Consider the following 72,089-nt stretch of genomic DNA (forward strand, 5'->3'; position numbering starts at 1 on the left):
GTCTTTGATTTCACTGAACTGACCAATCTCAAGAGAATCGACATATCTACATTTTATTGTGGGAAGAAGGTAATACAGAGTCTTTGCAGATTAAGGCTTCTGGACCCAAAGGAATTAATTTCTAACGGTGCCATTTCTGAAACTGGGGCTGGCAGTTGGGCGGAGCTGCTGGCAGCTGGTACATCAGCCCAGTGGAAAGGCCAGCCATGTGTGCTCCTTGGCAGAGAGAACTATGGCTTTTCCCCTGCCCCCAGCCCATTCCACGGAACCAGAGCCAGTTCCTAGGAGCATACCAGACAATTAATGAACAGTTTCTCCATTATTCTTTCAGGAGGCACTAGCCACCAACCTAAGAAGTTTGAAGAGGAATTTTCCTTGGATATATTTTAGACCTTCCAGACTTAAATGTAGGTAGACAAGAGGGTCCCAATTCATCTAGAGCATGTGTATCAAACCACAGAAGAGCATCAGTGTTGCATTCTTTTCCTACAGGGGAATGCAGGTTGGGAAGAGAGAGTCATATGGGCAGAGACCATCTTGCCTGAGGGAGGCCTGAGGAGTGACTGCCTTCCCTACTACTGGTACTTACTCAGCAGATAACAAACTCAGGTTATGTGATGAAGAAAAAGAATCACTACGGCGGTTTTAATCTATGGGTTTGCCCAGGTGAAATGAAGAAGATAAGGGTCTCCAGAAGGAAAATGATACTGAGGTTCTCTGCAAGTAGCAAGGGTGTGTTTACCCCATCTGTACAGACTATAACCCAGGGCTCAGCTTCCAGCCAGAGCCTGGTAGGGATCTGGCTCAACACACACGTTCATTCAATCGGACTGAACCTTATGCACTTAGGCGTATATAGTAGAATATGCTAATGAAACCTTCCTAGACTCCCTGCTCTCAAGAAACAAGCTTTCTGCGGAGACATGATGGGCAAACTTCTATGATCTACCATTTGTGATTTCACTTCCTGTTGAAAGGAAATAGTGACTGAGAGCAAAAGAGGTCATGCAAGCTACCTGTTAATATTTTACATTTATTTGGGCTTAGATTTCTCAACCACTCCTCAGCTTATTTTATTTTGTAAGAATTTTGCTTTTGAAAGTATTAAGTAGTTAGTAATAAGTAGTAGGTTCTGCATCAGATTCTACATCAACCATTGGAGAAAGAGAGAGAGAGATCTTTAGAAAACTCATATGAAACAGAGAGCGATCTCCTCAATCAAAATTCTATTCCCACAATGAATGTCCTCCCCACCACGATGTTATGGGCAAGTCGGTGTGCACAGATGTGTGGACAATTCTTTTTTGGGCTCACCCCCTACGTGGACAATCTTGATGTCCACTTTATCAAAGGTCAGCTTTCATTTAGCCAGTCTGGTGGACCAGGCAGGTGGTTTTGCCATTTCAGAATGGAGGAGTGCATGAGGACTACCCCGCTTGAGAGAGAGAAGCCCCCTCCTTAGAAAAAGGGTCCAGGAGGCCAAGAGGAGGTTGAACCCAAGAGTCCGAGCAGGGAAACAAAGGGTTTTAATTCCAGTAAGACAGAGACAGAAGACGATCTTTCATGAATGAGCTAGGATGTCTTCATGGTCAAGACAACGGAAAATTGGTTTTACAGTGGGAAAAAAAATGAGATGAAGAGGTGATAATAGGTTATGGAGCAAGCTCTCTGATGATGTAAATTGTGGGTGGGTAAACAACAGAAACACGTAACTATTTCTCCCAAGGGTGAGACTGAGCTAACCTTAATAGTAGAATCATTAAGATTATGTAATTTAGGGAAAAATGACACACCAAACCTGTAAAATTAAAGTGAATTTAAAAAAAAGGAAAGAAAGAAGGGAAAGAAAATGAAAGAGTGACAGCAGAACAGAAGGAAAATATGATAAGAAATCATTTCCTGGGCCTAAAGCAGCGTTTCCCTGATCTTCATGGTAGATGAGTGATTTTTTTAAACAATGTTTCAAACAATTGTTTCATGTAGTCTTAAAATTCTGCCTCAGGGGACCCCAAGGGAGGTAGAGCTGGGGTGGAGGATAAGAGGAATGAGTTTCCAGGTCCAGGGCTCCATTACCTCTCAAAAAACAGTTCCCACTGTAAATATAAGTGGTTCCCATAAAATATTTGGCTTCTGGGGCATGAAGTAGTTTGCAAACAACCTTCTAAATGGTCATAACTTATGGTGGCCATTTAACCTTATCCTTGAGATAACATCCATGATGGGGCTTCCTTGGCATTCCTTCAGGTCAAGTGAAAAAAAATTGGAAGGCTTAATTCACCTATCGATTTCTCTCTCATCCCCCATAACACCCAGGTACAAGAGTGTATTAACCCAGGCAACCAGCATGGTGTCAATTTCCTTGCCTCTCTTGGAGAGGCATAACAGTCAGTGGAAATAATTTTAGCTATTTTAGTAACTTTGCAGGGAAAAGCATAAGAACCAATGAATCCAAACCCCCAGAGTTCTACCCTTGCCTCAGTCTTCAACTTGCTTTATTAAGAGATGGTCTGTGGGTTGTTTTTATATGTCTGGTTTCTGAAAGAACCCCGCCACCATCACCAAACTCCCGTCTTTGCATTCTCTTTGGAAGCTGTGCCCAGCCTCATAAAGCGACCACTTGTTGTCTAAATTCCAAACAAAAGGAAAAATGGTCGGCAGCTTTCTATTGCACTGACATGGGAAATTTCAGGCAATGCCACAAGGATTTAGTTACTAAGTGAGGTTTAAATGAAAACATTTTTCATTGTAACTCAGACCTAAATCAGTGCGACTGAACACAGTCAAAAATATTGGTCAGAATTAATTCACATGGATGGGAGGGGAGTACTCCAAATCTCATTTCTTGAACTAGATAGGTTTCTAGTCCCTTGTAGAACATCCCTAATCCACTATGTTTAAGTGTCATTGAGACATCTCAAAATCCCACTCATTCTGCCATTTCTAATTCTTAATAGATTTATAAGTTGTTCCTGCACTGTAATTAGAGTATTATACTTCTAAATCAAAAACAGTCATCAATTTTCCTGTCCTTGTACCAGAATGTCTACCTATAATAGAATTGCTTAGAAAATCCTAGATCTTTGCTAATCACATTAGTGAATTCTTCCTTGGTACCCTATCTTATTATGGCAACAACATGTGCTTCAAATTTTGGCCACTCAAAAGTTATTTCTTACAGAAGAAGGAGTGCATTGCACATGGCTAAATGATGAGCATATGTTAGCACACAGACACACACATGAACATACTTTGAGTCAATGTCTGTTATTGGGACCATAACCCATCTGGCCAATGAAAGTTATAGATTTGCATGTGAGGGCTGCCTGTACTAATTCACATAATTAATAAAGCTTATTCAAAATGGCAATCTCATATTGTTATATTTACTTACAGAATCTCTATCTTAACTAATAGATTCATTTACTGTTCCTCATTTCAAGCTGTGGCTTTCTGTTCCTTGGAAGTTTTCAGTCTGAATCAATTTCAGTTTATGGTCACTATGCCGTTGTATTCTATAGCCATGATGTGCCCAGTTACAATCCTTCTTTGAAGTATTGAAGACATCCAACCAGAAAATATTTACTTTCAAAGCAGTTTCACATTCCCTTGGACACCTGCTAAATCTGACCACCTGTTGTACAATGTTGAAATTTCAAGTGTTTTCTGCTCTTATAAAATAGGAAATGTAAAAAGGGGAGTCTACTCAGGAGTTGGTATCACTCTTAAGTGAACTATTTAGCACACTATATGCCATTGGTCTATAATTTTACAATGAAAGAATATTTGTGTTTGGCTTAAGATGGTTTAAATACTTAGTGAAGAACAGACTCATACCACAACTGCTCATCCTGGAACCCAATGAAGTCTGTTTCTTGATGAAATTCACATTGGCAACATCACTTTTGATAACCAACAACCACTGTGGTAACAAAGACCTCTGAGTAGAGAACAGTCCCCCATGACCAAGTGTGGTGAGTTGAATTGTGGCCTTTGAAGAGATATGTCCATGTCCTAATCCCTGAAATGTATGAACGTGACCTTATTTGAAAAAAGGATCTTTGCGAATCTAATTAATGACCTTGAGATGAGTTCATCCTGGATTATCAGGGTGGGTCCTAAGTCCAGTGACAAGTGCTCTTTTAAGAGAAAGGCAGAGGGAGATTTAAGATAGATGACACAGACACAGAGCAAAAGGCCATGGGAAGATGGGGTCAAAGATTGGAATCATGCACCACAAACTAAGAAATGCCGGAAGCCACCAGAAGCTGCCAGAGACTGGAAGCATTCTACTCTTGAGTGTTCAGAGGGAGCGAAGCCCTGTTGACACCTTGATTTGGGACATCTGGTCTCCAGAACTGTGACAGAATACATTTCTCTTAAGTCACCAAGTTTGTGATAAATTGTTACAGCAGCCCTAGGAAACGAATATACTGTGATTTGCTATCCCTCTGAAACAGCAGATTAAAATATAGGATCATTTAAGGGTCCATAAATGTTACCTTTCATTTTAGGAGGGAAAAAGCAAAGCCTGGGTATAGGTGTGAGGCTGGAAAGAGGAGAATTTTGTTGAATGATATAGAATTGATGGTATGATAAGCTGTCCCATTTCAAAATCAAAATGACATATTGACACCTGGAGAGGAAAGATAACTGACATGGAAGGAAGTTTAACATAATAAGTTAGACATATTCAATCATCAGGTCAGAATAATTTTTAATAGATTTTGGGTTGTGATTTAAAAAAAAAAACTGCAAAGAGAAAAATCTTCAGATATAAGACTGAATAAATAGCACATCTCCAAGAAAGTATGGGAAGGAGCTGAGGGTCCCCCAGTGTGTCTTGATTTTGTCCTCAGACAGGGTTTCCTTAGATGGACATACACTTTCCCTGTCACTTGATCCCTTTTGCATCTCCTCACAGACTGCACTTTGTGTCGTCTACCAAAGTTGGCACAATACTCCAAAGCTCACCATGTATTTTATTGTTTGTATTGTTCCCATTAATTTTTAGAAATATTGAGATTTTTAATTCAAGTCGTTTTATTTGGGGTTGCGTACTGTTATTTCTCACTAGGTGTGAAATAGGTCACGTGTCTTCTTGACTGTACTATTCTGTGAGAACTCACCACTCGAGGTATAAAAACACCAGCTTCCCTTCAAAAGGACTGTGGGATTTCCAGGCTCTACCTGGGGCTTCCCTCTCCAAGAACGAACTGCGGTTCCATCTTGCTGCCATTTTCATCTTGAGGAGACATCTTGCTTCAAATCAATGGTCTAGTCTTCTCATGAGAAGGTCATGGCAGGACACCTCTTGTTGCCTGGAGCCTGGATTCCTTCAAGATGGTGTTATTAGTTTCTGTGTGGTTTTGTCTAAAGCCTGAGCACAGGCTCTGCCTCAGTTTCCCAGAGTAATATGAAGACTGGGCTCCAACCTCTCAGAGACTGCTGGAATTTGGGGAATAATTGAAAGGAATAAAGACTCAGCAAACAACTTATGACTATGACCAGGGGCTCCTGGACCAATAAGGGTGACATCACTGCCTCACTTGCAGGTTTCCATCATTTTGAATAGGCTAGTTGCCTCCCCCTAAGAATTTCTCTTGAACTCTGGTCTCAAAAACCAGGCTCCAAAGAATTAAGAATACCTCAATCAAGTCATCCTAGTCCTCTCTGTCCCAGCCTCTTGAGAAAGATGGCAAAAAATACATCGAAAGAAAAACAAAATTTAGTTCAAGTTAATTCTGTGGCAACTCCTCCCTCTTTCCAGGTTATCAGGCCAGAAGCCTGGAGTCTTCTCTCAACTATCCCTTTCTCTCAGAACCCATAACCAATGCATCCATAAATCTTGTTAGTTCTACTTTCAGTATATATCCAGAATCTGGACTCTTCTCACAACCTCCACCATTCTCACTTGCTCCAAACACCCATTATCTTTTTCCTGGGTTAATGAAGGAGGCTCCTACCTCACCCCCATTTTTATACCTTGCTTCTCCCATCCCTAACAGTATATTCTCCACTCAATAGTTTAAAGGGACTCTGTTACCATTTAGGTCTGCTCAGAACCCTCCAAGCCTTTTCCAGTGACCAGTCTTAGAGCTTGTGCCCTGGTCTCCACATGTTCAAGCTCCCCTCCACCCGCCAGTTCTGGTTGACAGCTATTTTCAGGGGCCCAAAAAAGGTAACCATACAGAGCCCCTCCTCTCCCCTCCCCTCCCCCACCCCCATAATCACTGTAATCTGAGTACCCTGAACAGGAATCCTCTGACCAAATAGCCCCAGACTACTACTCTGTCTATCATCTCTAGGATATAGTATGCAGGACCCACGCACACCTCTAAGCTTGAAGGATGGCCAAGAGGTGGGGTCGAGGGTGTGACTGTGGACTTTCATTTGTCCTCTTTCCCTGGCCCCAGAACTGTGAAAGGCTGGCCTGCTCTTCTCATGTCACTCAGAGAAAAGCCAAAATCTTTTGAAGTCCTCCAAGGTTATACGACACCTGCCTCCCCCGCTACCTCTCCAAGTTCATCTGGTCCACGCCCTTGAGTGGTTCCTGGGACACTTAGAGGGGTTTGCCTTTCTGGGCCTTTGCACTGGTGGTTCCCTGTGCCTGGAATTCTCCTCCCTCCATCTCTTTTCTTGGATTACTTTTCTTCATAGCACAGATCACCTTATCATATTCCACATTATATACTACCATAATATTTTATATAACTGTATATACAGATTATGCTAATGTATAATTTTTTAAAAGGTAAAATCATAATTCTCGTACAAATATAAAATGAAAACAAATCAAAGATTTTATTTAGTTCTAGTGAATGAATCAGTAAGATTTTAAAACTGGTTCACTGAGAATTCATCTTGCAGATTTATATCCTTTACTTACCAAAATTCATTTGCATTGCCATGCACAGGAAGCATTTTCATTGCTATAGGTAGGAAACTTATAATTGTATCAGTTTCTACAACTTAAATTCTATCCCTACAGAGTTGTAAGATAGTCTAGTCTATCAAAGACAATCAAGGTGCACACCTTATAGATTCATATCATCCCCTGAGGATCTCTTAGACAAGATTTTCCACTGAAAGGACACTCAGTGATCTCTTTTGCCCATTTTCAACTCTTGAAGATATTCAATCCTGCCAATAACTATATACTCATATTCCATATTAATATACTAACTAGTAAATATTATGTCTTCATATATGACTATTTTCTATGGTAGAGTATAATTTCCTTGAGGGCAAAGATTTTTAGACTTTCTTTCATGGCTGTATCTCTTGTGTCTAGAATAGTAGTGAATACATAGTAAGAATTTAATGAATTTTTTTGAGTGAGTGAATACACAACTCCACCAGGACATGTAATAACTATATAGGCATAGAGGAGTCTAAATCTACATAGAGAAAAATAATGGTTAGCCCATAAAAGTAGTATTATTCTATGAGGATGTCATTCACATGACTCTTGCTCTCAGTTTAAATTGTTAAGTAGAATGCTTAACTGCCGATCTTCAGCCTTCTTCAAGGCCATAGTCAATCCCCAAAATAAATATACCCTAGTGTTGTTTAAAAAACAAACTATATACCCCAAAGGTAAATTTAAATTTTTACTGATTGGAAGCAAGAACTGCTGGCTTGTTTTCTTTCGCATCTTCAAAATTCTTGGGATCTAGAAGCCTAGGGTGCCTTCTACATATGTGTTTTTTTTATAAACTTCAGTGGATATTTAGGAACATGAAATATTTTCCATAAAGGTACTTTTTATTTTGATTTTCAGCTATCCCCATCTTACTAAATTGTTGGCTATTCCAGAGGTAGGACACATTTTTTCCCCTCTAATAGAGCATGAAAAAATAACCATTGTAGTTCTCAACACATTTGATTTCTTACCAGAAGGCCTCTTTAGTTCAGCTCCTTGGATTTCAGGTCAGACTTTCAGTGGATCTGTTTTTCCCATTCTTGGGTTGTCTCTAGGATAGCCTAGCTGTCTTTACAGATCTCATTAATAAGATTGTTTTAAAAAGAAAGCAACAAACTAATTAAGCCCTCTTCCAAAAGCTCATCAATGCTCTAAAAACCTCAAAAATGTTAAAGACATTCTTATAAGGAATGGTCACGGCAAATTTTTCACTCAGCTAAGTGGCTTGTGTATTCATTGAATGCTAGATGCAAACAGGTTAGTCTAGATAAAATCCTACTTCATAAGGAGGAAACCCATGCTTCCTAAGATTCCACCAAAACTGAGATTCGGTATATTGATTTCAGCCCAAGAAAGATGTACTGAAGACAATGTGTGGGAGGAAAGGAAATAAGCAAACAATGTTTATTGAGTGTTTATTATGCCTCTGACAGTGGGCTAGCAATTTTCAAACACTATTTCCTTTAATTTTCTCAATATTCCTAGAAAGTAGTTATCATCTCCTCAATCTATCACCAACTTTATATATTAGGAAATTGAGGCTCATGAGGTCGATAACCAGACCAAGGTCACAGAGCTGGGGAGTGCCAAAGGCAGAATTCAGAACTACATGTCATGTGCTCCCAAGTCCCTTTTTTTTTCTCACTATGGCAGGCAAGCTTCAGCCCCAGTTATGTAACTCCTGCTTTAATCTGTGCATCTGTAAATTGGTAATGATGCTTAAAGTACAGCAGGAGGAGAACGGCAGAAAAAACAGCTTTTAATCATATTCATACTTAATATCTACGTTTTCAAGGATTTTACAGTGATCCACTGTAGATGTGCAGAAATCGTACCCAGTAAACTTCAGATGAGGGCTATGAAGGGCTCATGGGTGCCATAGTCAAAAGTTTCTTTCCTGGGATTTGCTTAATTCCTCTTGTTCAATTGAAAAGGACTTTGCCAATAGAATCTGTGACTCTATAGAACTTAACCACTATATATACAGTATAAGGAAGGTTCTTGACTTGGCTATAAACAAAATAGCAGTATGGATTTGGGCATCTCTTTTCCGTATATATAATATTTTGCTTCAGTCACAGGGGACTGATCATAATACTTTTACCTGGCCTCACCAGGCAGTTGAAAGGATACAGTGAGATGGGAGATGAGAAAATGTTTTCAAAAACCTGGTAATAAATGTATTGAATAACATCATAGTAGGAATTGATAGAACACAAAAATCAGTGTTTTGAACTTGTCCTTCTCTTCAGTGGAAGAGCTTGGTCAGTTAGTCCCCTATCGCTCTTGCTGTTCCTACCTGCAATAACAACAGTCATCATAAGTGTGCAGAGAGCCTCCTCAATTAATCCTCACAAAACCAGGGAACCTGACATCATTCCCATGTTCTAGGTGAGAGAACTAAAGGCCAGAAATCTCACATACATGGTTCAAGATCACGTAGGTGAGACTCAATCTTGTATCACCTAGCTCTAAACTATATGCTCGATTTCCGCACCGTAACACTGGAGATGACAGTGGTTTATTCTGCACAGCTATGAGTAGAAATCCTCATTTAAGTGACAGGGTTTAGGCAGTGCCTCAGACTGGGAGATCGCCCTCCACCACAGCCAGGCCTCAGCGTTGGAGACCTTGAAGGTCTCAGAAAAATAATTCCTTTCATTTGGAACAGACAGCACATCATTAAACCTCTTAGCTAATTTAGCTATTCTTTAGCTGCTTCATTTAAATGGTTTGTCTCATTAGGTGGTTGCTTCCTACTGTCTCAAAGGAAAGAGAATGAGACATTTAGTTTTTAATCAGTAAGAAGTTCAAAAAGGCCAGAATTTTAAATAAGTTCTGAACTTCACCCAACCCCTTCTGTTAAACAAGATCCTACGTTCACTCCTAAAGCTTATTATATCATGGTTGCGATAGATGAAGTTATAGGAAGATCAGTGGAGAAAGAAGACTCTACATTAGACATGTAGCTGAGAATCACTTAGTACAGACTTTGAAGAAAGTCTGAGAATTTGGTTTGGATGAAATCAGCCTCAAGTTCTTCTTTCCTTTATTTTAACCAACGAATCTCATGACTTGACAAGGCAAGAATGTCCTAGTCATAATGGATACGATGAAGTGTGATAAGACAAAAGAAAAGATACTATGAATTGAGAGAAAATGTTTTCCGTTCATAAAAATATAGTAAAAACAAAGGGAAATGAATGAAAAACAGGGCGGCCATTTGAAAATCTGGTTTTGTCTATAATGCCTGTGTGCGTAGATCCATATTTTAAAATAAACCTGAATATTTACCCAAGCCTAAATTTAGGTCCTCTATTATTTGTTCTGCCTGTCTTTATCATGATTCAAGCTTCATATTTCATTGTGTGAAAGAAGTATGTGGCAGGCTAATGGTCTAAATACCTAAGTCTCATTTTATAAATATTTATTGCCAACGGATGTGTTCCTATCTTTGAAGTCATATGCATGGCTCACTGTAAGCCTATACTTTCCTCCTCTTCTTGTGAAGAATAACTACACAGCACTCTTGTTTACATGAGGATCGCTTCAACACAGAGTTGATTTTTTTTATCCACATCTTCTCACATCACTCATCTTTGCTTTGTTATATTTTCTTCCCCCTTTCACCTCACATTTCTTGTAGCAAAGGCCAGAAGTAATAAACCAAACAACGTGATCTGTGCTGCTGTTGAATTAAAGCAATGGTACTGGCTAAGCTGATCATTCATAACCTGCCTGGATTTGCTGCAGGGGACCTACCAGGTCCAGGGAGAGAAATAAACAAAACCCAGAGAAGAAACTCAGAATAAAAGAAGTGAGCCTGGTGGATCCTGAACATCAAACCAAAACCCCTGGCATGATTCAATAGAGAGTCATTGGAGGTCTTGAAGCAAGAGAATCAAGTTAAGAAACAGAGCTTCAGGAAAATTAACCTACTTGCATTGTACCTGAAGGATTGCCATAGACTGGAGGAGAGACCAGTTAGGAGGCAACTGCAATAATATAGATGAGATGGGATGTAGAACTGGACATAAACATAGTTCCACTAAAATTTAGGCGTTGGATGATGACAGTGGAAATATATAGGAAGGTGCCGATGGGAGAGGTATCAACACCATAGAATTGACAAAATTTGGAAATATTGGATACAGGGCAAACTTGAGTAGAAAATGCAGTAAAATTTTTACCTATAGGGAAAAGGAAAATGAGGGAAGCATTAATTAAAATTGAACAAGGAAGAGAAGCATGATTAGAACGGAAGATGATGTGAATTGATCATTTTTGGACATTATAAATTTTAAGTTTTACTGGAGCCTGAATAAAGAGACATCCACAGAAGTACAGGGTGAGAAAGGCAGGCATGAGCTAAATATTTGGTTGGATAAGACATGGCAGATGAGGAAAAGAAAGCCATGTAGGAATGATTTCTGGTTTCTGGCTTGGACGGCCATATTGTGATAATAACCAGGATGAGTTATTGAGAAGGAGAAGCATTGAGCAACCACGGGGGAGCCCATATATTCATGTTGAATTTGGGTTTCTCATGGGATATACAGGTGAAAACATTCAGAAAGGTGAACTCACCTGCCTGGAGCTCAGTGGATGGGTCTAGTTGAGCAATCTAGATTTGGGAATAGCAACAAGAATTTAAAACACTGTTAAGGGGAGCAGAGTTCCACTTCTGGGAAGATGGAGTAGACATACCTTTCCTTATTCCTACACTAAGTAGAGCTAAAAACCCTGTACATCATTTATAAAACAAACTTAGGAAGATTCTTAGAGGTAGAAGGAAGAAGGCAGATCTATCAGGACCTTAGAATGAGAGGAGAAATATGTTGGGAAGTTTCCAGGGTTTTCTTTGTTCTCATATATCTCAGACTTGGGGCTGAAGAAGTTGGCTACCTGGAAACAAGAAGAGACACAGACAAAAGAGCCCAACAAAGCCTGCTCTTTCCAATCAAAGGAGCAGGAAAGGGGAAGCCTATCAAGTCAGAAAATTTTAGACAATGACTGGTCTACTGCATCTAGTAAAGTACCACAGAAAAAACTGTAGCCCCTCCCCAGCCCACACTAGCTAAAGCCAAGTGGAGAGCCTAGACATTTACTTTCATGAAGTTGTAACAAGGTGCTTCAAGACTTTGACAGGGTGGGATCAGAGAAGGCCAAGTAGGGAGCTAGGACTTTCATCCCCACCAACCAACAATGAGCTCCATCCAGTCCTGTTGTATCAGTGGACATCACATGGGGATCCTGGACATCCAACCCCACTGGGCAGCAATGAGGCACTCCTCCCCTTCCCTGATATAGGGTGGTGTCATAGGAAGCCTAGTAGAGAGTGAGGACTGTCACTGTCACCCAACAGTAATAAGGCCACCATGCAGTAAAGTCTTAGTGGAGAGTACACTCAGAGATGGAGCTGTCACCCCACCCAGGAATAACAAGGAATTTCCACCTTGGGTATCAGGCTGACTGGAGAACCTGGACTCACACATCCACCTGGCAGTAACAAGGTGGCTCCCCTTCCTCTCCTGCAGAACGAGTGTCCGTGGAAGCCAGCAAAAGCAGAAGCTTTAATATCCAGAGTCTTATAAGACAATATAAAAATGTCCACATTTCAATTGAAAACCACTCATCAAACCAAGAACCAGGAAAAGCTCAAACTCAATGAAAAAAGGCAATCAATATATGCTAACATCAAGATGGCAGACATGTTAGAATGATCTGACAAAGATTTTAAAGAAGCTATGTCAGATAAGCATCTGACAAAATTCGATACTCATTCAGGATAAAAACTCTCTGAAAAAATAGAAGTTGTGGGGGGGGGACTTTCTTAACTTGATGAAGCATATGGGAAAAAAAACCTATAGTTAACATTAAAATTTTAATGGTGAGTGAATGCTTTCCCTTAAGATCAGTAACAAGATACAAATGTTTGCTTTTATTTGACTCTAACTCAACTAGCATATTCTTTTTTTTTTTTTTTTTTGCGGTATGCGGGCCTCTCACTATTGTGGCCTCTCCCGTTGTGGAGCACAGGCTCCGGACGTGCAGGCTTAGCGACCATGGCTCACGGGCCCAGCCGCTCTGCGGCATGTGGGATCTTCCCGGACTGGGGCACGAACCCGCGTCCCCTGCATCGGCAGGCAGACTCTCAACCACTGCGCCACCAGGGAAGCCCCAACTAGCATACTCTTGCCAGTGCAATAGGCAAGAAAAGGAAATAAAAGCATACATATCATAAAGGAAGGGGGGAAAACTGTCTTTATTTGCAGATTACATGCCTGTATATGTAGAAAATCCCAAGGAATCTACCAAAATATTCTTAGAACTAAAATGTATGCTCATCAACATCACAGGATACAAGATAAATACTCAAAAATCAATTGTGTTTCTATGTAGTAGCAATAAATATGTGGACAATGAAATTAAAAATACAAAACCACTTACAGTCACTCAAAAAATAAAATATTAGATAAAATCTAACAAAACCTGCACAGGACTTGTATGCTGAAAGAAATCAAAGAAAATCTAATGAATGGAGAAACAAATTGTGTTCATGGATTGGAAGACTCAACAGAGTAAAGATGCCAATTGTCCACAAATTGATATACAAGCTTAATGCTATACTTAAAAAATCCAAATAAGATTTTTTGTAGATATAAATAAGATTATTCTAAAACTTATATGAGACGCAAAGAAACTAGAATTGCTAAAACAGTTTTAGAACAGAATAAAGTGACTCAGTCAATTCAATCTTAAGATATACTGTGTAACTACAGTAAAGAAGACTGGGAGGTATTTGCAGAAGGAAAGACACATAGACCAATGGAACATAACAGAGAACACAGAATAGACCCACAAAAATATGCCCAACTGATTTTTGACAAAGATGCAAAAGTAATTCCATGGAGGATAGTTAACCTTTACAACAAATGGTGCTGGGACACGAACACAGGCACTACTCAACCTAAGTATTGTGTGTTATACTATAATTAATTTCAAATGGATAGTGAACTTAAGTGTACAATGCAAAATTAGAAAATTTTTAGAAAAAAATATAAGAGGAAGTCTTCAGGATCTAGGGCTAAAGAATTCTTAGACTTGACACTAAAACCATGATCCATAAAAGGGAAATTTGATATCTTGGGCTTTATCAAAAGTAAAAGCTTTTGTTCTGTGAAAGAACCCATTAAGAGGATGAAAAGACAAGCTACAAAGTGAGAGAAAATATTTGCAAACCATGTATCTGGCAAAGGGCCCTCAAAACTCAAAAGTGAAAAAGCTAATAATACAATCAAAAGACATAAAGAGACATTTCATCAAAGCAGGTATATCCATAGCAAATAAGCACATTGAAAGATATTCAACATCATTAGGTATCAAGCAAAAGCAAATTAAAACTACAATGAGATACCACTACCAATCTATCAGTATGGCTAAACTAGAAAAATGACAACACCAAATGCTAGCGGGGATGCAGGGAACCTGGATCACTCATATACTTCTGGTAGAAATGCAAAATGGTACAGTTTGGCAATTTCTTATAAACTTAAACAAGCAAATACCATATGACCCACAATTGCTCTCTTGGTCATTTATTTCAGGGAAATGAAGGTTTATATTCCTACAAAATGAACATTTATTGCAATTTTATTCATAATAGCCAAAATCTAGCAACAATTCAGTTGTGCTTCACTGGGTGAATGACTAAACAAATTGTGGTACATTTATGCAATGAAATAGTCCTCAGCAATAAAAAAAGGATGAACTATTGATACCCAGAAGAATCTGAATGAAACTTCAGAGAATAATACTGAGTGAACAAAAGCCAACCTCAAAGGGTTACATCCTGTGTGATTCCATTCATATAACATTCTTGAAATGACAAAACTACAGAAATAGAGAATGGGCTAATGGTTGCCAGAGGTTAAGGAGGGACAGGAATGGAAGGGAAGTGGGTGGCACTATAAAAGAGCAACAGAAGGGATCTTTTTGTGAGAGAATTTTTCTGTATCTTGACTGTATCCATGTCCATATCCTGATTGTGCTATTGTCCAGAGTTGTGCATACCCTTGGGAGAACATGGGTAAAAGGTACATGAGATCTCTGTACGATTTCTTACAACAGCATGTGAATCTATGAATATCTCAAATTTAAAACTTTAATTTAAAAAATACTGTGCAGGTCAAGAAAAATGTTGTATTACCTGGATATGATCTACATGGTGATGGTTTACAAGTCTCTGGTAAGGAGCATAAAACAGAAGGCAAACATGGCCAACTGAGAAGAACCATTATTCAAGGGGCTATTGGAAGAGGAGGATCTTATGTTCATAATATTAATTATTATTATTATAATAAGGTCATGTATGATCAAACCCAAAGATGACTGAGCAAGGATTTTTCTTTAGTGTGTGGAGCCAAGAAATAGCTAAAGAAAGAAAGAGACTCTTAGAAAGTAGAACTTAAGCTTAGTTTGGAAGTATAAAATGGATAATAGCTTACATTCAGCAATTCCCCTTAAATGCCCCCAAATTGCCAACTTGTATAGATTTTAACAAACTTGAGGAGGGGCTAAGTTTCCAGTCTGGTCAATTCAGTGATAACTGAGGAAGCTAAGAAAAAAAATGAGGTCAGACCATAAGAAACTATGCAATCAATAATCCCCACCCCAAGTAGTAACCACAACAACTACTTGAGGATGGACTTCAAGTCAATCTTGTTTTGAACACAAGAGTCACGGGGGGAAAAAAAAGAGTCTGGGAAGTCCAATTTGAAATTTGGGTTAAAATTTCAAACAGGCTGAAATCTTTCATTTAAAAAGCTATAGGGAGGGTGGGAGGGAGGGAGACACAAGAGGGAAGAGATATGGGAACATATGTATATGTATAACTGATTCACTTTGTTATAAAGCAGAAACTAACACACCATTGTAAAACAATTATACTCCAATAAAGATGAAAAAAAAAAGCTATCTCTCATTTTCTGCTCCTCTCTTAGGACTGTCTGGTGGCTTTCCTTCCCTTTACAGTTAAGCTCATTAAAATAATACTTTCACTGTATTCATTTCTTCATTTTCCATTGCCTTCTTAAGTCAGAATAATCTGATTTCTGCTTCCATTACTCCAATGAAATGACTCTCCACAAAGTTACAGATGACCTCCCTGTTGCTAAATCCAACAGATATTTTTCAGTCAGTATCTTCCTTGGTCTTTTTATTAGTGGGGCATTTGTCCCTTTTGAACACTCCTTTCTTCTACACATGATTTCTCCACCATTCTTTCCTAGCACTATTCCTGCTTCTACAGCCACATCCTTAGACCCTCCATGTCCTCTCTTTTCTGCTCACTCCTTGAATTTTGATGCCCTGTAGCTTCCTGTCTCTCAGTCTGTCCTTGGAATTGTTTTCAAAGACTTGATTTAATTACTCCCACATCTACACTGAACCAAGATCTCTTTCTCTTGTGATCAGACATACGTATCCAACTCCATATTGGACAGATTCATAAAATGTGCTGTTCATTCATTCAAGTATTTATTGGGCTTTTTGTGTCAGACACTCTTCGATGTTAGGGCCAGGTGGACAGAGCTCCTGTCATCAGGAAGCTCATACTCTGGAGTGGATACAGCATTTATTGCATGTCATTTCTGCTTCTCAGTTGGGCTTATGAAAATCTTTGCACTCTCTCTTCTTCTTCAATATCTCACCAAAGTGTCTCCCTGTTACCTATCCTTCCAGGTCCTCCCAGAGAGGACCATTCCCACCAGGTACAGCTGTCTTCCCCTGTGGGCTGTCTTCTAACCCTCAGGACACCAGAGTGAACTGTGGTTGCTGACCAAGTACAGGGGAGGAAAAAATGGACCTCTCCCAGATTCTGTACCACTGACATCAGATGCCTACCTCAAGTCTTGAGGGGTAGCTTATCCCATTCAGCTCAACCAATAGTTTAAGCACACAACTTAATTTATTTTTTTAAATCATATTTAGGTATATATTCCTTAAAACCAAAATAAAACAACCAGTCTCCTGAGACTCAGCTCACAACACCAAGTATAATTATTTAGCAGCTCCTCGTGGGCTTTTCACATTGTCTCATCCTTGTTTCTTTCAGCCTTTCCTCTGATCTCTCCCTGTTGGGAGCACTGCTCATTTGCTCCACTCACCTCATTTCCACCTCCCAGCTAAGATGAGCTCTTCCGTCTTCCTATCAACACTGGTCATGTGTTTTTGGCTCAATTTTAACAACTTTTCTAGCCCTAACTACCTCACTGCAAACCTGGCCACCACCCACACTCTGGGTTCAAATCCACAGGAAGGAATCCACTCTGGTTGATCTTTCTCCTAGTGATGTACATCAAGAACTTGTCCATCGACTGAGGAATAGATAAAGAAGATGTGGTACATATATACAATGGAATGTTACTCAGCCATAAAAAAGAACCAAATAATGCCATTTACAGCAGCATGGATGGACCTAGAGATGATCATACTAAGTGAAGTAAGTCAAACAGAGAAAGACAAATATCATATAATATCACTCATATGTGGAATCTATCTTTAAAAATGAACTTATTTACAAAGCAGAAACAGATTTACAGATATCAGAAGCAAACTTACGGTTACCAAAGAGGAAACGTGGAAGGGAGGGATCAATCAGGAGCTTGGGATTAACATACAGACACTACAATATATAAGATAGATAACTAACAAGGGCCTACTGTATAGCACAGGGAACGCTACTCAATATTCTGTGATAAACTATATGAGAAAAAAAATCTGAAAAAGAATGAATATATGTATATGTATAACTGAATCACTTTGATGTACACCTGAAACTAATACAACATTGTAAATCAACTATAATCCAATAAATTTTTTAAAGATCTTTATCCATATTGATAATCAGAACCACTCCCCCAGAACAGCACATCTAGCTTCTCTCTCCTTGCAACTGTTCACCTACCCACCATCATTCCACCCCCTGCTTCTTTATTCAAAAGCTTTCTAACATGGCACTTCCTTCATTCTCTTCGCTCTGAGTTGACATGTACCATATTTCTTTTCTTTCCTCTCTTTCTTCTAATGAGTATGTAACCACAGAAGTTTCCCTGTCCCTTAGTACTCTGCTCCTATGTTCTCATGCATCCCCTTGACCCAACTGGAGGTCCCTGTTTTGCAGGAGTCACTGGAGGAGAATTATAGGGATACCTGTAATCCACACAAATGTATAACAAAAAAAAGAAAAATGTACCCAAATTTCTTATGGGCATCAGTTGACACTAGTGTACAGTGGACAGGGTTGAGGATGCAGATATAACTGTTCTGGAATCCTATCTCTGCCACATACAAGCTGAATGACTTGGGTAAGTTTAATAAATATATCATTAATATTAATGATAAAGTCAGCTATGATTGAGGGTCTATTTCTTGTTTTGAACTTTGTATATTTTATATCTAAACTCCACAATGACTCAAGAGGAAGGTATGATTATCTAAACTTATAAAAAAGGAATGAGACTTAAAGAGGTTGTCAGGAGGCTTTGGTTCCTGACAACCCATGCCTCTCCATGGGGCTTCTCTTGACATGGAAGCTGGCTTCCCCCAAAGTGTGTGATCTGAGACAGACAGAAAGGAAGAGGGAGACAGAGATAGAGAGATAGAAACCAAAGGCCCTTTTATAACTGATCTCCAAAGTGACATACCATCACCTCTGCAGTATCCTACTGATCACACAGATCAACCCTGGTACAATGTGGCATGTGGGAGGGGATTACACAAGCGTGAGAATACCAAGAAGCAAGGGTCACTGGGGGTAATATTGGAAGTTGGCTGCCACATCAACAATATCAGGACGGGTAGATGTTCCTGGTTAATATTTTTATATTCATAAGAGTAAAATTTGCATGCCATTAAAAAATCAGAATAAGTGTATAACGCAAGCATCAGTTCCCTGTAGGTAGCCCCCTCCTCACCAACTGTTACAATCCTACTGTCCAAAGATACATGCTTTTCAACATTGTTAGCTTTTTTTGAGTAGTTATTCTAAGGTGATACACAACATACATTTATATGATTTGTGATTACCTCTAGAGATTGTCTTGCTACTTTGGGTGAGGACGTAGCGTTCTTACCCCCGTAACCCAACGGCTGCCCTCCTACCCCACCGTGCACGTACGCATACCTCCACAATTTCATCTCTCCATTAGACCGTAAAAGCCTTCTTGCCTGATGTGGAGTTGGTTGGTTAACAGAAGAAGCTGGTTAAAGAGAGTAATTACACAAAAGGATATGTACTTTTAACATTTGGTTTTAACTTAAAGTATGTTATTGTGCCTGAATTCCCCAAGCTTTTGATACACAGCCAAGGTCTTTTTTTTTGCAAGTGGATCTGCTGATCGGAGGTTGCCATCATCTTCTTGTATGAATTGCATTTATAATGCGTCTTCTACCATTTCCAGTTTGGGAGTCTTTAAAGTAGAATAAGAACTTAACTTAAAGGTCCCTGCACAATTTTATGACTGTAGAATCTTTTCATATTTTGTCATTTTTCTTCATTCTTCTGCAGCTGTCTCTCCCCTGGCTAATTTAGCCACAACATGTTTTTAGTGATTTTCCTTTAACTGTATAGAAGATTTCAAGTTTTTATGTAATACAATCACAACTACAACTGTCATAAACAGATTTGGGAACAAACACAAGTTTGTAAGCATACAACTCAACCAGTGAGAGCAAATATTGCACAGGTAATGTACAGAGTGACCCATGAGCTATAAGTACTCAATATTCTGAGGATATCAGACAATGTATTTTATGCAAGAAATCGGGATCATCTTTCAATCCCAGAGTCAGTTAAGTGGAATCCATTAAAAGATTTTCCGTGTTATTTCTTTTCGTAGAAAGAGTAAAGTAGGGACTTCCCTGGTGGTGCAGTGGTTAAGAATCCGCCTGCCAACGCGGACAGGAGCTCGATCCCTGGTCTGGGAAGATGCTACGTGCCGTGGAGCAACTAAGCCCATGCGCCACAACTACAGCTCTCTTGCTCTGCAACAAGAGAAGCCACCGCAATGAGAAGCCCGCGCACCTCAATGAAGAGCAGCCCCCGCTCGCCGCAACTAGAGAAAGCCCACGCGCAGCAACAAAGACCCAACGCAGCCAAAAATCAATCAATTAATTATTTAAGAAAAGAGTAAAGTTGGGAAAGGATGGCCATCTGCCCCAAGAACTTAAGTTGTTAGCATCACAGCACCTGAAGAGACAAAATATTCAGAAGAGCAGCCATAAAATTCCAAAAGAACCGTGAACTAGTTAAAGAGCAAACCAGCTCTGCCCACCTAAATAGTAGTTGATGAGATTATCACTGAATAATAATCTCTACCTCTTCATCTGAAAAAAAAAAGGCTAAATTATGATCAGTGTAGTCTATTTCAGGATATGGAGAGTGGGGACACGGTATAAAGATTTCCATCCAGAACATGGAAATAAAAGTTTGGTACCTGTGATGTGTGAGTCTCTACCATTCACCTTAGGAACCCAACATACACAGCAGCAATGCAATTTAGGGAACTGTTCCATTCTCAGAAAGTTGGTTCTGATTTGTCTTAGTCGATCATAGTCTCCTGTCCTTGTGATTGGCCTGTGCCCACTTGGGCCAGAAAGTCACCAGGAAAGATTTACTGACCCTAATTTCTCTGAAATTTCTTCATTGCTTTTAAAACAAAGCCATGGGAAGCATTCTATGCTGAATGCAAATGAAGATGAATAATGCCCAGGTTTTTCCTAAGGGCTTTGTTGAGACCATGAACCTGATGACAAAGTCAAAATACCGATGAGAGAAATGATTAGAGAATTATAAAAAAAATCGAGCCATGATCACCCTATGCCAGAAAACTTGGTTCTAAGTTACATGAGCAACAAATGTCCTTATTATTTAAACTTGTTTGGTCACATGTCTACTCCTTATATCCAAACCTGCCCTAATTTCTTTTTCAGTATTTAAAAGACTCTTCTTCAATTATGAAAAATAATTCTCTATAGGGGGCACTTCCATTTCTATCAATTCAACAAAACTAGGTATTACTTTAATTTATATATTAAACTAATAGAATTTGTTACCTCAAGAGGTAGGCTAAGCTGAAAAAGATAGTTATAACAGGGTTATTAAAGAAAGCCCTTTGGGTCAAAAGCAATAACCCTCTATGTTTGACATCATAGCAGGCAACAACATCAACTCTCAAAATATCCTGTGGGGAAACTGTCAGAACTCACGTTCTAGAATGCATAGGCCAAGGGTCTAACTGAAGGACATGTTTCTGCTCACTCTTGGAGGGTGGAGTCAAAAAAATATAATTAGATATTTCTAGCAGGGGTCAATGGTAAACTCACCACACCAGACACTGAGCTCTACCATCCAGATGTCTTTCCAGTTGAAAAATATCTACCTAATATTACTTTCATCCTAAAGTAAAGGGGAGAAAGAAACATGGTTATTGAAGTTAAATAATTTGCCCAACATCACAGTACCACTAAATAGCTGACCTAAAATTTCTGTTACCTAACGTAGAAGTCATTCTCTTCACCACTATGTTATATGTTTAATTGAATTCATTTCTTTAACTCAAAAGCTAAAAAAAAGAAAGAAAAAAAAAACTTGGAAGCCAAGTATTACAGGGCATGCATAACTATAATGATTAGAAATATCTTCCAACACTTTCTTTTACTGACAGTTAACTCAGCTTCCTTTGTACCCTCTCAATGGGCCAAAGGGGTCCTTCTGCCCTTTCAAATAAAAGAGCTTTCTGTTGTGGGTTTCTGGAAAGTGGTACAATAAATGCGTTTGCAGTGAATTTACCTTGGAGTGAGATGGTAAAGGTATAGCACATCAGTCCAAAGAGCTTCTGAGACTGGTTCTACTATTTTATGGAGAAATAGCTTTTCAAGTTGAGAAAAAAACTACTCTCAAAACTCCAGCTTGATGAAGGTTAGTCACTATCATTCTTTAAAAACTATATTCAAACAGATTGTGCTTTTTCATCCACTCATCTCACAGTGGTGTGCTGAGTGGTTTAGTTATGACATTAAGTTATTGAATGAAAAAAAATAAAGGTTAGAAAAAAATGGATGCCTTGGGAGATTGTATTTATTGACCAAAGAAAATGGAAAGAGCACTTTGACATAAGCTCACTCTTCTAGCACCTCAGGAACATAAGCAGAATAGGTATCATCAGCTCCCACACACAGAAGAATAAATCTAGAATGCGAACATCTGGTCACATCACCAAGTCCAAGGAGAGCCTGGACCAAATACATTTAGTGTTCACTTCATGATCCACTGATCTTCCATTTCTCCATGCATACACAATTTCCAGCAAGGTGAATGCAGTGTGAAACCAGGTTGATTTTTTTCAGATATGAATGTATATGATTATTAAAATTGCCTTCATATTAAATCTAAAGGGAAAACAAGGAGGTAGGACTATACCACTAAGCCCTATATATACAGTTTAAAACCTTATCCATCTCTAAGTAGATAACAACTACTAATAATCTTTTGAAGAAAGTGTCTACTTCCTCAGTCATTACACCATGGGCTCACATTTCCTACCCACATTTCTGGAAAAGACTGTTGGAACAGAGGAAAAAACCCAGACCGGGCAGGTATAATGTTTAATCACACCACCTACTACTTGCTCCCAGAGAGGAATTCAGGGTCACCAATACAGTATGGCAGGTCCCAACTTTTCTACTTTGGCTACTTCCATTCACTTGGAAACACACCAAAGCCAAAACCAAACCAATACAACTTCATCCTCACTGAGCCCCTCCCCTGTATTGACTTGTTGAATAATTTAAAAAGTGGGGGCTTCCCTGGTGGCGCAGTGGTTGAGAGTCCGCCTGCCAATGCAGGGGACACAGGTTCGTGCCCTGGTCCAGGAGGATCCCACATGCCACGCAGTGGCTGGGCACGTGACATGGCCACTGAGCCTGCGCATCCGGAGCCTGTGCTCTGCAACGGGAGAGGCCACAACAGTGAGAGGCCCGCGTAACAAAAAAAAAAAAAGTGGAAAGCAGCAAGCTACTCCTCCAGAACTTTTATAAAATAGATTCCTGGGTCCTAGTCCAGACCCATGGTCTCAAAAATCTCGGTGAGTGGAGCATGGAAATATGTATTTTTGAGAAGGTTTCCAGGTGATTGTGTACATTAAAGTTGGAGAATTTCTGGCCTTGGGCATGAAGCCCCATTTGAAACTTTCTCTGCCTAAATGTTTTACTCTTTATGACCTTACCTTGGCTTTCAGAAAAAGCCAGAAGAATACTCTAAAGAAATAAAGAATGATTGAAAATAAAAACACAGAAGCAGGGGCTTCCCTGGTGGCGCAGTGGTTGCGAGTCCGCCTGCCGATGCGGGGGACACGGGTTCGTGCCCCGGTCCGGGAAGATCCCACATGCCGCGGAGCAGCTGGGCCCGTGAGCCATGGCCGCTGAGCCTGCGCGTCCGGAGCCCGTGCTCCGCAACGGGAGAGGCCACAACAGTGAGAGGCCCGCGTAACGCAAAAAAAAAAAAAAAAAAAAAACACAGAAGCAAAAACTTATACTCTCTTTATAGTGAAAGAGAAAAGAGGTAGAAATCCAGTGATGTGCAGAGTGAAACACAGTCCAGAAATATATAAATTCATTCAAGAAACAGCCAGATAGGCTAAAAAGAACATTAAGTTGTACATAAATACATCTGCCGTGTAGCCAAACTTCATCTCTTTGCTTTGACCTCTTCTTTCAAAGCAACATGAGTAATTCTGAAACAACTCTTCTAGCCAATTTGGTTGAGTGTTTCTGACAATTATTTTTTTCCACAAGAAGTAATTAAGCCAAATGTTTCACTGTTGTTCCTGTTACAACAAAAGCACTGAATGGGACATCAAAAACAGAATGACAATCAATTTAAAAGTATGTCTCATAATTAGGTAGGTCCTTGGGGGTAATATCTGTTACAAAGGGGGAAGCAAGTCCTTTGGCCAAAAGATATGTGTCTAACCCAGATCTGGACAGTTTGGATGTTAGAATCTTGAGGCTGAAATGCACTTGAGGAGATTCTAACTCAGTTCTTTTTATAGACAAGGACAATTTGAAACCCAAAGATGTGAATGGGACTGAACGAGACAGAGTTATTTCATGACAGAGGCTGTCTAAAGCTTGGATTTCCTGACTCATGCTCCAGCATTTTATTTCTCCTCACTAAAATGTCTCTGCTCCGCAGGTTACCAACTGAAGAAGTAGTTGGTTGTATCAGCTATAAATACACAATCCACAAGCAGAAGTAGAGTAAGGCAGTTGTGTGTAATCAGCAGAATCATAGGGTAAGAACAATCATGCCCTTGGTGGAAAGGCAATAAAGCATATGGCTGAGGGTGCAATGGTGGGTTCGAGGCTTCCTTGGTTTGAAACCCTACTTCTTGTCACATGCTAGGTGTTTCACCTTGAATGGGTTATTTAACTGTTCTGTGCCACAGTTTTCTCACCTGCAAAATGGTGGCTATGGTCCATCTTTGAAAAGGAAGTCCCACCTCCTAGAGTTCTATAAGGAGTTGCTTCTAAAGACTTTCATTAATAAGAAAAATACCTCTGTGATTTGTTTGAATTTGGGTTCAAAAATATTTCCTGAGGACCTACCACACTTTTCTGTGTCACCATATATAATGCCAATGTAAACCCAGTTGCCTCCACCCTTACAAATCTGTAGAAGCAGAGATGGTAGCATTGAATAAAACAGGCTGAATTTCATCAGCTCTTGCCCTACCTTTTCAAAGATGGAACTGAGTCAAGTCCATAGCCCATCCCTAAATTTTATCCAGTTCTGCCTAGAAAAGCTCAGGTGTTTCACATGTGCCCATAAACCACCCAGTCAGCTTCAGTTCCTACAAGGTCTCTCTCAGGTTCTTCCATACCTCCAGTGGGGATCCATCATAATGCCACTGCTTCCAGAGGCCACTTTGACAGTGCCAAAGTCTGGTGAATGTCCTATCTCTCACAGCTCCCAAAGCTGTTGGACCATTTTCTATGCATCACCCATAGTGCTATTTTCAATGCATAATTTGGGAATATGGTCCTCTTTTCCATAGAGTATCACAGTTTGTTTCTTGGGTACCAAAGGAATGGCCCCTTTACATGGAGCCGTTGATGTAAAGGCTTCTTCCTTTTCTGCCTGCAGCCTCTCCTCTCCACTGGTCTAGACCCAAGTCCTGGAAGTCTGACAGGTGGAGGGTGCAGCTTTCCCCACCCTACTTTCCCCTGGGCACCTATTCCTCCTTCAGGAAAATGTCAAAAAAAAAACCCTCAAGCAATCTGATTCCTAGGGGTCAGCACATGTACTGATCAGATCACTTCCTGGTGAGGCTAAGTCACAGTTAAACTGATCCTTACCAGCCCTGGGTTTTATCTCCTTTCCCCACCCACCACCCACCATTTTTTGATCATCTGAAAGGTGTTTTTTACAGGGATTTCCATAGAATGTACTTCCAGGGCTTAATCCATGTTCTCCCAGTTCTGGGATGACTACTTTGAATATCAGTTTTCCAAATAATGGATGGATCGAATCAGAAGCATAATTGGGTACTTGTTCCTTATAAAATGGGTTCACATTACATTTCCTGTCTTGTGAAGTGGTTAAAGCCCAAAGATAAAAGCTGCTCAGCTTCACCCTATGATGTCTGGTTGCAGGAGTGATCTGGAGGGGCCCCAGGTACAGGTGTGAGAACAAGCTCTCTTGGGAAAAGGAAGCCATGCTTATCCTGATTCTCTGTACCCTGTTGACACTTGACTTGCTGGGACACTGATGGAGCCATCGAGCATTTGCTTTCAAGGAGTCACAGGGCCATCCTACCTACTGGGCAACACCTAACTTGGAGAAAACTCTTTTGAGTCCTCTGCTCAGACTGCTTTTGTAAAGCAGCTAAAGGAATGATTAAATCAACCAAATTAGCTAGAATCTTCAATGTAATTCAAGTCTTACCCCAAGTCCAAAAGGAAGAGGCTGTATTTGCTTGCTCCATGTTTTTAATCTGAGGCCATTAGTAGTAACTTCCTGGCAACATGGGCCTGTCCATGATCTTATGGAGACTGGTGATTTAGTTAGTTGATTTCATAAGGGTTAGGTGATTTCAGGATTGTGAACCCCCATAATAATTTGGCATAAAAATAGCTACTAAGTGTATTGTTGCGATACCATTTCAAGCCATTTTATCTAGTTGGCAATTTGATCATATTTGGGATATGATTACTCAGATGGAAAATTAGTTTTACCGTCTAAAATAGCCTATTTAATGACAATTTTACTTAAGAGTCTTTGAAGGATTAAAAAAAAATTGACCATGAAACACAAACATTTGTTATTGAGATCAATGGTGAGAAGTCTCCTGGTTCCATTTAGAAGGGTTTGATGATTGTCTTCAAAGTGCTTGGCAACTCTAGGACAATAAACACTTTGAAGCCCAATGCTTTGTCATTCCCCTGCCTCAGGCCTGCCCTTTCTGGCATAGGTTAGCAGTGTTTGCTATTTCTTTCTTTCTCTCTTTCACAATGGAAGAGTTTCCCCATAATGAATGTTTTTCTCCCATGTGAGTACCAAGCTTTTCAAACAGCTTAAGCTATGGTCCTGAACTGTGTGGACAACTTCATTAATGAAAGGCATATTCCCTGGGGTCTTTGTTGCCACATTATTGTATTTGTCTTAAAACACTGTGTCCCCCACATGACAGTGATGAGGGCACCACCACCACCATGACAGTCAGAATGACAGTAGCAAATTAACTCTTGCCCTGGATGGCTCTTCCGATGCTCTTTTCTGACAGTGATTAGACCTTCTCTCAACACTTCCTCTAACTGCTTCCCGAGCAGAAATCAGTTTCTCAAAAAGACGATCCTTCATCGTTTTTATTCAATCAGTTGGCCTAATATTTCCTAAAACTGCTTTCAGATGTTATCTGCCAAGTCTTCTGCAAGAAAAGTACTTCTCTGGTATCCCTCTAGTGAATTGAAGGCGTGGTAGGATTCCTAGGATGACAGGCTCTTCTCAAAAGTGGACACAGTCAAGTGGGGCAATCGTCTAGATCTAAGAAGTCTTGAAACAACTCTGTGAGCCTTGTTTGCGGATAAACAATTTGTCCCCCTTATTTTTTCTTACTGTAGGCACTGGTGACATGACAATTAAAGAAACCCTGAAAGGGAGTTATGGAGAATTTCTTTGGATCCTGCCTTTTCATGGACCAAAGAGAAGAAAACATCAGATCATAGAAGAAACACCAAAATTCTTTTAAGGGAGGAGACACTTGACTTGATGCAGGAAGGAATTACTGCACTGCTCTCTTCCCTTTTGTTTGAACACATCCTCAGACAACTGATTTCTGAGAAAGGATCAAACCTCTAAATGAAATGGATTTAGATGGTTCCTTTAAATGATGACAAATTCTCTCTCTCTGCCCCATATATATGTATATATATACATCACATACGTTAGATGTGTAATATATGTATTACATGTACATATATGTGTTTTTACATGTACACATATTTATATTTTTTTCTATAACTGACTTTTTTCTTTTAGTTATTTTTCTTACTTATGATAACATCCATATAAATTTCATAATAATGTTACTCATTTGTAATTCAGTGGGGTTTTTACTTAGTTCCTAATATACATTCATTATTAAACTTGACAGGAAATGAAGGCTAATGCATGTGCTAATGTGTGCACATACACACAATTACACACACACACACATCACTGAGCCCATAAAGTAAAAAGCTTCAGACGAAAGGATTCCTCTAGCAAAATGTAAGCATAAAAAAGACAAATTAATAAATATAAAGCAAAACTATAACAATTCTCTTTTTCTAATTTGAAAAAATTGTAACTTTCCTACCTAAAACAGATAAGAAGATTTGGTATGAATTTACATAAACCAGGCATTTCACTTGGAGAGAAGTAAACTATCTGGTGAGTATAAATAAAGTACCTGTGTTAAAAAGTTAGAAGTGTGTTCAACACTCAACCCTCACCTCCACCACCACCTTTTTTTTCTTTGGAACATAAGGAAACTAACAAAAAAAATGGAAGTATGGAACAGCAAAAAAAGAAATTAACTTGAGACTTGAATACAGACTTGGCTTGGAATCCTAGTTCCAATTACTGTTACTTAATCATGCCTTAGATTCATCTGTAAAAGCAGGGTTGTCAATATCTACTGTGCTGGTTGGCTGAAACAACAATGTGGGAACAGCAAATAAGATGATGAATGGAGACGTGCTTGTTCATATGGGCATTTATGGAAGTTAGTTTCTCCATATAACCCCTGGGATGGGCACAGATAATAAAGAAAAACCTATAGAAGAAAAGGGCGTACAATCAATTCATTCTGGACTGTACTTGTGTGATTCCAAATTGGTCTGGTTGGTCCCAGTACTTTTCTTTCCTATGTATGTAGTTCTTGAGCCCTGGTTGTTCCATGCAATTCCAGTTTTTTATCCGGAAAGAAAAGAAGGAAGAAAAAAGAGAGGGAAGGAAGAAGGAGGGATGGAGGGAAGGAGGAAAGTGGGAGGGAGGGAGGGAAAGAGGGAATGTCTCTTTATTTCATGTTACTTGCCACTACAAGAATTTTCCCATTGAGAAATGGGAAATTTAAAAAAATGAATCGAATATAAATATTGCTGGTCCAAGTACCTGCAGCCCATTACAAACCTCTGCCACAGCAATATATATTCTTTTTCTATATGCGCTCTCTCAATTCAGCTCTTGTTCTCTCTCACCCATTTGATTTTTCTCATACTCTTCCAGATAATTACAGTAGAAATGAAATTATCACCCAGCAAATGACGTGGCAATATGTGTGCAAGGTTGATCTTGGGAAACCAATAAGACAAAAAAATAAAAATAATAAATCCCAATCAGGTCTTTTTATTTAACATAAGGCCAAAGAAGCTATCAGGCGTTGCTGAATACTGTCCACTAACTGTACAAAATATTGACTGCATGCCTCGCAAACACCAAAATATCCGCTGGAATGCCATAGAAATAAATAACTTCTGCTATAAACACATGAAAACATATCAAACTGTTATCTCTTTAAACATATTGTAAATAAAAAAATTACCAGTACTTCTACACAATAAATATTAAGAAACCATTGACATAGTTGAAATGCACTCATATAAATTAACAACTTTAATTACATTAGCCAAACAGACATTGGTTAAAGAACTGCATGTAGTATGCCAAAAAAAAAAACCAAAAAAAAAAAAAACCAAAATAAAAATCAAAATAAAACAAACAAACAAACAAACAACATAAACCACAGAACATAAAAGGTTTTAAAACAAAACAGGCTTCAGATTATCTTGGCTTTCATAATTATATTTTTCTTTTAAAGAAAAATATCAACCCATTGTCAATGCACTGTTTTTCAAAGCATTTAAATAGAGGGTAAACCCCATCGGAAATTAATACAGAAGAAATGATTCACTTTATGCATAAAAAATAAATAATAATGTAGCTGAGACATGTGGTTTGCTTCTGCTCTTGAAGACGTGAACAGCTTCTAAGCATTAATTTTTCTCTGACCCATACAACAGCTTCTCAGTGATAAAGGGTTTAATTTAAACACACACAGTGTCCACCCCCAAGACTTCTGCCCACTTCTACAAGTTCCATTTATTGTGTAGGTTTTCAGGGTGACTAAGTTTTCTCTACCTTGAAAAGGGAAGTCGCCAAAAGGCCCACAGGAAATCATTTTATCAAGTGAACATGATAATTTGAATCTAAGCTTAATACCTTCTCTGATTTTTAGAGTCATCTTGATGTCCAATCCCACGAGGGTGACAAAAAATTCACTTGCTCTATCTAAGAGGAGAAGGTAGGTACTCTCCTTAAAATCAGAGTGTGGAATCAATCTTAAATAAGTATGAAATTGGTTGATCTTCAGGGACAAGAAAATCCCAACTCAGTGTGCCAGAATTCACCTTACTTTTTGGAAAAGAAAAGAAAAGAAAATGTTAATCCAGTCTACAACATATTTATCATTCTTAAAAAAATATTTGGTAATAAAGGCTTTTCAGAGCTTTGAAGATTGGTGTGGGTAGATTTTTAAAAGCCTAGAGATGGCCCTACAGAAAGAGTAGAGAGATGCAAAGATCAGATGAAGCCACACTTGTTTTAGGAAAGCAGACAAGGAAGACCCAATCTGGTAGAATTTAAAAGCTTTTTCTTTTGACCTCATGCTATTCCATGAAAAGTGTGGCTGTTCGCAGAGTTGCATAACTTCCAAGATTATTAAAGATAGTAGTAATTTATCACTTTATTTCAAGACCGTATACACTTAATGAAATATTTTGGTTAAAGTTCAAAGATGTGTAATTTAATATAAATGAAATCTTCCCATTAAAATATTGTCATATGGAATATCATTTAGCTCTGCTTCTAATTACTGTGGCCACTCATCAAACTCCATCGTACCTTCAGTAGGTCCAGGACTTAAAGGCTTTAGTAGATGGCATACGTATTTGAGACGAATGGAAGCCACAAAGGGGGATCAGCTGTTTTTTTAACCTCTTTTTGCTTTGGCCGTTGCCTGGGCCAGCTCTGTTATCACACAGTGAACTACGACTTGGTTTCCCAGGCTATTTACAGGTTCCCATTAGTTCCAGTGCCAAAAAAAGAGGCAGTTCAAAAAGCCCTCCAACCTCTAGACTTTAGTAAATATAGCCAGGTAACAACATTAAATCTGCCTCCATACAGCCGAATGTGATAGCAGACTGATCTGGTCTATTTCTCAAGAAGAGCTAAACCACCTTGAGTAATATTTGGTTTCTCATGGATATTTTATTTTCCTACTATTAATATTTTTTAAAAATCTATGAATTGACATAGGGCTGAAAGCTTCAATATTTTGCAAAATGCTAATAATGTAATTTTCTGAATTAGACTTTGTTTTTCCAATTTTTGCAAACTTCAAACAAGTCAGTACAAATAAGGTTCTGTATTTTTAAAAGCACATAAATGAATAGTTTCTGATCTAGGCAAGCTAAATACTGTAGAATAAATTGGTAACAATTTAGCTTTAAGCATGTACTTTGATATTTATAAAACAAAGTGGTTTTTGTTTTTTGGGTTTTTTCCTTCTTACATCCAAATCAACGCATACCTATCTCTACATCAAGAGTTTTGGCTGTAAATTAAAATATTCGCAATTTTGACTACTGCCCCCCCATCCCTGCTCTCCATTCTTTTCCTTACTCCTACTCTCTTAAACACCTTTCCCCAAATTATTTATCATTTTACTAGTTACAACATGATAATTGAGCCCAGCTGTGCAGGTAGTATTTCTCACAACCAGGCCTTAATCATAAAAAAAATTAAAAAAATTAAAAAAAACCAAAACACAACCACCTCTTTTATCCTGACCTAAAGGTTAATTTCTGTCTGAAAAGCTTCTGATTTAAGATTGATTCCAACAGATAATATATATGTTATCCAAAAATAATCAGCCTAGATTGAACATGAGTTTCCTGTTTTGTTTTCCCAGCGGGGAGTAAATAACTTGTAGAATGGGGGTGGAGGACAAGAAAGAGGAGGGAATTGGATCCCTGTACATTGAAAGAGGGTCTTGTTGAATATTCACTGGAATTCCGAGGCTTTTTCCCATCCAAATTTCTGAAATGTGCCCACCTAGTTCAGAGTAAAAGCAAAAACGATAGCCTATCCTTCTTAAAAATACTGTGTTTTGCACACAAACATTCATTGCTTTAAGAACATTAAAAAATGACAGCCTGAAGTGCTTAAAATGTGTATGGACACGATGCGCCACATGTATACATACACACAGACATGCATGTGCCCGAGCACTGTATATATACACATACAAGCATGGAGCGTTCCATGAATCTGATTGAACTTGATAGCCAACAGTGTACAACTACTGTACATCCAGTATGAAATGTCCTGTTTCATGGATGTAAAAGGAGTCAAAAAACCAAACTTCTCAGGTCTTTCAAGCCTGAACACAATCCACCTTACTCAACCTTGGATCCCAACCCCTGACTCATCGACGGTGAATGATACCAACCACAGACAGACTGTTTAAAGGCTCACACAAATGTCTTTGGTGTATGTGTCTATTTTTTAAGGTACAAAATAATAATAATAATTAGAATTATAATAATAAAAATAGCTATTTTGTGTGCTGTAGCAGTTCTTTTATAGCTCACATTAAGTGCAGCTCAGAACCCGCCCCGCCCCACCCAAAGAAAATACTTGTTAAATAAGGATTAGACAGGTCGAACACCATTGTAGTGCAAATAGTAAACGATTAAAAAAAAAACACAACATTTACAAAATATAGAAATGTTTGGATCCAACAGATGGACAAACATATTCCTTTCAAGTATCTCTCCTTGAAGAAAATAAAAATTAATCAGGTTACTTCCAATACAAAAAAGTCTCTCTTTTTTGTTCTCTCTCAGGTAAACAGTTTCAAACCTATTAGGTTGCATAGTTCTAATATCATAAGCACCTTAACGAAATGTAACTTGGTATCTTTTATCCTTGATCTTTCACGCTTCCCATTCTTGTTCTCAATTTTTTTTTCATGTTGGTTTTTGTTTTGTTGTGGAAGTGGTGCAGAAAAAGGTGTGACCACCTGCACACTAGTGTTCTTTTACCAGAATGTGTGTGTGCATGTGTGTGTGGTGTGGTGTGGAAATGCCTGTGTGTGTGGTGTCTGTATGGTGTGTGTGTCCATGTGTGGGGGGTGTGCATGTCTTTGTGCAGCATGTGTGTGTGCTGTGTGATGTATGTGTCTGTGTGTGTATCCGTGTGTGTGGTGGGCTGTGTGTGTTTGTGTGCGGTTGTGTCTTTGTGTGTGTGCATGGGCTGATATACACAGAGAGAGGGTCACACAGACATACCTTACGACCTGGGTTACTGGGTGGGAAAGTGCCTATAACTGGCCCTTTCAAACTCATGGCTTTCTAGATGCTATTTGGGTTGTGTCAGCCCACATTACTGCAGACCGGACAGGTTGACTTCGAGGCTCATACCGAAAAGGAACCGAAAAGGAGAGGACAATATTCCCATTTGAGCAACTGCTCTCACCCCTTGAACGCTGGAGGGAGAAGTGATGGGCACCCCATTTTCCCTCTCCCCCCACATTCCCACCTCCTTCACTGTTTCATCTCTGAGCCCTGGCTAAGGAATTTCCCCACATCTTCCTTCATCTGCTTCAGGTTCAGTTTTTAGTTGTTTTTTTTTTTAATTTCTATTCTTCCGGTTGTTTCAGTCAGAAACCTTAAACATGTCTTCATGTCGCCACTGTCTTCTCCGGACCATCTTGCTCCCGTCCCCCCTGGGCTGGGGCTCTATGAGCACCCACACTCCTCCACGATCATGTTCTGGATGTCCTTTTTGATGATGTTCTGACCGTCATCGTAGTACAACATGGACATGGGTCTCAGCTTGGTGGGCACACAGCACGACTTGAGGTTGGCAAAGGGGCTGTGACCTCGCATGCGGTAGTGGTTGATGACCGTCGAGTGAAAGGAGAGCGATGAGCCCGACGTTCCCGCTATGTGGCTGGGGCACTCACCCTCGCAGTAGTTGGCGTGATAGCCAGAAGGAGCGATGATCCAGTCATTCCAGCCAATGTCCTTGAAACTAACAAAGAACTGTTTCTTACAGCAGATGTTGACCTTGCCGTCACACTCCAAGCCCCGCCGCCGGCGCCGGTGAGGGTGGTCTTCAGACTGGCGGGCCTGCAGCATGAGGAAAGGTCTGTGCGACTGTTCCTTCTCCTCGTCCCCTCCCGCCCCTCCTTCTCCGTCCCTCTTCTTCCCTTCCCCCTCCTCTTCTCTCTTCTTCTTCTTGCCCAGGAGCACCAGGCTGGCGCCGGTCTCGTGGCACTGATCACAGGCAATCCGAATGTCCAGGGAGCTCTTGCCCTGGTCCAGCAACCGCTGGATGCAGCTGGAGACGGGGAAGATGTGCCAGGTGCTCTTCCGAGCATCCACCACCTTCTCTGATATCAACACTTCATTCCTCTCCCCCATTAAGCCCACTTCCTCGGCCTCCTCCCCTGCGTCCCAGCCGCCCTGCGGGTGCTTCTGCTGTTGAAAAAGATGGATGGTGACTTTGGTCCGGGTCCTGTTGGCCTTGGGGACTTTCAAGAAGAGCCATATTTCTGCACGCTCCACCACGGACAGGTCACTGCCTTCTTTGGAAATCTCAAAGTGCAGCGTCTTCCTGGCTGTGCCTGAGGACGAAACAGCACAAGAGAGAGCAGGGATACGGTTAGTTCTGGGGTTCATGGCCACTCCCTAATTTCAGGCAAGCATGGGGGCCTCTGCTACAGACCCTCTCCAACCGGGCTCCTGAAACGAAGGCCCACAGATCTTAAGGACGGTTTTGACATTTTTAAACGGTTGAAGAAAACTAGGATGCTGTGACATGTGAAAATTATATGAAATTTAAATTTCAGTGCCCATAAAGTTTTACTGGCCCACAGCTAGGCTCATTTCTTTATAGGTTGTCTACAGCTGCTTTTGCACTAGAACTTGGATTTGAGGAGCCGTGACAGACAGCATCCGTCTGGCCCACAAAGCTTAAGTGATTTACTCTCTGGCCCTTTCCAGAGAAAGTTTGTCAACTCTTGCTCTAGAAAGAAGAGAGTCTGGATCTGAGTGTGTCTGGGAGACTGGGTCTGTGAACTAACGAACATAACCTCAGTTTCATCTTTTATAAAATGGGAATGACATAGTGACATTTGACCCATTATCCCATAGGTTTGGAAGGACCCAGTGGGATAACATAGATGAAGACACACTATAAACTCTAGCAAGCTGTGGAAATACTATTATCCCCAACACAAATATGCACACACACACACACCCCGCTGTGTAAGTCTGCATGGCGTGTACCCACAGAGCTAGCCTACTCTTCCTCCTCGGCCACAACCCACTCCACACCCCATCATTCCTTTCCCAGGTCACTGCAACAGCCTTTTCTTTTATGTGCAAGCAGCCAGGCCGGCATGGAGTCAGGCCCCCTCTCCCATCATTTCTCCATTAAGCAGGTAAAGAGATCTTTCCCAAAGGTATATCTGTTTGCATCACTTGTTCCTTCCAATCCTTTACTGAGTTCGTGTTGCCCTCAGTATAAAACAGAAACTGCACAGAACTCTGGGCTCTGCCTGAGCGGCTCCGGCCTTCCAGTTCAGCTGTCTCCCACTGCCCCATGCTCATGGTACAGCCACGCAGCATGAGCATCTCATACAATCTCTCACCTCCAGGCAGTGACACTTGCTGTTCTTTCTGCCGAGAAGACCCCTGCCCCCAAAACACCATCCTCAGTGGCTGCCCTTAATAAGGTTTCAGTTTTCAGACGGGACGACCCTCTTCCTAAGCCCACCTCTGACATCTCCACCCACACCCCCCTGCCAGTCTAGCTTAGGACGCCCCAGGTCTGAGGTCCTGTCTGTGTCCCTCACTGTCATAGCCCAGAATGTAGCAGAAAGTAGGCAATTACTTGCTTCCTTATTAACACATGGAGGCGCCCTTAGCACTGAGTTAGATGAAGAGATCCATCTCCTACCCCTGACATTCCCCAGACCACTGCCGGCATGTACCTGCTGCCCACTCTGAGTACACGCATCCCGAGGTCCAAATCTGACAACCATCTGAAAGTTCATCTTAGAACTCACAGCTCCCTGGGGAGTGGTGGTGGTGGTGGGGTCTCCCTGCCTGGATTTCTATAGCGAACGGAAACCCAGCCATACTTATCACTCGCAGCCCTGAGATGTTTACGGTACTATAAATTTTAGGCCCGGTTTCAAGTTCTCTGCGGCAGAAAGCAGGCTCTTCTGTGCATGGCGAGCTGTAGATTCTGTTCTTAATTTAACACACTCTGCACAGTGTGATTGTGCTAGTGGTACATTCACGGAGGCCGGGGCCGAGAAGGTTTGCATAGGAAAGGTGCTCCGGCATCTCTGTATAAACTTGCGAGGACACTGGCCCTGATGGCGGTGGTGGTGAGGGGTAGACCTCGCATCTCTGGCGGGAGTTGAAATGAATCATGAAGTTAGGTTTATGATTAGATCACCAGAGCGGGGAGCAGTCAGAGGAGGAAACTGTCTTTTTTTAGGAAGCATGATGACTTTTTTTTTTTTTACTCTCCTTTGCTAAAAAAACGGCGGGGTGGAGGGGGGGTTGAGGGGAGGGGGATGGTCGTTATTGTTTGTCTTCTAAGAAAGCAAAAGAGGAGAGTGCAGGAGACCGAGCTTCATCATTTAAATCTAAAAAGACGGTCGGCTGTAGACTTAACGTGGTAGGGTCCTGCCGAGACCGGAGGAAAAAGCTGCCGGAAGCTGCCCTAGACTCTGCGAACCGGCCCGGAGGAGAGTGTGGTCCCCTCCAGCTCCGGCACATCCGCCCTGCTCCACGGAGGATGTTAACAAGCTCCCCGCTGTTCTCCCTTCTGCTTCCGCCTCCACCCCACCCCCCGGCCGGCTTCTGAAACCCTAAACCGCACAGGGTGCCACTCTAAAGACAAAGAGGTAGTAGCTGCAAAATTAGAGAAGCCAGAGGCCACACGGTTCTGTTCTGTTTTTCTAGGAAAGAGTGTGAAACGGAAGAGTCTGTCCGTCCCCAGGCTGGGAGAGCCCTCTGGGTTTGACGTAACTCATTCCCACAGGCTCTGCTCTGCTGTAACTCGTGCTTGCCAGTGGGGCGCTGAGGGTGAAGGGAGATGGTCCCCGGGTAATGAGAGGGTCCAGGCGGCAGGGTGGACCCACCCACACCGGACTCTCCTGGAATAAAATCCAGAGAAGTCTACACACGCTGGGAGGAGGTGGTGAGATGCTCACTGGCCGACCTGTACCAGCGACAGCGCGTGCAAATGGCCTTTGGAGGGTCAGCGAGGCCGAGGCCCCTTGCTTCCAGGAACAGCCTGCAGGGCGGCCCCTCATTTCACAAGAGCTGGTTTCTAACGCAAGATATGCCTCCGCTCCTTCTTCACAGGCAGCCGTACTTGGAAGCAAATGATTTAGTGTTCCTGAGAGAGGATTGTACAAAGAGAGTCCTCATTAGAGGGGGCTCAATGTGTCAGGTGCTGTTATATTAGGATCACAGAGTCATCCTAAAATGACTTTCATCCTGGTCCTGGCTGGTAATTAACTGCATGGCATCGCCTGCGTACTGGGAAGAGGCACCGTGCTGAAATAGGCATCGGTTTAATGATCTGAGCAGAAAGACTCGGTTCCCTGTATTTGCCTCCACTGCCTGCGTACGGATCTCTCCCCCATATTTCTGACATTTGGATTTTCCCCCTACTAATTGACATGCCTGTCGCCTCCTTCTCCTGGTGTCCATTTCTGGAACTGCTATTTGTATATTGCATGAGGTTTTATCAGGGAAAAAAAATAAAACTGAGATCCAATTTCACGAACATGCTGTTGCCATAATGCTCAGGAGAACAGGGGGAAGAGAGATTCAAGGCTTCCTAATGTCTACCTTACATGCAGGTACATTTTCAAAGTTCTATTGTATTCTGACTTATTCAGCAGTGCATAGTTTTTTTTTCTTTTACATCTAGCTTTCATTGCAGAAGGGGGTGGGGAAAATGAGACAGCTAGACGCTGGATGGAATTCATATATACCAGGGCTGTAGGTCTCAGAAAGATATTACAACCCTCAAATTTCTTAGGCATGAGAAATAGAAGTAGTCACTTGATTATATTTGCTTTATCTGTGTTTTACCTGAGATAGACGGCTATACTGCAGTGATGCTTTCAGGATGCTCCAATCCTCAAATCTCTACGCACAGCAACTCGAAAAATGGAAGGAGGTTGCCTAAGGCTGAGGTGTTTAGGATCAATTGCTAGTCAGTTTCAGGTTTGACTTAAATATCTCCTGCTATAAAATCTCGGAATGGAAGTCTTCCCATAGTGCTTTGTGGTACAGCATCAGTTTATACAGGTGTGCACTGGGTTCCTACACTGTTGCCTACCTATCTAGATATAGCTGGAGGCTTTGCTAACCTTTCATTACCTACTCTCTGATAATATTCTTTTCGTCCTCTGCTATTTTTTTCTCTCCCGAGGCTTGTGAGCAAGGCTTGTATCACAGCCTGATCCGCCTGAGTAATTCACTAAGAAAGTCCCACGCAAACGCATGTGGGTGATAATATTTCATCACTTAAACCTCTCTTGAGCTAGGTGGACACATACCCAAGGGAGAGAAAAAAAAGGGCCTAAAAGTGGGTAGGAGGGATGACTACTGCACCTCATAGGGAACACCTCAGAAATGTTGCCGGACGGGAGGAAAGACTTTGGAAGGCTGGAAGGGAAAACACCTGAAAGCACATTTTTTCCTTTGCTTTTGTGCTTTCAGAATTTTTCAAGTGTTTTTAAGAACTCACTCACTGAACCGGCATGCCAAGGGTTAAGCAGCCAAGCTCCTGACTGTTCCCCTCCGCCCACATCAGGATACAAAAAGCTGCTCATCCTCCCCACAGCCCCCCTCCAGCATCTCAGGTTCACGGGTGCGCCTGAACAACTCCAATGAAATAAGCAATAGTAACAAGCAGCAGTGTTTCATTTTTGATATGGTGTTTTCCTCACCGGGGTCCTGCTCAAAGTTGCTGCCCGTCTCCATGTGGGTAATGATTAAACCCCTAACGTTAATGTAAAGAGCCTTGTTGTTCATGGAAAAGTTAAAGTCACCATGGCATGGCGGGTGGAGGGAAGCCTCGGCGTAAAACGCGGCTATGACTTTAATTTTCCGTCCTTCACCAAGGTTTCCCTGTGCCTAGGCGTGGTATAGTCATTGGTGGGAGAACACAGAGCTAGCATGTGTGTTCCCTGAAGCACTAATTTTGCATTTGGACTGTTTCCAGGGGGTTCTGCAAAAAGCAGCCAGCAAGGCCTTAAAGGTTATGCCTCCTTTAACCTACAGGAGAGGGTCTTGCCTGTAGCAGAACTACAAGTTTGGTTATAAATTAGCTTTTGATTTTTTTAGCCTGAATATCTTTTCTTAGGATGAGCTATTGAATTGTAAATGCTCAGCCACATTCCTGCATCTTTCATTTAAAGGGTGATGAAAAAGTTTAAATATTTAGAGAGAAAGGGATTTTAGTTTCCTAAAAGAAGTAGAAAAAAATTCGGAAGGTTCAACCCACAGTCTTTCAGAGACTTCTTTCAAAGTTCCTGAGAACTCTTACACTATGGCTTTTGGAGCTAGGAATCAGTTGGGTAGGAAGCATGCTGAACTACAGCTAGGAGATCGTGCCTGAGTATATTTTAACAGAAGAGGGGGCAAGACGAATACGTGTTTTCAGGAAAAGTCCTGGGAAGGTACGATTCCTGGCTTCTCCAACTATGAAAACTGCATTTCTACCCTGACGCTCTACCCACAACCAGACTCCAATGCACCTCCTCCACGGGCCCAAACCACTAACACATCTCTTTTCACATCTTTTTCTAACCATTTCTCTCTAACACTCCCGGTTCAGAAACAAACACATCCTCCAAAGCCGTAAGCTCTGTTCCCACAAGGTGTTAAATAAATAGACTTTCTCCTCCCTGTTCGAAGTCACTTGTCATTTGTCGCTGTTGAAAACCGTTGATAAGACAGGACAACTAGACGACCACATCAGGGGAGATGGAAGAGGTTTTTTTTGTAAAAGCCCAGGCGGCCGTATTAGGGAGAGATGTGTGAGCAAAGCAGTATTGCTGATGATTCATGGTCACATTTCTCCCCGCTCTGCTTTGTTTGCTTCTGAAATTTATCATTCCTCTGTCTTCCATAGAGCTCCGGAATGTTCACATGTATCACTAGAATTCCCATTTCCTTTCCTTCTGTCTCATTTAAAATGTTACAGGTAGTAGTCATGTCCCTCCCAACCCATAAAATCCTAACTTTTCCTGCAGAATGATAAGTAGGAGGGGGTAGCTGATAATCACCAAGATTAGGGCGATTCAGGCTAGGGCTTCCAGTAGGTGAAATTGTGTTTCCCTAAAAGATTAACTGGTTACGGAGCAAAAGTCTTTGGAATGCGCCCTCTTGTGGCCGATCATTTCCATTATTCAGCGAAGAAAGTGTGTAACCCCTAAAGACACCCTCCAGTGAGGGTGAATTCCCAGGCAAGTTCAGAAGACTGGTGTGGGGTAATGGGAGTCAACTCCACCTTGAGACGGCTTTCTTGGGGTGGAGGAAAATAGTCATCCCAGCAAGCTGCCTTCGACCCCTGTTTGGGAACATTTGTGTACATCTCTAACTCAAATCTTCTGTACCTAGTTATCTTCCAAGGGAGGAGCTTTATGTGTTGCTTTCAAACCCACATGGCTGGGCTATGTAAGCATTTTCTATTTCTTGGTGCTTGATTTGTCTTTCTTCCCCTATCCGTTCTTCAACAAGTGCTATCAATTGCTAACTTCATTACCAGAATCAGAGTATAAATTTGGCCTCCTAGGAGGACTCAAGGATACAGTGTTATTGTACTTTGACCAGCTATTGTCACAAATGAAAAAAAAAAAGAGAGAGAAATTAAGATAGAGCGGTCAAGAAGACCACTGATTTTGACTTCAGTGACAATTCTGGTGATAGTTGGCTTGGCCCTACCCATCTCTTCCTCCTTTCCTTTAAGGTGTTAAAGTAAACAGCAAAGGATTCTGTTGCCAGCCTTGCAAAGAATACAGTCACCTCAGTGAGCAATCTGGGGTGACAGACTTGAAAATCATTTTTGTTTGTGGGAATACATGTCAGAGAGCCTGAGGGCAAGGCTTCCGCTGCTTAGTCAATAACAACTCATATCAGCTTTACCAAGATGGGGTGCTTTCCACCTAAGTACAAGGGGACAGACTCAGTTCAACAAGTTCCTGGCACTTGAGTTTTTGGAGTTCCTCAACTGCAGTGGCCATGTCTTGGCCTTATTCAACCATCCTGATGAGCAGAGGCCACAATTAAACAGGAATCCCCAAATGAGGAATCTTGAGGCTGAAGGATGCATCTAGGGGTGAACATCTGTGACATGCATGCAGGTGACAGATGACTGACTGACTGGATTCTATGCTGTACAGAACAGTTTCTAAAGAAAAGAAAAATGCATGCCCTTTGCTAACCCCCAGAACCTTGACGTTTGACGTCCTTTGAGCATTGCTAAGGTTGAACTGTTCCCAAAGTAACAAGACATTTTCGTATATTCACTACAATCATCCCGAAGATAAATCTCTTCCCTGGGTCAGCAAAAGAACAGCAAAATACTCACATGGTACTTACTCTATTTGGAGAGTAGATTGTCCACAGAGCAGTCGTTTTTGTGAAATCATACAAAATCGACTTAAAGTTGAGGCGTGAAACTTCTCAAACGAGAAGAACGAGCAAGCGCATCATAAACCTTTTCTAAGAATCCAGCGGCTCGCCCAAAGTCAACTTGTAAACTCAACCAGGAGGACGTTTGCAATACAGACCTTAAACTTTAGTCAACATGTGAGTCAAATGAATCCACCTTTTCAAAAAGTAGCTCAATTTCTTTCAAACTAAACACCTACCAGAAAAGATCTTTTGAAAAATGACGAGATTTCATATAACTGAGAAAAAGATTGGCACTGAGATGAGGGCCATAAGTAAGGAAGGAGGTAAAAAGTCAAATTCTTTTACTGCAAAATCTCTCAATGCCAAGAGAGTGATTTGCTACACAAGTCAGAGAAGTCAGAAAGTGGGCATATTGCTAGCATCAGGCGTAGAGTTAAAAGTGGCCAAAGGCAGAGGTCTACCTAGTCATATGATGTGGGAAAAGCCAATTGAGGAAGAGCTGCAATTAAGGCCATTCTGTGTGGCAACTGGTATATAGAAACATATATAGGGTCCCTCTGTGGCAGAAGAAGCAGTCCCTAGACCACTGGAATCCATTCCCTGCTCAGGACACCAGGAATGGTTGAGAAAAACTAGGTGGCAACTCAAAAACTCCAACCTGCCGTTTTTCACTCAATAAGCTTCACAAGGTAAAGTCAAAAGTATTATGTCCTTTGCAGCTGCATCAAAAAAAAAAAGCTTTAAGCGAAGGAAGTCAGACGTTCTTGAAAAGAAAGAAGCTTCTGGTGAGACAGCTAAACTGCCCGCAGGACACCAGGGCTTTTCCTACGAGGGGAAGCCAGCAAGCCTGCAAGCTATCTCCCCCAGAAGGATGCCCAGGTCTCTCATGGTTTTCTTGGAAATATAACATCTGAGTCAACAGGTTTTCAGGACTGGAAATTCTGAGTGTTGCCTTAATTGTTTATACTACTGCGGCAAACTTTTAAACAGCAATGCTGGGAGTCCCGGCACATACTTTACTGGCCATATGCTCCACCAAACAAAACAATGGCATTCCTTTCAAATGGATTTGGCAAGGGAGACCGTTCTTTATCCTGGCATTACCACGAAAGTAACATGAAATTAGCACATCTGTGTGCCTGGGCTGCATGCAGGGGCTTGTAGGCTGGCAAAAGGATCTGGGTCACCTAACTGTAAAAATAACCTGGCCCCCAGGGTCTCCAGCCCGCCCTTTTGACAGGTAATTTTTTTCTTCAGCAACAGGTTAGCTCGGTCCTGAGCCAACGATGAGAATCTATTTATTAAAGTTCTTCCTCTTAAGGATTGAGGGAGCGCTCAGCTAGTATCTGAGAACACTTTGTCAAGGTTGCATTCCTTGGCCGAGAGCTCTTAGTAACTTTACAGAGAACAAAACTCTTTTTTTCTTTTTTCTTTTTTTTTGGTTCAAAGAGCAAAAGTCAGTGCTCCGAAAGGGACTGCTGGTTCAATGTCATCTGTTCCCTAACCCCCCAGCCCCCCAAAGTTGCTTTTCGCTGCCTAGCCTGTGATGCTTGTGCTCTTACAGGCAGAGTTTCTAAAGGTCAAAATGACTGTCACTAATATGCCCTGCTTCTCGGATGTGGCCCCTGATTGGATTTTTTTAAAGAAAAGGGGTTGTTTTTAAGACAATGACTTCATCTGTGCCATGCCGCCCCGATCCCGCGCTCGCCGCCCCTCCCCTCCCCCCAGTAAAAACTTGGGATGGGGTCCGGAAGCCTCCAGGCTCCCCCCGACGCCCCCCCTCCCCGCGGCCAGCACCCGAAAATTGCCCCGGCTTTCCTCCGGGCTGCTCTGATCTGGTTTCCCCGGCAGGCCGAGGGAGCCTCTCTCAGAGCGGCTTCCTGCTCCAGATCCGGCCGAGAGCTTCCTCCGGGGCGACGGGCTGAGATACGCAAGTGTGACCTAGCCACCTCCTGCCGGGGCTCAGCCCAGGAACCCAGCTCTGTGCGGTCCTCTCGCCCTCCCCTGCCGTCCCCTAATAACTCCTGACCTTGCCCGGCAGGGTACCCCTGGAGGGCAAGAAGTTGCTCCCAGGACTGTCAGAGCAACGTGACCCCCCCGCCCCATCCCCCCAGGGCCGGCACCCACCTGACTCCGCGAACGTGATGATCTCCGAGGTCTGCTCCATAAGTTCATTCATTTCTGCCCTCCTGCCGATGTCATCCTCTATCTCCACGTACCCGTTCTCCCCGACTTTGCCCACATGAAGCTTTCTGATCGCGTTCAGAAGCGCCGCCTTGGGTACCGGCTGGGTGACATCGGGTCTCTTCTTCAAGTGCAGCATGTTTAAAATGTGCTTCTTGACGGCCTCCACCATCTCCGGCTGAGAGTTGGGTACGTCCTTTGGGAGGGTGGCCAGCGCACAGGACGGGCAGTCGGGGGTTGCACTGTGCCCCTCGGATCCCGGGGTGGGGGAACTCCTCACTATAATCCAGCAACTGGCCAACAAAAATCCTCGCAGCCAAAGCAAGGGCATCCTGGCAGCAAAAGTTGTTGTGATTGCCCTTTTTAAAGGCTCTGCTTTTCCTCCCCCCCCACTCACGCACAGGTTTTTTTTTTTTTTTTCTCCTTTTTGGGTTTTTTTTTTTTTTCTTTCTCCTCTTCAGTCAATTCTCTGGAACAAGAACAAAAAGTTTTCTGTGAAGTTTTGTTTGCAGGTTCCCTCTCTGAATGCAGTCAGTGCTGTAGGTTTGTAGCTGTCAGGGAGGAGAGTTCTGACTGTCTCCCAGTAAAAGAGAAGGAGGGAGGGAGGGAGGGAGGGAGGGATGGAGGGAGGGAGGGAGAGACAGGGTGGGGGGGGAGACAGACAGAGACAGAGAATGGATGGGAGGGAAAGAGAGACTGGGAAAGAGGAGAGAGGGGGAGAGAAGAGAGAGGGAGAGGAGGGGGAGAGGGAGAGGGAGAGAGGGAGGGAGGGAGGGAGGGAAGGAGGGAAAGAGAGAGAGGGAGAGAGAGGGAGAGAGAGAGAGGGAGAGGGAGAGAGAGGGAGTGATTGGCCCTAAGTGAGTGAGTGAATGGGAGAGGGAGGGAGTTTGTCTGTGAGTAAAGGCTGTGATTAGGAAGGGGAGGGACAGCTCTTTCTGACAGGCTGCCTGCCTTCTACTCACTGCTCCCTCACACACACCTCTCTTCAAATATCACCGATCTCCTCTGGAGTTCCACTTTCCCTTCTGCAAGAAAGTCTCCTGATTTGCTGCTGCTGCTTCTTGCCCCTTTCTTTCTCTGCCCAGTCCCCTTGCTTCACCTTCTTCCTCTTTTGCAGGGGAAAGCAAAGCCCCAATCAATGGCCTGTCTCCATCGACAGGGAGGACCAGACGGAAACAGCCTGCCCCCAGCACCCCTCCATCCTGCCCGGCCACAGCCTGGAAGGTGGGGCTCGGAAGGAGGAGTCACTGGGGGCAGGCTGATCGTGCTGGCCAGAGGGAATCCTGCAGACCCTCCTTTTCCCCCATTCATTCATATTTCAACGTTCAGGGCCGTCAACACTGGCAGGCTATCAGAGGGGAGTGCAATAGAACTTTTGTTTGGGGTCACATAATACACTCTACTTTTCCCAACTGCAAAATGCAGCCGGGCACTGAAAGGTCCACAGGCAGGCAGGCAGCATGGTACATGCTCTTGTCATGTGAAGCTCTGTCCCCCTCTCTTTAGCCCCCGCCCCTCCTGCCCGGCACACACACTCCAGGATGACAGCTCACCACCGCTGGCCCTGACTTCACAGACAAAATGCAAAATTCCGTTGGCCTTTCCCACATTATTTTATACAAATAGTGCACTCCTGTGACTTGAATAACTGGTCCTAGGGGGAAAGAATCTCTAAAATATATTGGCAAATTATTTTCTCTGTCATGTGGTAGTTTGTTCAGCCTGCCCCCTACCCCCATCCCGGACCAGTCTGTTCACGGACTGGCCTCCTGATGGCTTCTTTTTCTCTCAGAGGAACAGCACAGATGAAATCATCATGGATTTCAGTGTTCACGGAAAAAGAAAAATGTGAATTTTTAAACAATGCCTCTCTGAGTTTTTAAAATTCTCCTCCCCCCTGCTCCCCCCTTTTTTTCATTTTCTGTCTTATTGCTTTTATCTTGCAGAAGTATCTTTAAGAGGTCCATCTGTTAAAGCTTTCCTTCCCTCTCGGGTTTTTTTGTTTTGTTTTTTCCCCACACATAAGCCCTCTCAGTTTCTGTAGATACAGTCAGCTTATATCTGACACCTAGTGTGTTCAGAGCATTAGAGTCAAGCAATGCACTTTGGGTGGGAAAAGTTAATAAACAGCATTACTTGCAAGCATAAGAGCTGAGGGCAAGGGGAAGAGGGTGAGGCCAGTGTGATACTACGTTACAATTACAGTTTGCACAGGTAACAATGCTTTTCTGAATTGGATACCCTGCCCCCCTTTGCTGAAGCATCTGCCTTCGAGACTTTCTCTGTTACCATCAATTACACTCTGCTATTATTGTTAAGATTTTGTTGACCTTCCCTAAAGAGTCTAATTTTTTTTAAATTGGGGGATGGTGAAAGAGAATGGGGAAGCATTTGTGTTAATTGTCACTTAATAAAATACCCTGGAAATAGAAGACTTATAATCTACCTATTTGGCGTCACATATGCAATACCCAAAGCATTTTGTAGCCCAATTAAGTTTTACAAGAGAGGCTGAACTAGAACTCAAAGTTTCATGACGACAAACAACTTGAGAGTCCCAATAGCTGCATTTAGATAAGAGCAACTCATCATTTGAACTCTCTCTGTATGTGAGTTTGTGTGTGTTCCCTGAATTTGCTGTTTGTGAATGTAACTTAAAAATCAGCTTTCTCTTTGGCACAGGTCCTTGTATAGAGGTGCTGAACTGGGTTGTAGAAACACATAATCTATTTGCATGCTCTACTATTAAAAGCTCTACTAACTGGCTTGAATATGTAAAAAGGTACAGATCACAATCTGCATGGAAGTGCCAGTAAGTTGTAAATTCCTGCTCACCATCCTGACTATGAACGTGGAAAGAGCTCAGAAGTAAGAGTGAAAAAGCATTACCTTTCCGGTCCTCTCACCAGCAGACTCTTGTCTCATGTGGTAAGAGCTGTCCAAGTTCCTCTTCATGCTATTGGCACTGAGCAGTTTTATACTGTACTACTTATTTGTACAGTCACACACGGGTACCAGTCAAGCAGAAGAGGGCTGGGGCTTTGTTTGGGATTGGTTAGGAGCAACATGACATCAGCAGATGACTGGTTTTTCCAGTGTGAGACATATTTCATAACTCATTATCTAATGGAAAGCCTTTCTTGGCTGCTGTGACACTACTGGGTGATCACTGAGGCAGTGAAAAACCTCTGACTGACTGGACTCCCTTTTAGAAAAATCCCGGAATCCAACAGCTCTATCTCACTGAGGTTCCAACTTTCAACTTTTCTTTGACCAATCATGCACACACTTCTCATTATATTCAGGCTTGGTTTTATATCTTCACATAAAACATCTGTTACTTCATGAAGTTGCCTCTATTTACAAAGTATTTTATTGTTCCTAACAGGGAAGAAAAATTCACAGTGCTCTTCAGAGAGATTCCGAGTTTACTTTTTAAAATAAGATAGTTCAGGAAGGGGGAAAAAATAGGAAAATATGTATACCTATATGGGATGATCTCCCCTCCCCTGAGTTACATGATTATTTTCCATCTTGAATAACTTAATTTTTAAAAATAAGATATTGTATTGAGAAAAAGAAAAGGAAAATATGTATACTTACAGGCTGATAATCTCCCCTCTGCTGACTTACACTATTATTTTCCATCTTGAAATTGAATGCCTGCTTTATAAATCATTTATCACCAAGAACTTTGGAAATAGTCATTCTCTGCTAGCGAACTTTATGTGTATCCTTCCCAGTCTTTAGAATCCCAGTCTAACTAGCAAAAAAAAAAAAAAAAAAAAAAAGAAAGAATACTACATCATTCTTCTTTACCAGAACGTCAAGTCCTATGATTTCTAAATTGTTACAAGTATAACATGAGATTAATGAAAAGAAGTGAACGTTTCTTGAAACAGGAGTTAAGTTGGTCGGGGTGTTTTGGGGGAGGGAGAAGGCAGTGTTAGCAAGCCAGGGAAATAACACAGGAGAAAGGACTCCTCAGACAAGAATGCTGGGGAATGGTTGTTTGAAGGAGTATAGCTGAAGCCTAAGCTGGGCACTCATGACAAGTTGAATAAAATGTGCAAAATTGGGAGCTAATGAAAGCCATATGACCAGATATGCTGTTTTGTATGCAGGATTTAACATGCATAAAATAAACTTTTCACTGTGCCCACAAGCAAAATATAGAGGCTCTGGCCTCCTGATGTGTAGTTTAAGCAGGTTCCTTTAGGACACCAGAAGTCTGTCTCAGGGGGTCTGTCTTGGCTAAACACAGAGAAAGTGTGGGTGCTGAGCTGGGTATTGGGGTGGGGGGAGTATTATCAGAATTGCATATGCAGAAATGAAGTAGGAAATAAAATCTTTAGGTTGTACAGGAACAGAGGGAATCTGAGAAGGAAAGATAGAAACTGGATCAGTGTTGGTTAACTCCAAAGCTGCCCATCAGTTTCAAACTGGACGGACCCAGCCCCTCTATAAGAAAGGAACTTCCCCATGCTTTTCGCATGAGCAGTCCAGGACAGCAGTGTCCGGCCGGGCATCTAAACGCACCCCTCCCCCCAACATGAACGTTGGTGTCCTGGTAATACCACCATGTTTACGAGTCTGGGGGCACAAACCAACCCGGATGAGACCCTGATGCCACTGCTTACTAAGCAAAGAACATCAGGCCTCAGTGTCCTCATCTATAAAGTGGGGTCCACAATACTCCACTGCAGGGTCCAGCACGGTGCTCAGCAAATACTAGGTGATACGATTTCTGAGATGCCCCGGTGCCTCTCTCTGAACATGTGTCACAGGAATCTGCGGCACCCCGACCAGAGGAGACACCCTCTCTCGGGTGACTCAGATCGCGTTGGCCACGGAAGCCACCGAAGGGCCCACCTGCCTAGGTCAGCCCACCAGCTGTGATGTCATTCTCCACCTGAATCCCCAGCCTCAGAGCTGAGCCACGCTGGAAATGCCTCCTCACTCAGTGGAAATGAGGTGGGAGTGGGAGGGGAAGTTGGCAGGTTAAAATAACTTCTGTCGACTATTCTGGATGGCGGAATGATCTTTTCCGTCCCGGACTCCAGGGCCCAGGGGCGGGGGAGCTGGTTCGCCCAGCTCCTGATCCGCATCTCCCATTCCTTCCTCGGCTTGGTTTCTCTTTCACTTCCTGCCCCCCTCCCCCCGCGGCTCCCCGACCCCGGCCCTGCGGTCCCGCTGCTCGGCCTGCTACTGTACCTTGAGCAACACCTGCTGGCAGCTCCCGGGGATCACGCCGGATCGCGGCCGCTGCTCGGGCCCGGCTCGCGGGGCCGGAGTCCGGGCCAAGCAGTGCGCAAGCGGCCGCCTCTATTTTTACCCCGAGCACCAGCAAGGGCAACTTCTTTTAAGAGCAGCTCTTGATTTTTTCCCCCCTTTTGGCAGCTAGAGAATTCAGAGAGGGAGGGGGTGAAAAATCACTGATCAGTGAGGGCGGCTGGGAATCTCTGAACCCAGCCATCAGGGCCAGGGTTGAAAGCGCGGCCAATGTCAGGGACCGGGACCGGGACCTGCGGGCTGGCTCCGGGGCGGACAGACGCGCGCGGGGAGCGCTCCTGCCCCGCCAGCTCTGTCCCCTTTCCGATCGCGGAGCCGGGTCCTCCCAGCCAGTGCGCGAGCGCGGTGGCCCGCTGCCACCGCGCTTTTCACCTAGTGCAGGCGGCCTGATTTACTGGCGACTTCACAAAGCTCCCCGACTCCTCGCTGGAGCCTTTTGCAGGGCTCTGTTCTCGCCTGGAGGAGCGGCCCCTGGAGAACCCGGTGGAGCAGCTTGCTTCGAGGAGCCGGGAGGGAAACTGTGGTACCTTATTTTACTGTAATTGCAAAAGGCGCGATGTGCCAGAGATGTATATTTAGAAGTTGTATGTTTCTACTTTTATGTAAATGGAGCAATTAGGGCCTGTCTTGCTGCTGCGAAACTCCAGGGCTTGTGCCTTGCTGGGAAAGCTGGTGTTTTCAGTCACAATTAGTGAGCTGGTCAAAACCCAAAGTTCCTTTAAGGATAAGGGCTCAGTGGTGTAAGCGGGGGAGAGACCAGCGTCCCGGTGCCATCCTGGGGCCCGCGGTGACACACACCTTGGGGCACGGCTAACCTATAGTGGCGTTTACCCGTGGCAACAGCTGTCCCCGTACAAAGTTGGCATAGATCAAGGAGCGAGAATGTTCATTTTTTCTTCTCAAGCAAACCGTCTGTCCTTCGGCTTCCATCCATGCTATTAATTGGTCTCTTTACTCACTACTCCTGGAACAAGGAGACAGGCCTAGAAAAGGGGCCCGTTTTTCATGGCTCTGTGGTTTTAGCCTTGCTGTTATTCTGTTTAAAAAAAAAAAAAAAAAAAAAAAAAAAAAAACACCAGGAGGCGTGAACGCCCCAAGCAGGTGACTGGGAAGTTGTCATCTGATTCAATTGAAATGGCACGAGGCTGGGGGGTTCAGAGCACTGACTAGGCTGCTGACGACTCAGGGTGTTTTAGTTCCTTCCTGTGAAAAATCTGTTCCCCCAAAAGCATGATTTCTGGTTCATCCCGTCTGGGAAACGGAACATAAAACGTGACTAGAAGGAGAAATCAAAAGGACTCGAGGTGTTCTCAGCAGCTGACGTGTTATTCTGGGCTCAAGGCAGGAAAACCTTGCCCCGATGGGGAGTGGACTCCCTCGAGAGGCAGCTCGGGATCCAGAAAACGTGGGCGGGATCCAGAGTGATATTTGCTGCAGCGAGATTTCTGGAGTCTCATCAAATGGTTTGGGTTGAATACAAGATTGGCAACCCCTGCCTGTTTCCTGGACAGCTGGAGCCTGCCCATTGCCTGGGATCTAGGTTAGGTAGAGAGATTTGGGACAATGAAGGATGAGCATTTCACATTCCAAACTGAGTTAGGAAGCTGTTTGCTTTTATGTCAAATCAATGAATGAATACAGCTAAACAGAGAGAGAGAGGGAAACATTAAAATTCCTCCAAGGGATGGACTGGGAGTTTGAGATGAGCAGATGCAGACTATTATGTATAGGATAGATAAACAACAAGGTCCTACTGTATAGCTCAGGGAACCGTATACTTCAATATCCTATGATAAACTATAATGGAGAGAATATGAAAAAAGAATGTATATATACGTGTAAGTGAATCACTGTGCTGTACAGCAGAAACTGTCAATCAACTATACCTCAGTAAAATACAATTTTTAAAAACCCTCCAAAATTCATTAGAAGACAACAGGGTCAGAAATAGTTAATCCAAAACTCTTATTCCTAAGCCTCCCACTTCTCTGAGAACCACCAGAATATCCCACGAGGCTCTGTGCTATGCGCAACTGCTCTGTTTTAAGAGTATTTGGAAGTGCCTTATCTGAACCAAGGGAACCCAGATGCTAGAACTAAAATGACTAAGGAAAGAAAAGCAAAAACAAAAACAAAAACCAAAAACCCCAGTAAACAAACTGCTATCTCTCCATCTACAACAGTGGTTCTCAACTGGGATGATTTTGCTCCCCAGGAGACATTTGGCCATGTCTGAAGACATTTTTGCTTGGCCTAACTGGGAAGGGAGATGCTACTGGCCTCTACTGGGTAGAAGCCAGGGATACTGCTAAACATCCTAACAATGCACAAGACAACCCTCACAAGAGAGGAATTACCGGCCCCAAACGTTAATTGCTTTGCGGTTGAGACACCCTTGTTTAGAGTTACCATTTAAAAGTTTCACCTACTTTCCTTCCCATCCATGACCCAAGGGGCCTTAGCAACCAGGCAAGAGACTAATAATTCAAGGGATTCTGCTTCCTCATGTGTCTTGTGCTTCCTGATTAATGGAGGCCCACACCACACAGCAGATACTGACACAGTGACGGTACCTCTCAGGCGTCCTCACCAACTTTCCAGTGTGGCCTCCATGTATTCCCTGGTGGCTTTGTGTTCTAGTCCAAAGCAGAATCTTGGTGACCAGCAACAAAATGAGATGAGCTGGCCTCCACCCAAGTCGTTAGGAGGCAACAGATCATGGAAAACAAAAAGTGAATGAGGAATGAGTTATTCATTTGAGCAATTCAGTATCAGAGAAATCCATGCACTAGTGAATTCCCTGAAGTTAAATTCGCAAAAGTGAGATTACCATGCCTTGCTCCCAGAGCAAACAAATATGATGTGGCTGATTTTATTTGTTTAATACCTCAGGGGAATGACACACAATCAATATCCACAGAGAGAAAACAGAATGCTTTGCTAAATCCTAATGCATGTTCCAAGCAAGATTATATTCTCCAGACTTCCTTAGGAAGGCCACGGCCCTTCAGGTGTTGCTTTCTTGTGAGAGTTGGGGGAAGTGTTGTGAAGGATCCCACATCAAGGAAAATAATCATCATCATCCACAAATGTTGGTGAAACCCACAAAAGGGAATTTGCCTGGATCTAACTAGCTTAGATGTGAAATGCTGTTGTCCGTATGATGAGGCCAATTTCCCAGGCTTATCGTTTAGTCCCTGAGTGACCTGGATCATCTAGAGAGGAGAGGGTCCGTAAGAGATTGCGCTGAGATGAACAAAGCATGAGGGGAATGTCTTAGACACTCGGAAGCCATCTCATCAACTCCAACGCCTGAATCACAGTCTCCTCAGGTAAATGGTTATTTTAGAACCAAAGGCCAAATGCTTCAGAAAAACCAAATGATTCAGAAAAGCCCGCATTTCTTCCCAAGAAGTACCCAGTTAGTACTTGTGAAAAACTCAATCTAGAGAGAGAAATAAGCATTTTTAACCTCTAGAGAAAAATAGATATTGAAAAAGAGGGGAAAAAAAAGAACCCAACACTAATGCAAATGGAATAAACATGCCCTCAAAGGCCCTCCTGACCAACATATAGGTCCAAATTGTTTATCAAAACTCAGTTCTAATCCATTCAGGAAACATCTGGTTGATCTTCCTATTGCCCCAGAAGACTACGAAAAGTACTTACAAGAGAACGGATAACAGATTGTCCTAATCGTGGTTCTTACCTGGATGCCCTTGGGTTAAAAGTTCCATGATGCTGACTTGAGGACATATAGGCTTAGCCTATAGATGCCATCGGACTGATAAAAGCAGAAATCTTGATCCTAATCCAGTGTCGTCTCTCCACAAAGATGCCCCACAACTTGCTCCCAAGTTGTAGCTTTGGAGGGAAGACACGGAAAAGGCTGCGGGCAGTCCTGTGTGTATTTCTTTTTATCAGTGAATTGCCGCCTCCCTCGTGTGCTAATAGAAAGAGTCCAAAGGTTCTGCCCCTGTATCAGAGCACCTCCAAGGCCCATCCAGGCCTGCAGGATGGGAATGCCCTTGTTCTGGGCACAGTGTTCTTTCATAGAAACTGGCAGTGTGCTCTGGCAGTGCCTTGGCTTGGTTAGTAAATATTTACAGGTGCCCCACTCTAATTTTAGGAAGGTCAAGTTTGCAAGGTGCCTTGGCAGGCAGGACTTCTGTTAGTCTTTATCAGCTTGGAAAAGCAAACTATAATTAAGCACAGTGTTTGGAGAGTTTCACTGCAATCTCTGGAGTCTACAACTAGCCTTAAACTTTCAAAATTTAACTTATGGCCACTGTCCCTTTTTTTTGATATTCATCGAGTTCCTCTTTAAAGACGATATCGAATGATAGAGGAAGGAAGAGCCATTGTAGGAAAGGAAGGAAAAGGAAGGAAAAAGGCTTCAGAACACCTCTCTCCCAACAGGCCAGGGGTGATTTTGTGATCACTTAATGAATGGGAACACGAAGCCAATCCTGTACTTTTGCATCCTTTGAGTATAAAATGAGGATAAATAAAATGGTGCTCCCTGTAGAAAAGAGTTCACCCAGTAAGTTCCCCAACTTTCAAGGAGCTTTTGTTTTATTAGATGCTGTTAGTTTCATGTTAGTCACAGGGAAAAAAAAAATGCCCACATGCACACGCACGACTAAATGTAGTCAGTTTGCTCAGCTGGTGCTGAAGTCACTACTGCCCACTAGGAGTGAGTTACTGTAATAATCCCCCTTTTATTAATCATAGGCTGGAGGAAGCAGAAAGTGGGTGACATCATTAGGCAAAGGGCCGGCTAACTCATGTTCCAATTTACTCAGCTTTATTATAACATCTCTCAAGTGTCATGTGAAAGCGATTACCATTTCACACGTTCCTCCTCTGAGCTATCATCCCTAACCTTCAAATCCAAACTCCCATAGAAAAGCTAAGCTCTCAGATGGAGGCACAGAGAGGCCAGATCTCACCCAGGGTACTTGTCCCAAGGAGGAAGGTCCTGCTCAAAACACCTCTTCCTGGTCTTAAGATGCAGATGAGGGTGGTCTCTAGAACCACAGCATCCCAATAACTCTTGGCTTATTCCAGCCTCTGACAGCAGAGGACAGCTCATCCTGAAGAGGACCAGAAGGATCTGGGTGGATGCAGCTCCCCATGGCCTCATGGTAACCAAGGGCATAGGCTCTGCGCCCCAAGGATCTGAAATGTGAAAAGCACCATTGGAAGCTGTGCTCAAAGGTGGTGGTTAAGTGTGTGGGCCCTGCAGCTAGACAGACTGGGTTCAAATTCAGCCTCCGACACTTTCGAGCCGCGGGATGCTAGACCAGTTACCTCTCGCTAGCTCAGTTCTCAATGAACGCTGGTAGTACTAGTATCTCCTTCATAGGATTCTTGTGAGGAATCAGTGAGTTAATGCCTGCAAGGCATGGAGAACGTGCCCGGCAGAGAGTAAGTGCTACTAAGTAGTGTTACTTCTCCTTTCTCTAAGAGGCTTTGCTGACTGAACTGACCTTTCTGGATCCTGCCGTGTAGACCACTGGAAAAATGGGCACATGTGCTATGAGAAGGCAGTGGGTAGACTGGTCCAGGTGAGCCCCGACTGCACGTTTGGGCCATATCACTGGCTTGACGATTACTAGTCAGTCCGCCTCTCTGTGGCCCGGTTTCCCCACGTCTTATTTGTCTGATAAGGAACTTCTGACAACTGAAAAAGACACGTGACTAAAGTCAAAAGGAGACATTGGTTTGAAGATGCTCAAGACCTCAGGCTCAAGATACTGTGGTTTCTTTAAAACGTTTTGAACAGACAAACTTGTCAAGCTGGGAAGTGGTGCCCGCTGTCTCTGCGTAAGTTAAAAAGGAGCATCTCCATGATGTGTATGCATCAGAAAAAAAAAGTTTTTATCAGGGCCGCGTTATACTTCATCCTCTTAAACTTGGGCCCTTGCAGAAGCATTTTATAAATGTCTCCACTCCTCCCTCTACTTGCAGTCCCATCCTGAGGGTTTTTTGTTTTGTTTTGTTTTGTTTTTGCGGTAGGCAGGCCTCTCACTGTTGTGGCCTCTCCCGTTGTGGAGCACAGGCTCCGGACGCGCAGGCTCAGTGGCCATGGCTCACGGGCCCAGCCGCTCCACGCAGCATGTGGGATCCTCCCGGACTGGGGCACGAACCCGTGTCCCCTGCATCGGCAGGCGGGCTCTCAACCACTGCGCCACCAGGGAAGCCCAATGAGGGTATTTTAAGGAGTCAAAATAAAGCTGACTTAGGCGTGTGTGACAGGCAGAATGATAGACCAAAAGAGAAGGCTGGGGCTCTGTAATATTTAGATAGTGATGAAACTGACTCGATGAAGCGGAGTGCAGTAAGTACACTTTATTACTTGGGTAGTTTATTACTTGGGTTCACCTTTGCTCAGTGTTGAATTATAAGCACTCTAATAGGTGAGAGGTTTGGCTCCCAAAGACCATCAGCTGTTGCAGGAAGGAACTGCCAGACCACATTCCATAGGTAAAATAGTCATACATTACACAGCAACTTTAGGATCTCCAAATTGGAAGCTTCCTTTCGACAGCAAAGAATGCCAGGATATCTGCTGCCCCCTAACTGATACCATGAAGAATAGCAGGTCCTTTTCAAGAAGGAAAGGAGGGGTCAGGTACTGAGTTAAGTCTATTAGGTTGCAGGTGTGAATGTGGCCACTTCCACGGATCTGTTTGTGGCCGGGAAGGCAAAGCCATGGAATAGAGTCATGCTTTGCTTCCATCTTCTCCTAGTGAGGAGGGGCTCCTGATTTCTAGCAGCTGCCACGGTGGAACTAGGGCAAAGGGGTGACAAGCACAAGTCATCAACACTGGGTCTTGTTTGTAACAAACCAGGGGGCATTCAAATCAACATCTCCTTCTTCTATACAAATTTCTGGGAGACCCAGAAAAGGAATGTGACCTCCAGGGAAAGTGAGACTCCTCAAGTTAGAATCTGGAGCATCCCTGACCTACCAGGTGATGCAGCTGTTGTGCAAGTGGGAAGAGGCTGAGGCGCCCTCTTCTGGTGCATCAGGACAGAAAGAAAGCTCATGAAGGTACCAATAAGGGGAACCCAATACCAAAATTGGTGCTTTTTGAATAGCATTGGTCCTGATTTTAAAAGTAACACAGATGCTTTGCATAAAATGTGGAAAAGATAGATGAATATAAGAGATGTAAATCACATATAATCATCCCTACCAGAAATAACCATTATTAAAATGTTGCTATACATACATACATACCTATATATCTATATCTATATGATTACACATACTCATGTATATGTTTATATATGTATATATCATATATACATATATAAACACAAGAGTATGCACATGAATATGTGTAAGATAAAATTGAGATCAGATTGTAAATATATATTGTAAATATAATTTTGCACAATGATGTTTTTCATTTGTTATTTTCAATGGTCCAATTAGTCCTTGAAAAATATTAATGACTGCAGAATAATCTAGCACAGAGATGTGTCTTTATTTTTAAACCAGTCTACTATTATTGTTCATTGAAGTCATTTACAAAATTTTGCAATTATAAATAGTATTACAGACATATTTTTACATTTTTGAATGCGTCTCTGATTATTTCCTTCGGATAAATTCCTAGAAGTTCAGTTATTGGATCTAAGAGTACAGATGTATTTCAGATCGTCATATATATTGCCAAATTTCTCCCCTGAAGGGTTTTACTTATTTACAACCAGTAGTGTAAGGGCATAGCTCTTGCCCCATGATCTAGCCTGGAGGTTATTGTAGTCTTTTCCCCCAGCCCAGATATGGTATATGGTTTGTTTTAACTTGAATTTTTTAAATTATTAGTTAAAATAAAACATTTTATTGTCTATTCTCACAATTTTCTTTCGAGTAAGTAGCTGTTCATGTCCTTTGCCTATTGTTTATATTTTTTATCTATAAGAACTCATATATCAATAGTTTTATATTTTAAATAAAATCAATTGTATTAAATTTATATATATGTATGTATTTAAAATACTTTTAGTATTAATAAGAACTCAATATTAAGGACCCTAACCCATTGTCTTAAACCCATTGTTTTAATTTTTCCCTGTTTGTTCTTTGCTGTTTAATTTTTTTTTTTTTTTTTTTTTTTCTTTTTGCGGTATGCGGGCCTCTCACTCTTGTGGCCTCTCCCGTTGCGGAGCACAGGCTCCGGATGCGCAGGTCCAGCGGCCATGGCTCACGGGCCCAGCCGCTCCGCGGCATATGGGATCCTCCCAGACCGGGGCACGAACCCGTATCCCCTGCATCGGCAGGCGGACTCTCAACCACTGCGCCACCAGGGAGGCCCGCTGTTTAATTTTTTGTATAGTGTTCTGACCAAAAAAGAATTTGCATTTTTACATAGACTAATCTAGGAATCTTCTACTTTTTGGTGATGCTTCTTCTCCATCAGAAAATCAAATAGATATTTATCTACACTTTTCTCTAAATTTTGTTTTGCATTTTATTCTTTAATCCAGAATATCTGGAATATATTTTGGCATACATAGAAGGAAGAGCTAGAACTTAAAATTTCTTTTCCAAAGCGTTCACCAGTATCATTTATTCATTTGCCCTTTTGGAATGCCATTTTTATCATGTATTGAACGTGTACAGATATGAACATTATACTTAATTCCAGTGATCTGTTGCTGAGCTTTCTATTCCATTCATATCTTTATCCAACTTAATGTTGTTCTTTTAACTTTATTTTTATTTTCATGCTGTATATTACATCCCCAGAACTTATTTATCTTATAACCAGAAGTTTGTGCCTTTTGACCCCCTTCACTCATTTCACCCATCCCCAATGCCGCCTCTGGCAACCACCAATCTCCTCTCTGTATCTATGAGTTTGGGTGATTTTTTTGGATTTTACAGATAAGTGAGATCATACAATATTTATATTTCTCTGTCTTATTTCATTTAGCATGTTGTCCTCAAGGGCATCCATATGTTGCAAATGGCAGAATTTCCTTTCTTTACGGCAAAATAATTTTACATTGTTTATATATACCACATTGGCTTTACCCATTCATCTGTTAGTAGACACTTAAGTTGTTTCCATGTCTTGGCTATTGTGAATAATGCTTCAATGAACATGGGGTATTTGAGATAGTGATTTTGTTTCCTTTGTATATATAAATTCCAGAAGTGGAATTTCTGGATCATATGGTAATTTTATTTTTAATTTTTTGAGGAACCTCCATACTGTATTCCATAGTAGCTGTACATTCCCACCGACAGTACACAAGGATTCCCTTTTCTCCACGTCCTCATCAACGCTTGTTATGTCTTGCTTTTTTGTTTTTGTGTTTGATGACAGACACTCTAACAGGTGTGAGGTAATATCTCATTGTGGTTTTGATTTGCATTTCCCTGATGATTAGTGACGTTGAGTACCTTTTCATGAACCTGTTGGCCATTTGTATGTCTTCTTTGGAAAAATATCTATTCAGTTCTTCTGCCCATGTTAAATCCGATTTTTACTGTTGTTATTGAGTTGTATGGGTTCTTTAAATATTTTGGATATTAACCCCTTATCAGATATATAATTTGAAAATATTTTCTCCCATGTTATAGGTTGCTTTTTCATTTTGTTGACTGCTTCCTTTGCTGTGCAGAAGCTTTTTAGTTTGATGTAGTCCTACTTGTTTATTTTTGCTTATGTTGCCTTTACTTTTGGTGTCATACCAAGAAATCGTTGCCAAGAACGATGTCAAGGAGCTTACCACCTATGTTTTCTTCTCAGAGTTTTACGGTTTCAAGTCTTATGTTCAAGTCTTTAACCCATTTTGGATTTATTTTTGTATATAGTGTAAGATAGGGGTCTGGTTTCATTCTTTTGCATGTGACTGTCCAGTTTTCCCAACATCATTTATTAAAGAAACTGTCCTTGCCCTATTGTATATTTTTGGCTCCTTTGTTGTAAATTAATTGACCATATATGTGTGGGTTTATTTCTGGGGTCTCTATTCTGTTCCGTTGATCTATGTGTTTGTTTTTATGCCAATAGCATACTGTTTTGATTACTATAGCTTTGCAATATAGCTTGATATCAGGAAGTGGGATGCCTCCACCTTTGTTCTTCTTTCAAGAGTGCTTCGGCTCTTTCGTGGCTTTCATGGTTCCTCACAAAACAGTAGGTGAATTTTCACTTCTCCTCCTCTCTACTTCCCTGAACACTATTTCAATCTTAGTCTTAGACATTTAGTTGGAGCGCTGGGTGCTGATGGTTTCTGGAGCTATGGGCAGGAGCTGTCAATGTGACCCTGAGGCCAGGGCCCATTCTGCTAAGCTGGAAGCACATCCCTTTCTGTTTGATGAATGTCCCTTAGGTTTCCGTTTGTTCCCTGGCTTTGGAATTAACTGGGTTAGAAAGATGCTACACAGTGTGCAGCCTTTATCTTTTTTACTGCTTTTTTACTGTATTTTACCCTTCTTCATCCCCCACATCCGTTACACTATTCCTTATTTTCTTTTCTCACCTATGACAAGTCCTCCACCTCCTATCTCTAGAGATGAGCCTGTACCACCACTAATAAAACTTAGTGAGAGAAAACTAAACTGGCCTCATGCACTCTGGGCTTGGCAGATATTTAACCCTGACCCATTCCCTTGTGGGAGCTTTCAGGTCATCTTTGAGTCCTTCCATCTGCAGTTATCACGGTATGGGCCACAGCCCTCTTCCAGCCACTGCTCCTGCCTTGTTGGTCCCTTCTCCTAGAGTAGCCCTGACATAGTCCTTGAACGGCTGCTCCCTCCTCAGGCCCTGCTTCTCTGGAGTCCACTACATATAGACTTTCTCTATTTCCTTAGCCAAAGGAAAGAGCCCTTAGGTCCCCACTGGCTAGTGCTGAGATACCAGTATCTGGGCCACAAGGTCCCAGAAGGACTGAGACTTTGCTGCTCTCTCTCAGTGCACCACCCAGCCTCCTGTGAGTCTCCACTGGTCCTGCAATGTGAATGCCGGCCTCCACCCACCTCTCTTACTCTGCCCTTTGCCATGTCTTCTTTTCCCTTCCTATTCTGGATACTCATCACTGCCTTTTCCAAATTTAGGAAGTGTCTGCCCTGCAGAAGTACCCAGAGCAAAGATGTACAAAAGACCTGGCTTTCTATCTTTCATGTGGGGAAAAGAGAAGGCTAGGAAGAACTAACCCATACCAATGTTAAACCAAACTGTATCCATGCTTATATAACCAGACAAACCCTAATTATATCAATTCACATACTAATAGGAGAGTTCACCCTGATGACAGAATACAAATATTCAGAAATTAATGTATCACTACTAAAAGGAAAAATGTGATAGATAATACCTAGAAATCATTTTAGAAGGTAGGTGCTTCTCCATCCCCCTTGTTATAGGTGAAAGAAAGGACATCCACAGAAACAAAGTGACTGGTCCAAGTTTACACAACTGTACAGTGGCAGAGTAGACTATAAACCCATGTCTATCCAGATCCCAAACTCATGCACTCAATCACTATAACACACTGGTTAAAAAATTAATATATATATATGTATATATGCATATCTTCTGCATTTGTTGAGCATGTACTATGTGCCAGGCACTTTGCTAAATACTCTACAGACATTATCTCTTAGTCCTACAATACCTGCTGCCATAGACCTTATTCACACATGAAGAAGATAAAGAACTTGATGAACTTATTTCTTATTCATTCTTCAGCTCTGATCTGGTTTGTTCCCAGAATGCCATCAAAACTGTTCTGACAAATACTACCTACCAATAATCCTCTACATCAAAAATTTCTGTGCATATGTTTCTGTCCTTGGACACTCCCTCCCCAGACCTCTCTAATCCCATGGCTATTTAACACTCTGGTCCTAGGATCCCTATTCACTAAATGTTCCTTCCTAGTCTCTCTCTTGGGCTCCCTTCTCCTTGACCTTTGGCTCTTCTCTGTCTACACTCAGACTCTCTTTGAGTTATTGCTTCCACTCTGGTTTTAACTGTTATGTAAGTGATTCCTAAATCTCTCTCTGAACCTCAGACTCACATAGTCAACCATCTAGAGATCATACCCATTTGGATATCCTTTAGGTACCTTCAACTCAACGTGTTAAAATTGAACACATCTACTTGGTCCTCAACACCAGTTCCTACTTTTGCATTTCTGATCTCAGCTGTTGCCATCCAATCACCCAAGAGTTACCCCTTGACTATTTTCTCTTCCCCACAACTAAATATAATCAATAACCTCATCATAATAATTTACCTTCTAAATACTTCTCTGTTCTAGCCTCACTGTTCCATTAAAAAATTGGTAGGATAATAAAACAAGACATTGTGTGTTAGGACCTTAGCCCAGGGTCCAGCACAATGAAAACCCTCAACAAATGTTAGCTATTTTTTTTATTAATACATAAACAATAACATCCACTACCACCACAATAGAAGCAAATGGTGCCACCACAGCCCATGACTGTTAATTAATCCGATGTTGGATCTTTTGGGTGAATGCTCCTATTGTTTCCTTCTTTCTTTTTTCTTTCATATTTTCCATATCTTTGCTCTGTGTTCTTAGAGATTTCTTCAACTTCATCTTCCAGCCCTTCCTTTACTTTTGTTTAACTTATATTTTTAATTTATAAAAGCTTTTGTATTGTCTCTGTTTCCTTTATGTCTTTGGGTTTAATTTCTATTAAAATAGTCCTAAGGACACTTTTTAAAAGCGCCCTTAGAAAAGACACTTTCTGTTCTGTGCCCTGAATAATTTGTATTCTCCATCAGAAGTTTTTCTGTTTGTTCATCTTTCATACCTTTGGTTTTCCTCATTCCTCGTGATCCTGGGTTACACCCTCATATTCAAGTTGAACTATGTTAATGATCACAGCTGGCATGTTAATTACCAGACTGGAATGGGTGCCTTGGCTGTAGTCTAGGCAGGTCTGTTTCTCCAAAAAGCCTCTCCTCTAACTCTTGACGGTCAGAGACATGAACATGTGGTTTTGTTTGGTTTAGTTCTCTGTTTCTTAAGCCCTAGTGCCCAGAACAGTGCCTGGCACATACTTAGGACCTAAAAATAAGAACCCACCATTGTTGAAGGAGTTTCCTTCTTGTAGTTGACAAGATTGTTACTGGAATCTAAAGAAAGCATCTAATGAAACATAGGCACTAACCTAAACCTGGGAAAGAGAAGAGGAACATATTTTAAGCATGGTCAACCTTTCAAGCCAATTTTCTTTTTTCTCTTGTTCTTATTACAGAAACTTCCTAAAATTAAATCAAAAATAGAAAGAGGTAATGCTACTCTGATTACTAGTACCCTCTGCATCAAGAAGCAGAAAATAGGAATCCTGATGACATTTGTATTAGTGAGATTCTAATTGGCATTTCTTAATCTACCTAGATCCTAGTTTCTCTAAATATAGAGGCTGTAAATCTCATCAAATTCTTGTTTCCCAGAGTTTTGTGGGAATTTAAGTAAATGTCTTAAAAAGCTATTTCAATCACTTTTAAAACAATATGTTTTACATATACTCATCACCAGCCTTCATTCATAATTGCACCATAATTGTACCTATGCACCATAATTATGTACCTATAATTGTACCTATAAGTCATACCATAGCACATATCAGAGAATGTCTTTCTGGGTTGTCATGTGTGAATAAAAACTTGATTGAATCAGATTCTCTGGCACTAATCTCTTAATCTTAACACTCTACTGATGTTCTTACTTCATAGCCTTCTATTTGCTACCGGAGAGGTTTGAAGCCCACTTGATTTTTTTGTTGTTCTCAAAGTTAGATTTTTCCTATCTTCTTGATTTTCATGGATGTTTATAAGCTCTGTTCTATTTTGTTTTTCTTTATCTTTATATCTCAAAAACTCATCATGATGCAATGATAGATGATTCTTTTATTAATATTTCCTGAAGCCTGTTTAGAACTTTTCAACCTGCATACTCTGGTGTTTCTTTTAGCTCAAGAACGTTTTCTTATAATTTGTCTGGTTTCCTCTCCAGAGACATCTTTAATTCTTAGCTTGGCTTTTCATCTTATGAGCCACATACCTTTCTTCTCTCAGTGTTCATCTCTTGGTATGTTTCTTCTTTCTGGAAGAGCTACTGTAGTGTGCCACTCACATCAGTGTTAAAGTTTATTTAATATGGATCGTGTTCTGTATAGTCTCTAGTACAGATTTTAATTCTGTTATTGCAATTTTATTTTCTTTACAAGTCTTTTTTATCTCTCATAGCTATTTTTTCATCCTTTATTTCTTTGTAAGTTAATCTATTGCCTTTTGTCACATCGCCTTCTCTTTCCAGGTTACTTTTTCTTAGACTGCTTTAGAATGCCAGATTTCTAAAATGTTCTTCTATTAGTAAATAGTTGTAGGAAGAATACTTTTCCATTGAATGTTATATAGCATGGGCACTTCTCTTTTTTTCAACTGCATAGTTCTTATGTTGGTATTTTCTTTTTTCCTTTTCCTCTTCCATTGCAAAGAGAGCTATCACATTTGATGTTTGCAATCAGACAGAGTGTATGGATTCTTTGGCTCTGTTCTCTGACTTCTGTGATGTGGTGAAGTACCCTGGAAGGAAAGTTTGTAGTGATTCCTAGAAACTGGCAAGTGTTCTTCTTAAGAGGACTGATTCTGTGATATTCTGTACCAATGGCATATATGAAAACCTATGATTCCCAAAACACCCTTGAAGAGTTACTTCCACTTCTAACCAGGAGAGCTTTACCAAGGGGGTGCTATTTCCAGGATTCAATGTGTCAGTATCTGTCCCTTTGTTCTCTGGAAGTGACAGTCCCAAGATTGATGCAGAAAGGTGAAAGGGACAGAAAAGTAGAGGAAAGAAGGGAAAAGAGCAATGTTTTAGCCCTGTTGGAAAGCCCTACCTATGCAGTGAAAGTGGGGATGCTAAGTTGACTAGCCAGTAATCAAATGCTGGGGAGGAATAAATGTTTTCCTTTCTTCTATACAATGAAAAGTGCTTCTTTATTTCATGGATCAATGCACAGTTTGGCCAATCAGGCCCCAGTGAAATCAGAGTTAATGAAACAGGTCCCCAAATTCTCGGTTTGGTTGTCTGTTGGTATTGAAGGTAACCAAAAAGTGAATCAGGAGCATGTTTTTTTCAGTGAAACAATGAATCAATTCAACTATGTCTCTATTTTCCATCAGTGAAGTGGTTCTAAGGAAAAGCAGATTCCCTGTATTCATGCCATTTTCTGTTAACCAGCCTGTTTCTATTCTAAAAGAGGCAGTTGATGTCACGACTTGGGTGTTATTCCCAATCACAATTTTCTCTATCAAATAAAGACAAAGATTTGTCGGATTAGTAATGTTTTAAAACATGGTAACAAGTCAAATGACACGTAGAATTCTAAGCGTACTAATTGTTAGAGTTGCCACTAATGATCACGATAGTAATTGATGTTTCTGTGTTCATAGCCAGCCTGAGACATGGTTTTCTGAGCAGGAGGTATCTCAGAGTTTGTCAGCTTGCCACAGAGCTGCACATTTGGCCAGCAGGGTCTTCATGAGTCATGGGCTCCACCGCAGCCCAGAGCTGCCCGAAATGCAGCTCTTCTCCAGACCTACCACAGAAACTGGGGGTGCCTCCACATTTGGAAAGCTACCTTATACCCTGTCCACACTCAATAAATGCTGCTTAATAGTGACAATGGGGTGTGTGTTCCACCTCCCTTTTCTCCTGAACGCCTCTATTTAGGGAGCCACAAATGTTTCCCCAAGTAATTTATTCCATTGCTTGACTGGCTGCACAGTCAAAAGAAATTTTTCCTACCATCTCCCTTGAATGTTTCCATATTCTGTGTTTCTTGTCTTGTACATGTACCCGAACTGTGTTGGTGGTTAGGCAGTCATGCTGGGAGGACCCTGCTTCAAATGTCTTGTTTGCAGGTAACCAAGTTGAAGAACATGATCCTGGATTCTAGGTATAAGCTGAGTTTGGTTTGCATCCATTCATTATGAGAAAAAAAATTTTTTTCCACTAATTTTTTTTTTCTAAATTTTGGGAATTATGCTGAGACAGAAGACTGGGAATCCAGAGGGTTGGATCCAGAGACTTCCTGACTCTGTGGTTACATGTTGGCTGACTTCGCTGCTAGTAACAAAGGGGTCTACAGGAGAATGGGCTGGCTTTCCCAAGTCACCCTTCTGCCCAGAGAAGGCTCTTCAGAGGTGCCCGATGCAGTGGTACATGTTCATGCACGTGAGCCCATGCAGAGGGGCATGAGTGCCCATGTGCTTATGTGTGAATAAATGCAGCACACAGGCAATTCATGTTTTAAGGGGGCACTAAAATGTCAATTAGGATCTATTATCTAGCAGTTCCTGTGCTTACTTCTCCAGGATGAGTTCTTCCTCTTACAGCTGAATAGGATCAGCCTTGTGAGATGTCTGAGTCAAAAACCATTTACCTTTGGCATGACCTGAAAAGCCTTCCCTTTCCAAAGGAACGACCCCAGTGACAGGTGATATAGGGTAAGAGAAATTCACTCTTTCACTTTTTAGGAATTTTCTAAGTAACTCCTCAACAGGACAGTAGCCTTGACATTAAAATTCATCAAATCCCTGTTGATACCCATTAACCAGTGTAGTGGGTGCAGGGAACAGAGCTTCAAATAAAGCAGGCAAACTCCCCTCTCACACAACAAGAGCTGATGTGTGTTCACAAAGTCAGTGTTTTCCTAGACAGAAAGGTCAGACCTTCCTAAAAAGTTACCTGAAGCCGGAAAACTAAAGGATAAGTAAGATTTTCTCTATAACAAATCTCTTTTTTTCTTTACTTATGAAAAACTATTTAATCCAATTAATCATCCAAGAAAGGCAAAATTCAACAAAATGAGAGAATATCTTTTAATAGAATTTGTGAAAAGAATTTTTATTTTATTTTATTTTTTATTGAAGTATAGTCTATCTACAGTAATATTATATAAATCATAAGTGTACAATATAGTAATTCACAGTTTTCAAGGTTATACCCCATATATAGTTATTGTAAAAAACTGGCTATATTCCCCATGTGGTATGATTTATCCTTGAAAATCTTGAGATCACAGTAATAAATAAAAAATAATGCATTGAATGTGATTAAAGCTTAGAATTTTTCCAAAACGTTCACAACACAGAGGATCTAGGGTGCGTTTTACACCAATCCCTCCCCTCTCACCACCACTGCCAGGAAGTTAGTAGGGTCCTAGCATCATCCTCACTCCACAAATAAGTAAACCAGGCTTTGGGAGGCTTCAGTGAATTACCCTAGCTATCAAGTAAAAGATCAGGAAGTAGTAAGCAAGCCTTCCGATTCCAAGTCCAGGAATCTTCCTAGAACAGCCTTCAGAGAAGTTGGTTGCAGGGCAGAGAATTAGGGTAAATGACATAACCTCAGATGTCCAACTCTGACAGTGGACCTTGATTTTATGAACAAATGCAGTTCCTTTAAAGTGGTTCAATGGGCGAACCTAGGCTTTAGAGTCAAATCCAAGCTCGAATCCTATCTCTGTCATTGATGAGGTCTAACCATGAGCACATAATTTCACTTTGTTAAACCTCAGCCTCTCCATCTGCCATAAGAGACTACTTCCAAGGCAGCAGGAAGATTGAATGAGCTACAGTACTTGACACTGTGTAAGTTCTCAAAAAAGTAAATCTGTCTCCTTTCTCCTAAGAAAGAAAATTAAGCAAAATTGTTTATCAAGTGCATAACAACAATAACAATAAAATGTCCCTAAATGAAGGAAGCACTGAAAACACACTCCATGTTTCCAACCAGTTGTGAAGACCTCAGTCCCAAGAAGTGGCTGCAATGACTTCAGAGGGAGAAGCTCACCCTTGGATGGATGCTTACTCTCTGCACTGATTTTACTCCAGACCCCAGCAAGAGTTCATGCCCACTACAGGTGAAGAAAACGCCACAGAGTCTCTTTTAGAGGAGACATAGGGCAAACAACAAGGAAGAGAAATTAAGCAAGTAAATGAAGTAGTTGGCTTGAGGACCCTATTTTCAGTTCTTCCTCCAAACATTTGTTTGTTTTTACCTTCTATGCCCTGTGAACTATGTATCAACTGCCATGATTTTCCTTTCTGATAGAGAGATTAAAGGCAAATTTTGGGTTCACCCATAGTGTATGTTGACCTCCACCAGGACTGCATTTTTAGTCAAATTCTTGCTTCCAATTTGTTCTCCTTCTTATTCCTTTGCTCCATTTTTCACTTGCATTACTTTGTAATAATTTCTGTATTTTTATAAGATTCCTGAACTTCTTTTATGAAGAGATAGGTATAGGTATAGAAAAATAAGAAGGCAAATAAGTAAGTAAATTAGACTTTAAAAACTGGTTTTCACATTCATAGTCATCAGCTCTCAGACTGTTTCTAAATTCAGTCTGTGAAATTCTAAGTTTCTCCTCTTTTTCAGGGCTGTTACGGCATGCCAGACAAAGTTTTGTTTAAATAAAAACTTGCCTTTAGAACTCAATAGCTTCCCTGTGTGGGACCTTTATTGTAGCAAGGTGTGGCAGTCATAGTCAGCTGGTTTATTCCAAGTCCCTTCCTAACCCCATTCTCCCTTAGCCACCTCCTACATTAAGTCTGAAAAATAATATACACACTTTCCCAGCTTTCTTTGCAGCTAGCAATGTCCATGTGACTTTGTTCTGGTCAATAAAACCTGTCCTTTCCTGATAAAAGGATAGATGGTGCCAGCAATTTCCTTTACCTCATGCCTCAAACACAGAAGAGATGGTTTGAACCAGAGCAGCCATCTTTTGACATTGAGGCAATGAGCCATCATGCTGAGACTGGCAGACTAAAAGATAAAAAAACAGTGCTTGGACTGTCTGTCTCGAGAAGTGTTAACTGAAAAATACAAGTCTCTATTTGGTTAAGTCACTATTAATCAAGTGTTCTATTACTTGAAGCCACAAACCAACCTAAACTCTGTGTGTATGTGTGTGTGTGTATCTCCCTTGAAAACTCTTCTGACTCTTTTCAATACTGGTACATATAAGCAAATACAGCTTAATCACTCTATATGATGTGAATCTATAGACTACATTTGTAATCTGAACTCAAAATATGTATAGTGTCTTCAGACTGTTTCTTTGTGATGTTCTACAAGACATATACACCTAAACCTATAGCAATAATAGGTAGGCAAACACAAGAAATTCCACATCAACTCATTATTCCCGAAGACATAATTTAACTGCCTGTGGAGTAATTATCCCCAAATCTAGAAAGAATCTTGAGTAAGATGAGGTTAAAATATGAGAAAAAAAAGGAGTTGACAGAGCCTCAGATTACCCTGAGAGTAAATAGTTTTGGATCCCAAAGCAACCCCTCTAAAATTTTTTTTTATTGAAATGCATTCTTATTTTCATCACTGCCATTCTCAAAACCCCAATAAATAGATGGTGTAAATGATCTGAAAGACTCTGTTTATCCAAACTGCTCCTGGTTAAGCCAGGCTGACTCACCTGCATGAGCATCAGTTGCTGGGTCCCCTCCTCTCTACCTGTGCTCTTAGATCCTGGTGGGCTTTCTCTTGCTCATAATATCCTGGCTATGACTTTTTGGATCCATTTCCCAACAGGCATCCACCTCTACCCTGCTCCTCTGACTGCTGAGAACATCCTGATTCTCCTTCTAGAATGTGGGGCCTCCGCTCTAATAATTTATGAGTGCAGTTGCTCTTGTACCGTGACTATCTCCTAGAACTTCACATTGCACCTCCATCTCAGTTGGACTTGGACGAGAAGGAAATCCAGCCCCACTCCAACAGAAAATCCCCATTTTCCCTCCATGCCCAGGAACAGGAAAGTTTCAGACAATAGAGTAAAGCCAGAGGTAAAAATGGTCTTCCATATCATTTACACCATCAATTTATTGGGTTTGGAGAGCGGCAGTGATGAAAATAAAGGGTGGCAGCCTCCTGACGTTTGTCCTCGTCATAAGTGATCCCTGGTTTCATCTGTGTTATCATCCACATGAAGAGAAGCGAAGACAGACCATCGTGTCGGTCATGAACAAAACCCTCTTAAACTGAAGAGGCTCCCTGAAATGGAAAGAGTGGGAAACACCTGGTAAAGGGAATCTTCTGGATCTTTCTGGAAGGAAATTATCCAACACCAAGAGCAGTAAAAACTGATAGTGTGAACTTTACGATTTGACCATGATGGGTTCTAGAAGCAACACTGCACTCTTCTCCCCTCCCCCACCATCACCACGTAGTAAGGTTTGGGCAGTAATGAGGAAACAGCTTTCCCCCATAATCTATATCACGGAGTGCCGTGTGTTTTCAGTCATTAGTTACAAGGATCCAATTAAACTCAGTAGGTTTAGGAGATCCTGCTTGAGAAATGTAATATATGTTCCTAAGCACTTTGAACAAACTCCAAATATGTTCAAAGAAAAGGGTTTTCAAGCTGTGTAGTAGCTCATGGAATTGTATTTAGTTGGATAGGACGATCTGTCGTTTGGGGTATTTACTGTGCTTTCAGGTTACTCTGAAACATACAAGTGAGTGAGTCTTGTGTGCACGGTTACATGCAAACAGAGCTTGAGAGGAATCCACAGACACTGCCCATCACCTACACAAGACCCGTCACCATCGCCTTTATCCCACTGAACCCTGATTTTTGTTCACGTTCACCCTGTATTCCAGGACAGGCTGAGACTTCCTCCTGCTGCAGGGGGTCAGTGCTGACTGATCCAAGCTAACTAGGGTTATTCTGTTTCCTGGACCACTGATTCACCAAAGGATGGACCCAGTGCACAATTCTGGCCAGTAAGTAAAGTCTGGAACTTCTGGAAAAGTTTTCTTTGCCCTTAAGAAAATGGAAATATGAAAGATACCTATTTTCCTATCTCTGAATGTCACTCAGATGTGATACTGGGTGCAGTCAACTTGTGACCTTGAAGAAGAAAAATCCCAGATTATTGCAAGAGAGCTGACATTATTGAGCTACTGAATGAACTTCCCTGGGATTACCCAGTGCCCAGACTTCCTGTGAAGTAAGATCATACACTTCGTTATTTGTTAAGTCACTTTTAGCTCGGTCATTTGTTACTTGCAGCTGAATGTGTCCTAAGTGATACAACAGTCATCCCTAGAGGCACAGAATCTTGAGATTGTTTGGCGTGGAGAAAGAGTAACTCAGACTCACAGAGAAGATGTGGCTTGCCTTAGTTATAGAAGCCAGATTTGCTCACGGGACTATGTGTTTTCCACTCTACCACGCTGTCATATAGGGAGTTGCTTGTTAAATTAAATCCACTGGCATTCAATTTCATTTGAATGATTTTCTTATTACGATTTTGATGTCATTTCAAATAAGATATTTAGCTTGCCTAACCAGGGAATGGAAAATCTTTAGCCAGAGGGTTAGAAACTAGACTCAGGGACTCTCCTGGTGCTGCAGTGGTTAAGAATCCACCTGCCAATGCAGGGGACATGGATTCAAGCCCTGATGCAGGAAGATCCCACATGCCATGGAGCAACTAAGTCCATTCACCACAACTACTGACCCTGCGCTTTAGGGCCTGCAAGCCACAACTACTGAGCCCATGCACCACAACTACTGAAGCTCACGTGCCTAGAGCCCATACTCCACAACAAGAGAAGCCACCACAACGAGAAGCCCGTGCACCGCAACAAGGACCCAACACAGCCAAAAATTAAAATAAATAAATAAATTTATTTTAAAAAAATGAAACTAGACTCAACCTTAGAATTTACTGCCTACCACTATGAATCAAGCCAATGTCAGAAAACTGAGAAAAGGAACAAACAGTGAGACAGCTGCCTCCTGATCTGTCACCTATATATGGCAAGGCTAGACATGCCCAACAGTTACAACCAAGCCATAAATATATATTCTATACTTAACCCCACGATCTTAAAAGTTGTTTGATTTTCATTATTGATGTTTGCACACCCTCCGGGTCTTACATTCTAAATCCATTATCTTGTACTGTCATGGTATTAGAAAAAAGGAAAAGTGTTTTTTAAAAACTTCCACTTTGCATAGGTTTGCAGACCCTTGCCCCACTAGCATTTGCATCCTGAGCATAAGGGAATTAATGCATTTATAATACAACTGAAGACACCCAGCACGAAGGTACTCCAAAGGAGACAGGACTGAGTTTATGAGTGCTGGGAGGGCTGTGTGTCTGGTGAGAATGGGGGCAGATAAGGGGAGTTGTTTAAATAGTAAAGCTTCAGAGTCTAGAAACAAGTGCTTTAAAATATCTGTTATAAATAAGTTGCAAACTCATAACATATCCTTTATAATGCCAGATCCACCATCTCTGCCAAAAAGACTTTTTTGGAGAGAATTCTCTCTTTCCTTTAGCAGCCTGAGCTCTACCTAAGAAGCTAACGTATATTGATGCATCACCACCGTTATAGGAGGCTGGGAGTGATTCCCATTCACCTCCTGCAAATAACCCTCCCTCCGACATAAGATGTGGAAAGCCAAACCGAAAGGTCCTCTGTGTTTGGAAAAGCTGCTGTATTTGGATCATGGCAGCCTTTTTGTGGCAAAGATGAGAGCTGGAGAATCCAGGAGAATGTCTGATGAAATGCGGACAGCTACGTTATCACTGCTCACATCTTCCACTGTAACGTTGCCAAATTGGCAACCAAAGCCACACAAAGTTAATATTCTGCTTGGAAAATAGTCTCCCCTCAAGTACTAGCAATACTTGCTTTTTCACAACTCTCTAGAGCACAGGGTCTTCTGGGAACTTCCCTAAGGACCTCTGTGGGCCGTGCACAGTGGCTGCAACCTCCGTCTTAGAGACTTCACTGATTCGTCCTAGAGAATTGCCAACAGGAGGTTTCTCTAGTTTTAAAGTCCTGTTCCTCCAATTAGCTGTTTCCCAGATTTTTCCATGGAAGGATATTTCTCCAGTAGCCCACCAGTTTATTTCTAGACTTTAAAAAAACCCTCTCAGGGCTTCCTTGGTGGCGCAGTGGTTGAGAATCTGCCTGCCAACGCAGGGGACACAGGTTCGAGCCCTGGTCTGGGAAGATCCCACATGCCGCGGAGCAACTGGGCCCGTGAGCCACAACTACTGAGCCTGCGTGTCTGGAGCCTGTGCTCCGCAGCAAGAGAGGCCGCGATAGTGAGAGGCCCGCGCACCGCAATGAAGAGTGGCCCCCGCTTGCCGCAACTAGAGAAAGCCCTCGCACAGAAACGAAGAACCCAACCCAGCTATAAATAAATAAATAAATAAATTTCTTAAAAAAAAAAAAAAAAAAAAAACCCTTTCAAAGAAGTCACATGGGAATGAAATTGGAA

General features: G+C 41.8%; 1 protein-coding gene and 1 long non-coding RNA gene across 5 annotated transcripts; one reads left to right on the forward strand and one right to left on the reverse strand.

Annotated features, from left to right (window-relative positions):
- Window positions 1-28,851: 28,851 nt before the first annotated feature.
- INHBA (inhibin subunit beta A) lies at window positions 28,852-52,603 on the reverse strand. 4 transcript variants are annotated; one of them, XM_081243992.1, is made up of 3 exons: window positions 52,455-52,603; window positions 43,397-43,922; window positions 28,852-34,215 (listed from the first exon to the last, which is right to left on the reverse strand). In XM_081243992.1, the coding sequence occupies exons 2-3, from the start codon at window positions 43,782-43,784 to the stop codon at window positions 33,326-33,328; spliced, it is 1,278 nt and encodes a 425-aa protein (XP_081100118.1). In that variant the 5' UTR covers window positions 43,785-43,922; window positions 52,455-52,603; the 3' UTR covers window positions 28,852-33,325. The 4 variants fall into 4 exon arrangements, with proteins under 4 accessions (XP_081100118.1, XP_081100116.1, XP_081100115.1 ...); XM_081243990.1 differs by having other exon boundaries at window positions 48,668-52,603; XM_081243989.1 differs by lacking the exon at window positions 52,455-52,603 and adding an exon at window positions 46,343-46,446.
- Window positions 52,604-66,584: 13,981 nt separating this feature from the next.
- On the forward strand, window positions 66,585-69,792 carry LOC308622522. The gene is made up of 3 exons (XR_014016648.1): window positions 66,585-66,683; window positions 69,449-69,571; window positions 69,669-69,792. It is a non-coding gene; the product is annotated as an uncharacterized lncRNA (long non-coding RNA).
- The last annotated feature ends 2,297 nt before the right edge of the window (window positions 69,793-72,089 follow it).

Source organism: Mesoplodon bidens, assembly GCF_964165515.1.
Source record: "Mesoplodon bidens genome assembly, chromosome: 9".
NCBI classification, from domain to species: Eukaryota; Metazoa; Chordata; class Mammalia; order Artiodactyla; family Ziphiidae; genus Mesoplodon; species Mesoplodon bidens.

What these genes read in the sequence shown, in the direction of transcription:
- INHBA (XM_081243992.1), bottom strand. Translation starts at nt 43,784, where the DNA reads ATGCCCTTGCTTTGGCTGCGAGGATTTTTGTTGGCCAGTTGCTGGATT. An exon ending in CATCACGTTCGCGGAGTCAG is followed by an intron (nt 34,216 to 43,396) that starts GTGGGTGCCGGC and finishes TTTCGTCCTCAG; the next exon opens with GCACAGCCAGGAAGACGCTG.